Below are 72089 nucleotides of genomic sequence, written 5' to 3' on the forward strand. Positions count from 1 at the left end.
ACATAATTATCTCAGTTGTTACATAGATGTTAAAATATAACATCCATTCATGATAAAATCTCTCAGGAAACCAAGACTTCCTTCTCTTGGAAAAAACATGTGTCTATCATAAATTTACAGTTAGTATCGTATTTAATGATAATGCATGTTAGAGACATTCTTTTAAAAACAAGGGAAAAAATTAACATACTTGCTCACACCATTTGTATTCAGCATTTACAGGACATTGGAATTAATATGTGAAGACAAGAAAGGATAACCAACAAAAAGAATATAAAAATAAGAATAAAATTGGCTCAAATAATGAAAAATTTCATACTATTGATTCAAATAAGCGAAAGAAAATTATTGGACTTGAAAAAATAAAGAATTAAAAACAAATTATTATATAAAAAGTTAATATATGACATCTAGTTATATACTTAAATGCCAGCAAGAAGTACTAGGAAATGTACATAAAAACATTTTTAATTGTAATAAAATCCCCTACATGTTTTTTATGGGCTTAATTTCCTCTAACAATAAAAATGTCTACTAGTATAGGACCTCTTTGTTGTTAGTATTTCACCTTGGCTACTCACAATCTTTGCTTGGGCTCCTCATGTTCCTCACATTGTTTGTTGGTTTCATGGAAGTAATTAAGAGTTGTAGGCCTTAGTTAGTTAATTAGATTTTAACTATTTTAATTAGATTTTAATTAGTTTTATCAAACTTTAATTAGTTGAGCATGTAGAGAACCTCTACTTAATGGGAAAAGAAAATGGACAATCTTTTTTTTATTTTTCAGAAAGCAACTGTAAACAAGGATAAAACTGTCAAAAGCAAGTATTTTAGCATGTTGGAAATTAACTAAAGATATACAGTGTTAAGTGCGTTAGTCACTCAGTCGTGCCCGACACTTTGCAACCCCATGGACCGCAGCCCACCAGGCTCCTCTGTCCATGAGATTTCCCAGGCGAGGATACTGGAGTGGGTTACCATTTCCTTCTCCAGGGGATCTTCACAACCCAGGGATCGAACCCGGGTCTCCTGCACTGCAGGCAGATTCTTTACCAACTGAGCTACAAGGGAAGCCTGAACTGTTAAAGTTTGTATTAAAATGGGTGAGTCTACAGTGGTCTTTGAGGAAGACTCTTCCCATATCTCACCCCAGCTCTCTCTGTGTAGTTGAACAACTTTGTGTGTGTGTGTGTGTGTGTGTGTGTGTGTGTGTGAGAGAGAGAGAGAGAGAGAGAGAGAGAGAGAGAGAGAGAGATGGAGAGAGAGAGGGAGAGATGAGACTGCTTGGGAGAAACTAAACTACTAAAGGAAAGATTTAAAAATGGCCTGGCATTTGAATACGCTCTAAAGGACACACACAGATTTATCTTCAGAGGTTGAGCCCTGTTGACTTAAGGGGTTTGCGCACAGTCTCTTGTCAACTTCTGGCTGATCACTAGCTGCGCTGACACAGGGATAACCTTAGGAAACCAGGCTTAAAAGATAAGATTCAGAAAACAAACTCAGAAAGAGAGTCACACAGAAATTCATCATAGATAAGTTAATAAAATTCAAAGAAAAAAAGAAAATCTTGAAAGCAGCAAGAAAATGAAAACAAATTATCACGTATAGGAAAACAAAACTAATTTGGGATTGACTTTCTATTAGAAAAAAATGGAAGTCCAAATGTATTGCAAAGATTTTTTAAAATGGTGTAAGGAAAATATTTTATCTATAAAATATAAAGGTAAAATGTGGACTGCCCTGGTTGTACACTAGTTAAGACTCTGTGCTTCCATTGCAGAGGGTATGGGTTCAAGCCCTGGTCAGGGAACTAAGATCCCATGTGCAACACCCCTTCCCCCCAAAAGTGATAAAATAACATTATGTTCAGAGAAAGAAATTTAGAGAATTTGTCACTATCAAACCTATCTTAAAAGAAACACTAAAGGTTGTCCTTCAGGCTAAAGAAAGTGATGCCAGGAAATAACATGAATTTCTAAGTAGAAGTGAAGAAAATCAGACACATCATATATATAGGGTGAGTATAAAATAATCTATAGATGTATTTCTCATTTTTTCAGTATAAATGTATATAACAGTATAAAATTATATGGAGCAATAAGTATAATTGTCTGTAGTGGGGTTTACTACATATATAGATGTACCATATATGAATAAAGCACAAAGGAGAGGGGAAGAAAATATATTGAAACAAAAATGCTATACGTTAACAGAATTAAGTCAGTATTATTCTTAGAGTATGATATGTTAAGATCTATTTCTAATTCCTCAAAAACAAGAAAGAAAATAAATGGAAAGGGTTGTTTTTTTTTTTTTTAGTCAGCAGAAGAAATAGACACAAATATTTTTGACACAAAATAGGACACTTTTTCTTCTTCTTTTAGAGGAAGAAGTGAGGAAAAGCTGCATGAATAAAATAGAAAGCAAAGAGACCATAGCTGGCTTGAAATCCACCATTAAAGTGATGACACAAAGAGTGAATGGGCTAAATACTTCATTCAAAAGGAAAAAGAGAAATATTAATGGACTTAATAAAAAAACTAACCTCAAATATATGATATCTAGAAGAAACACTACTCAGATACAGAGAAAAAGAAAATTGAAACTAAAGAAAAAAAGAAATCATGTAATGACTGTGTGTAAGAGAGATAGAATGGTTATATTAATATCAGGGAAAACCTATAATATTTGGAAGTTAAAACACTCCTACATAATCTATAAGTAAAAAAGGAAATCACAAAATAAGTTTAAAATATATATTTTAATCTGTGTGAGAATAAAAATACAGTATATCAGAATTTATTAGGTGCAGTGCTTAGAGAGAAATTCATAACTGTAATCTCCTCTATTGATAAAGATAAAACATCTCAAATCAATAAACTACATTTCCATTGCAGGGAAAAAAAAAGATAAATTCCAAAGCAAGCAGGAACAATGGAAAAAATAAAGCTTAAAGCAGAATGCAATGAAATGGAGAAAAACAGAGAAAACTGAGAAAAATCAGTACACCAAAGATTTTTTTTAAGAAATCAAGAAAATTGCCAAACATTTAGCATTCAGTTCAGTTCAGTTGCTCAGTCGTGTCCAACTCTCTGTGACCCCATGAACTGCAGCACAGCAGGCCTCCCTGTCCATCACCAACTCCGAGTCCACCCAAACCCATGTCCATCGAGTCGGTGATGCCATCCAACCATCTCATCCTCTGTCGTCCCCTTCTCCTCCTGCCCTCAATCTTTCCCAGCATCAGGGTCTTTTCAAATGAGTCAGCTCTTCGCATCAGGTAGCCAAAGTATTGGAATTTCAGCTTCAACATCAGTCCTTCCAATGAACACCCAGGACTGATCTCCTTTAAGATGGACTGGTTGGATCTCCTTGCATTTAAACATCCAGCATACCGACATTTAAAAGATTAAAATGAAATGAAAGAGGGGAACCACTATGAGGTATAGAAGTCAAAAAGATTATAATGATATATTATGAACAACATTCTGCCAAAAAGTTAGATGAAATGAACCAATGCCTGATAAATACAAAATCTAATACTGACTAAAGAAGAAATGAACATTTTGAATTTCCTAGGGAGTAAGATATTGAATTAGTTATTTAAAATTTTGCCACAAAGGAAAATCCCAAACCAGATATTTTTACTAGAGAACTTCATGAAGTATATAAAGAAATGATACTGGTACTTCAAAAACTCTTTCAGAAAGCAGAAAAAAATGGAACATTCACAAACTCATTCTATGAAGGGAGTATTAATCTTACATCAAAAAGAGAGCTATAGCTATTGAAAGAAAGAAAATTATAGATAGCCCTTAAGAAAATAGAACCAAAGTTCTTAATAAAATATTAGCCAATGGAGTCCAGCAATATAAAAAGGATTATAAATTATGGCCAACCATAACTTCTACTAGGAATGCAAGGTCACATCAGTATCAGAAATAGAATAAATGACAAAACCACATGATATTTCCAATAAGCTTGGAAAAAGCATTTGAAAATATTCTCTATCTTTTCATAGTAAAAATATTTAACAAACTAGACCTAGAAGGGAACTTCTTCAACCTGAGGATGGCCACTTTTGAAAGGCCTGTAGCTTCCACTGGTGACAGTGTTTTCCCCCTCTCTCTGGGATCAAGGAAAAGATGTCAACTCCTGAAATTTCTATTCAGCATTGTATTGGTGGTATTAGCAGATGTGGGAAAAGAAGAAAAAAGAGAGAGGGACAGAGACAGAGACAAATGAGAGACAGAGAGAGAAAGAGAAGCTATTTTATAATTAGAAAATCCTAAGGGATCCACTAAAATATTGCTAGGACTAATACACTAGAGAGGTCACAGAATGCCATATATATATATATATATATATATATATATATACACAAATATATATATACACACACACATACACATTTTAAAATATATTTTGATATAGTAACAATATTATTTGTAGCTGAAAATGGAGAAGCTCTACACAGTCAGCAAAAACAAGAACTGGAGCTGACTGTGGCTCAGATCATGAGCTCCTTAATGCAAAATTCAGACTAAAATTGAAAAACATAGGGAAAATCACTAGGCCATCCAGCTATGACCTATATCAAATCCCTTATGATTATACAGTGGAAGTGTCAAGGGATCAGATTTGATAGAGTGCTATACGAACTATGGACAGAGGTTCATAACATCGTACAGGAGGCAGTGATCAAAACAATCCCCAAGAAAAAGAAATGCAAAAAGGCAAAATGGTTGTCTGAGGAGGCCGTACAAATAGCTGAGAAAAGAAGAGAGGTGAAAGTTAAAGGAGAAAAGGAAAGGATATACCCAGCTGAATGCAGAGTCCCAGAGAATAGCAAAGAGATATAAGAAAGCCTTCTTCTTTTTTTTTTTTTTGAAAGCCTTCTTTAGAAAGCAACGCAAAGAAATAGAGAAAATAATAGAATGGGAAGGACTAGAGATCTTTTTTAAAGAAAATCAGACTCACCAAGGGACTATTTCATGCAAAAATGGTCACAATAAAGGACAGAAATACCAAGGGCCTAACAGAAACAGAAGAGATTAAGAAGAGGTGGCAAGAATGCACAGAAGAACTGTACCAAAAAAAAAGCAAACTCTTAATGACCCAGATAACCATGATGGTGTAGTCACTCACCTAGAGCCAGACATCCTGAAATGTGAAGTCAACTGGGCTTTAGGAAGCAATAATACAAACAAAGCTAGTAGAGATGATGGAATTCCAGCTGAGCTATTTTAATCCTAAAAGATGATGCTGTTCAAGTGCTGCATTTAATATGCCAGCAAATTTGGGAAACTCACGGGTGGCCACAGGACTGGAAAAGGTTAGTTTTCATTCCAATCCCAAAGAAGGGCAATGGTAAAGAATGTTCAAACTACCGTGCAATTGTGCTCATTTAACATGCTAGCAAGATAATTGTCAAAATCCTTCAAGCTAGGCTTCAATAGTGCGTGAACCGAGAACTTCCAGGTGTATAAATTGGATTTAGAAAAGGCAGAGGAATCAGAGATCAAATTGCCAACATCTGTTGGATCATAGAAAAAGCAAGGGAATTCCAGAAAAACATCCACTTCTGCTTCAATGACTATGCTAAAGCCTTTGACTGTGTGGATCACAACAAACTGTAGAAAATTCTTAAAGTGGAATGCCAGAACACTGTACTTGCCCCCTGAGAAACTTGTATGCAGGCCAAGAAGCAACAGAACAAGGTATGGAACAATGGATTGGTTCAAAATTGGGAAAAGAGTACATCAAGGCTGTATATTGTCACCCTGCTTATTGAACTAATATGCAGACTACATCATGTAAAATGCTGGGCTGGACCAATCACAAGGTGGAAATAAGATGGCTGGGAGAAATATCAACAACCTCAGATGTGCAGATGGCAGATACCTTAATGGCAGAAAGTAAAGAGGAACTAAAGAGCCGTTTGATGAAGGTAAAAGAGGAGAGTGAAAAAGCTGGCTTAAAACTCAACATTCAAAAAAACCAAAGATTATGGCATCAGATCCCACCACTTCACGGCAAAAAGATGGGGCAAAAGTGGATACAGTGGCAGATTTTATTTTCTTATCTCCAAAATTACTGTGCATAATGATGGCAGCCATGAAATTAAAATGTGCTTGTACCTTGGAAGAAAAGCTATGACAAACCTAGACATCATATTAAAAAGTAGAGATGCCACTTTGCTGACAAAAGTCCCTATAGTCAAAGCTGTAGTTTCTTCAGCAGTCATGTATGGATGTGAGTGTTGGACCATAAGGAATTCTGAGTGCAAAAGAATTGATGCTTTTGAGTTGTAGTACTGGAAAAGACTCTTAATAGTCCCTTGGATAGCAAGGAGACCAAACCAGTCAATCCTGAAGGAAATCAATTCCGAATATTCATTGGAAGGGCTGATGCTGAAGCTGAAAAATTCTGGCCATGTAATGCAAAGAGCTGACTCATTAGAAAAGACCCTGATGCTGGGAAGGATTGAGGGTAGGAGGAGAAGGAGGAGACAGAGGATGAGATGGTTGGATGGCATCACCGACTCAATGGATATGCATTTGTGCTAATTCCAAGGGATAGTGAAGGACAGGGAAGCCTGGTGTACTGCAGTCCCTGTGGTTGCAGGTTTGGACATGGCTTAGCAACTGAACAATGAACAAAAATATCAACTAACAACAAAATTAATACCAACAAAATGATTTTATTCATAATACCAAAATCAATATGTAAGAAAAATTATAAAAACATTTAATATTGTATACTGAAGGCTTGATATTAAGATAATTCAGTTCAGTTCAGTTCAGTCTCTCAATCGTGTCCGACTCTTTGTGACCCCATGAACTGTAGCACGCCAGGTGATGCCATCCAGCCATCTCATCCTCTGTTATCCCCTTTTCCTCCTGCCCTCAATCTTTCCCAGCATCAGGGTCTTTTCAAATGAGTCAGCTCGTCACATCAGATGGCCAAAGTATTGGTGTTTCAGCTTCAACATCAGTCCTTCCAATGAACATCCAGGACTGATCTGCTTTAGGGTGGAGTGGTTGGATCTCCTTGCAGTCCAAGGGACTCTCAAGAGTCTTCTCCAACACCACAGTTCAAAAGCATCAATTCTTCAGTGCTCAGCTTTCTTTATAGTCCAACTCTCACATCCATACATGACTCCTGGAAAAACCATAGCCTTGACTAGATGGATCTTTATTGGCAAAGTAATGTCTCTGCTTTTTAATATGCTGTCTAGGTTGGTCATAAGTTATTTCCAAGGAATAAGCATCTTTTAATTTCATGGCTGCAATCACCATCTGCAGTGATTTTGGAGCCCCAAAAAATAAAGTCAGCCACTGTTTCCACTATTTCCCCATCTATTTGCCATGAAGTGATGGGACCAGATGCCATGATCTTAGTAAGATAGTAATTATCCTCAAATTAATCTACTGATATAGTAGAATCACTATCTATATTCCAGCAAGAATTCTAATACACTTGGTTAGTTAATCCTAATATATATATACACACACACACATACATATATATGTATATATAGAGAGAAAAGTGCAAAGGACTTAGAATAGTCAAAACAACTTTGAAAGAGAAGAGCAAATTGGAAGATTTAAAGTACCAGATTTCAAAACTTATTACAAAGCTACAGTAATAAAAACAGCAGATGGATAGAACAAAATTGAGTCTAAAATAAACCCTCACATTTATGGTCAATTGACTTATGACAAGGTACTAAGAAAAATCTAATTGAAGAAAAGACAGCCATTTCAATCAATAGTTCCGGGACCATTTTTATACCCAACTGAAATAAAATGAACTAAACACTAAGCTTACATTATATAAAAAATGAACTTAAACTGGATCATTGACCTAAATTTCGGAGCTAAAATATCAAACCTGCCAGAAGGAAACAAAGGATAAAACTTTCATGATTTTCAATTGGTAAAGATTCCTTAGATACAATACCAAAAGTATAAACTTTAAAAGAAGGGGAGAAAAAGATATGTTGGACTTCAGTAAAATCTTACACTTCAAAAATTACCCTTAGATAAACGAAAACACAGGCTACAAACTGGGAGAATATATTTGCAAATAATACATGGAGAAAGACATTAGATAACACCCCCATAGTTTCTTCCCGGTATCTATGTCTTTGTTTAACTCCTTTCTATTCGGTGTAGGTGGCACATGTTCATGCTTGCAACTTAAAAGATCTAACAGTGATGAAATAACACTCTCACTATTAGTTATGTTAGGTAAGATTCTTTCTTGGCAGATAGCAAGCTTCTTCTTACTGGGCTGATGAACTAAACAGCCATGATGAGGAAGTTCATGTATTAAGCAACTGAGAAGACACCAGCCACCAGCCACCATCCAGCAATAAACCAGGACCAACACTCATACCTCAAAAATAAGAATTCTGCCAGCAACCTGAATGAACTTGGAAGTAGGTCCCTCCCCATTTGAGCTTCCAGAGGAAATTGTTGTCCTGTCAAAATCTTGATTTCATCATTCCAAGACCCTGAGCGGAGAACTCAGCTAAGCCATGCCCAGACTTCTGACCCATGGAAATTGCAAGATTATAAATGTGTGTGTTTATTGGCCACTAAATTTGTGATAATTTATTATCGAGCTATATAAATCAAATGAATCATATATCTTCTAAAATATATAAAAAATGGATAGAGAATACACAAAAACCTCCAAATTTAATATCAAAACATCAAATAGTCCAATTAAAAATGAGGAAAATAACTCAATAGACATTCTCTAAAGAAGATATATAAACAGTTAACGAACACGTGTAAAGGTCCCCAACACCATTATTCTTTCAGGAGATGCAAACTAAAAGTGCAATGACATACACCTTCTAACCCCTAGAAGGGATATAACCAAAAGAACAGACAATGCTAATTGTTGGCCAGACATACAGAGAAACTAAAATCTTCATATAATGTTGGTGGAAATGTAAGTTGGTATAAATCACCTTGGAATAAAATAAAATGTCCCCTAACAGTCTCCTTAATAGTTAAGTATAAATTTATCATATGATAAAGCAATTTCACTTCTATGAATATTGCCCAAGAGGAAAAAAAGTGTTTATGCTCACAAAAACCTTTGTGTGTGAATGCTCATAGCTATGTTATTTACAGTAGCTAAAATCTGGAACTGATATAAACATCAACTGGTAAACATAATGTGATGCATCTCTACAATAAAATACTACTCAGCCATACAGAGAGCCAAATACTCATCCATCATGGACATAACTAAAAATACTCATGTCTTGTGAAAGAAGCCAGATGCAAAATTCTACATATTGCATGTTTACATAAGAGATCAGTGGTTGCCTGGGTTTGGAAATGGAAGCAAGGTTAGATTATAAACTAGCTGATGGGGAATTTTAAGGATGATGGAAATGTTCTAAAAGTAAATTCTAGATCTGGCTTCACAACTTTATACATTTACTGAAGATGACTGAATTTTATACTTGTGTGGTTGATTTTTTGTTATGTAAATTATATCTCAACAGAGCTGTTCAAAAAAACAAATGAAAGGTAAAGATATATAGTTTGGCCTGATTCACTGATTTGTAATTGTTCTTTTCAGTAGTTAAATCCTCCAAAGATTAATGTGGAGTGAGAAATACCCAACCCAAACAGGTTCAAATAGAGTTATCACTCTATGAAATTTGAAGCTTGACAGAAGACACAAACGGATTGAGCTAAACTAAATCACACTCATGTAACCCCTCTCTTTTTGCTACAGTGGTTCTGGGTATTTAGGTCCCGCCTTCTCTAACGGCTCTTGTCATCTGCAAGTGGGTATTCTGCTAATAGAATGAGCTTTTGCCTAAATCAAAGCAGTTTTCTATGATTTGCAATTAAAACTTAATTAATATGGAATTTAACTTTAAAACATATAAATGCTTATATACATTAGTGAGAAGGCACATAAAACACTGTCATTTATTCAATATATTTATGACAATATCAGACCTTTAGTCATGTACCCTCAATATTTGTAAAAGAGAAGGGAATTAACAAACTTGAAGGATTTGAAAGATAAAATCACAGAATGCTAAAAATGGGTATGATTCAATCATCAAATACGTTTTTTTGCTACATCGGTCTAATAGGATATCTATAAACTCTAAAGCAAAGTGAAAAATCACTATTATATTTTTATTGGAAAAACCACTATTATAAAATTGCCCTCCACCATGCTGTTCCATGACACCTCCTGTATGCATGTATGTATACTATGACTTAATAGCCCCACTGACAGAAATACTTTAGAGTAATGATATTTAAAAACAGTGGTCTTATTCTCACAAGTATTAAGGTTTCATTCTTTAAAGAATTTTCAATCACTGTTTTCTTAGTTTCTTAGAATAGCTCTTTTATAACATCCTTAGCTGTATACAAATATATTCTAGAAATAGAAAATGATATCAATTTAAAGCAAAACGTGGACTGTAATCACTTTTATTTTTAATGAACTAAAGTTTGATTAACGGCAGAATTAAGAAGACACCTTCAAAGAAATTTTTAAAATTAATGCTAAATCTTAGATTATTATAACAAATCAATGAAAGCTATACATCAATAAGTAAAATGTTAGCTCTATCATACTTTCATGTTCCTCTGATAAATTTTCTATCCTGTGATTATGATGTTTCTTCTCATATCTTACATAAAATAAATATTTTATTCCAAAAAACTCACAGAGAAATAGATGTATTATAGTGGTGTAAGACGGTATACACAAGGAGCAAGCGTTTGTACTTTTCCTAAAGCAAAGCTACGTGGCATAATCAGAGATGAGAAAGATTCCTAATCTTTCTAAAACAAGAAAGATAAAATGTGTTTTTGTAATCTGGCAATTCTGTATCTATTACTTTTAGAATTAAAGTGCTTCCTGAATTGGTTTATCAGTTAAATTGATGTTATCCTGTAATGCTGTTGTGCTTCTTAGTTTATCTCATATTGCTCACAAATGTTCTCTTCTCTTTCCTTTGGAAGGGTTCTCAAATAAGAAAAATAGGCATAGTAGTGCAGTATTTGCGGGAAAATGCACTGATATTTTATACTTCTACCTATAGTTTACTTTTCTCAGAAGCATCTACAAAACAATACTTATTATTTCTAACAATAATTAAGATTATCAAACAATAAAGGTCTTCATGTAGTGAAAAAAGAGAAAGAAAAAAAGCAAAGTCGAGTTTAGTGTACCACTGGAATTTTAAGATGCGTAAAATACATGGAAACACTTTTTAACATATTTCTAATTTACCTGATGTTCATTCAGGAAGTTGAAGTATGATCATTTTGAAGATGATATAAACAATGACTCCATATAGTGCTAGAACCTAAAGACAACCACTTTCCTGAGATCTAAATCTCTTTGAACACCATTAGTGATCGTCTGGTCTTGGAGTATCTCTAGTAGTCAGGGAATTAATCTCATAAAGTTACCAATTTCATTTTTAGAAAGCTCTGTAAGTTATAAACGCCCCTCTGTTAAGTTGAAATATACTCCCATTGGCTTTGAATTCCAAAACCTATACTCTTCACACAGAACAAACGGTACTCCTCCCTGCCACATCGCATTTCACATCTTTGAGCCTCCAGTTTCAATCCACTATGCCATTGGGGTTTCTGTGTTTTGTGCTTGTTTTTAATTTTTGTAGATGTTCCCAAGAAGCGTCCCAGAAACCTCTGTGGGGAAAAGGAGATGGAAATGGAGAGTGTGATGAAGAGAGAAAGACATTGGGAAGTGGAGGTTAGCGGAGGGAGTGATATCCTTTCTCACACCCTTAAACCCTGCTTTTTCCAGAGAGCTCTGCATTTAGATCCTTTGTCTTTAGCTCTTTTCTAAATTGGGCTCCCATATGAGATTTCAATTTTATTAAAAATATTTAAAAGTCAGTATAGTATATGACAACTCTAAATATTTTCAAGTCACTTAGAGATTCAGTGTCTGTGTCTTATTGGTAATGATTTTCCTCACAATGAAAATGTAGTCACTTTGAAACACTGATATCAATGTGAACGTCAGAACTCATGTATCGCGGGAGTGAAACAGAGTCAACATTAGCTGTTTGGTGGGGACTTTAACTTTCCCACCATTTCCTTCCAAACAATGCTAGAGTCCTTCAGAGGAGTACTGTTAATTCACCAAGAAACAGCTCCTTTCAATATGTCAAGTAATTGTAATTGCAATGCTGATCTGCCTATGGACGATTCACTTTTGTTCTGGGAAAACATGAGGCTCTTTTACCACTGACAATAAAAAACAATGCCATCATCCCTCATTACTGTCAGAAAAATGGTTTTGTTGCTGATGCAAAGACAAATTTATCACTGCCCAAGATTAAGATATGGCTGAAATTTGCTCAGGTAAGAGCGATGAAGCCCAGGAACAACATATGCAGCCTTCACTTACCCTGGCATCAGAATGACATGGCTATCCAATCTGGCACGGCCTTTGCACGGACAACACCATCACCAACATGACAATTTTATAATTAATATTTCTACTACTAGCACTGCTGTTTCCACGTCAGCATTGTAGTCATATCATTTTGGGGCTTTTTCTTTTTAGCTGTAAATCATTTTCAAGTCTTCTTATTTTGACCACAACGCGTGCACGCTGTCGCTTCAGTTGTGTCCGACTCTTTGCAACTCTACGGACTGTACCCTGCAGGCCCCTCTGTCTATGGGGTTCTCCAGGCAGAAACACTGGAGTGGGTTACCAGGCCCTCCTCCAGGGGATCTTCCTGACCCAGAGTTCAAACACCCGTCTCTTACGTCTCCTGCAATGGCAGGTGGATTCTTGACCACTAGTGACACTTGGGAAGCCCTTTGACCACAATTGCCTCTGCTATCTAGTCACCCAGGAATTTGAAATACTTTTCTAAATTTTAGGAATATCCATTTTAAGAACGTCTGTTCTGTAAAGTTAAATCCAGCAACCTATTTCCATTTCCCTTGAGGCCAAGTTCAGATAATTGATACCGGCTTCACAGTTTGCATACATCCCCTGGAATATTGGTTAAGAGGAGAGGGACCTAAATGAGACACTAAGGGGAATCCATTTTCATGAGTGTGGTGGAGAAACAGCCAATGTGCAGGTGTAGCAACGTGCAAGGTCAGACTGGCCGTGCTGCCAGAGGCGGGCATTCATCTATTCAGCAGCCACTGACTCAGACTGCTCATTAGGGCAGACAGGTGGTGGCATGGGGTCACTGTTCTTGGCTGTGTACGTGGCCAGCCTTGTTCTCTGCAGTGTAGGATATTGGCTAGAGCCTCTTGACACTTTAATGAATTTATGTCTTGCTTAAACTAGCTAAGTGGGATTTGTGATTTTTAATTATGTCCTGACAGCTATAGTTAGAATACTAAATATTTGAGTAGAGACTTGAATAAAAGCCCTTCAAAGAGCAAAATAGTATTAAAAAGCAAAGTGTCTCTATTTGAAAGGCAAAAATCAAGATAGGTTAGAACACTGATCTGACAGATGCTTATTTATTTATTTATTTATTTTTAATTTTTTTTGACAGGTGCTTTTTTAAAACTATATATTTGCCATATAATTTTATTAATAAGGACAACCACAATCTTTTAGGGCAAATTTCTTTTCTTCTAGGTTACAAATACTGTGTAAATTTATATAAGGAAATACATTCAGGGTAAGTATACTGCCATTTATTTTCTTATTTAATAGTTCTTTATTTGAAAACAATATTAATGAGACATACAAGATTATTGGGAATAACTAACTATAACTAAAGTTTTAGAAAACTTTTTAAAAAGTATTGTTTATCTCTGGCTAAGTGTCATAAGATCATTCCTTAATACACAGAATAAATTTTAACAAATTATCAATATAGATAATAGAAAAAATATGAAGTCTTATCTATTACACTCTGAAAATAATATTTACTCCTCTGTTCCCAGTTTTCTTAGCTATATCATGAATGTTATATCTATTTTAGCATAGTTCATATGATTTTATTAGGAAAAAACTACTCTAAGAGTAAAAATATTATTTTGCATCTGCTGAAAATTTTTGAAACAAGGACTAACTTGTGTCATTTCTACCAGTCATTAGAAACAGAACCAAAAGTGCTTACACAGCAAATGTTTGCCAAGAGCTCAGTTACTTATCATAATGAGCGTCAGAATGGCATTTAATAGGATTTGTGTCAAAGGAGGGAAATGGTGAAAACACCAATTAAAATACATCTGACCAGAACACTTTTTTTACATTGCAGCAAACTCTGCTCTTAGTTCTGTCTAGGTACATTTCAGAAACAGGACAGAGTAAATTATAATCCATCTTTTTGATAACATAGATAATGAGAATGAAAATAATGATGCAATTTGGCTATAAATTTTATTCATAAAAAAGCATTCTTTATCATGAGTAACTGAACTAATAAAATGATTTTTATATAGCAAATAAGAACCTATAGTATTACATTTACACACATATATGTTTACCTATGTAGATGTGTGCATGTGTGTGTACAGAGAGGAGAGACAGAAAAGGAATACACATCCTTGGATGTAAATATAAAATCCAGAGAGCTATGCATCAAGAATTTTCTTCCAAATTCACATTTTAGCAAAGCCTGAAATGAACAATCACTAGGCTATTTGTAGCCTTAAAAAAAAAAAAAAAGAGGAAAACTAATTGTGATTGCTCACACATTTTCCTGCAGAAATGCTCAGTTTGATTATAGGTTTCTGCCACTTATCCCTCTGGCGGTGTTAGCTATTGTATAGTATATGAGCTACATTGTCTGTTTAAAAATGAAAAAAAAAAAAGAATTCTAAAGCACACCTTTCCTCTGAGAATAAAGATGAGGACTGTCAACCTGTATTGTTAAACCTTACAACCCACAGACTGGACGGATTATTTTCTCACCAAGTCAAGGGTTTATATTACAAATCCCTGAAAATTCATCTCAAATGTTCTGAAAAGATAAAGAAAAGGAACTGGTACACATTACTGAAAAGACTAGAAGGAGGGTGGGCTTCACAAAAGATGGATCACAGTGACATCAGAGCTCTAAATTTCCCCCTGGGATTTTCTGAGCTCTGCCCCTATCCGGTGAGTTCCCAGGAGGACTCAAGGATCAAGAGTTCATTGTAGTTGTGGGGATTGCTTTGTCTACAGAGAGAAGCAGTGCTTCGTGCTCCCACGTATCAAGCCAGGCTGCTATGCTACACTCTGAGTTGAGTAATTTAGCTCATAAACTTGAACTGGAGAAGGGATGCACTAACTGATTAAGGCTCTGTCTATCTTCTGTCCTTAGAAAGAAGATAGAGCCGCCACCAGATTCTGCAAGTTAAAACCATGGATTACTGGAAAGAGGCAAGAGAGAAATTGGTTCTGGGCAATCAATCAGTGTGCTTACATTGTAATTCACATTCTAGAGTGATGGAGATGGAGGCTCAAATAGCCGAAAGTAGCAACAACTATACTTTAAGCTGAGATCTATGTGACATCAAAACCTACTCTCAACTTTTTAAAATGTACCTAATCTTGGTTTTCTAACTTACTGATCTTTGATTTTCTTTAGCTGACTCTCTTTCAGGAGAGGGGCTCCACAGTTGGCGCTAGTGATAAAGAAACCACCTGCCAATACTGGTAGACATAAGAGACTCGGGTTCAATCCCTGGATTGGGAAGATCCCCTGGAGGAGGCAATGGCAATCCACTCCAGTATTCTTGCCTGGAAAATTCTAGGAACAGAGGAGCCTGGTGAGCTATAGTCCATGGGGTGATGAAGAGTCAGACCCAACTGAAGTGACAGAGTAGTTTAGGAGAGTTCCTGGTGCAGGTAAAACTTGGGTTTCCAGCTATATATCTGAAATATATACAATTAATGAACTTTGTTTTTTAAATGTTTTCAGTACCTTAAAATAGAAAATTATTTTTATGTAAGCAGATATAAGAATAATAGGTATATGGATATATATATACATATATATATGTAGCCTATATGAGACTAATAATATCCATCATAAAAGCACATAGAATAGTTTTTCATGTAAATGAATATTATATTTTTTACAGAACCAGTTAAATATTTTCTTTTATAAAATTTTTTTATTGAGCAATCAAATGTGCTGAAATGAGATTTAAAATGAATCAGATGCGTTATTATGATTATTCAGAGATTATTTAGCAGCATAAAATATTCACTTCTTTGATTTACATAATAAATGAATACTGGCACTATTGGAAACAGTATGAAATTTCATTGTTTCATAGCAATGACAAATATAGAAAAAAATTCAAATACTTTACAGGGAGATCTTAAGTCCCTTGATAGTACAAATGAATCCTGGAGTGAAAAACTCATTTTAATTCAGGTAAGACTTTCATACTACCACTTTTGAGGCTAACACACCTTTCTAAACAACAATTTTTTATGAAATCTTTGAGATCATCTACTCTTAGGTTTATCTTTTTCTGTTTTATGGTGGTTGTTTTTATTCAGAAAATTGATCCAAAGAAGCTAAATGACATGTTTAAGTTTAAATGCCAGAGTAGCATATATGATCCAATATGCTATACTTTCAGAGTGCAAGTGCATTTTCTCTTTGCTTCAAGAAAATTGCTCTGGGACTTTTGAAAGAAAATTTGCTAATGTGGCCTTCCTAATGGTTCATGTAAAGTTTACAGAAAGTGATTACCTAGAGAGACAGCTAAGTGAGGGCTCTAGCTTGTAGTGGCATTACACATTTTCTAACTTGAGAAAGTGCTTATGTTACATCGAGCTTTAGTTTTCTCATCTGAAAAATGCAAGGACCAGGACATAACACACACTCAAACAAGGTCATTGTGGTTGATGTTCAGTCGCCTGTTTGTGTCTGATTCTTCACAACCCCATGGACTGAAGCACGCCAGGCCTCCCTGTTTCTCAACATCTCCCAGAATTTGCCCAAGTTCATGTCCACTGCATCAGTAATGTCATCCAACCTTCTCATCCTCTGACACCCTCTTTTCCTCTGCCTTCATTCTTTCCCAGCATCAGGGTCTTTTCCAATGAGTTGGCTGTTCACATCAGGTGACCAAAATATCGGTGCTTCAGCGTCAGCATCAGTCCTTCCAATGAGTATTCAGGGTTGATTTCCTTGCTGTCCAAGGCACTCCCAAGAGTCTTCTCCAGCACGACAGTTCAAAAGTGCCAATTCTTTGGTGCTCTGCCTTCTTTATGTTCCAACTCTCACAACTGTACATGATTACTGGAAAGACCATAGCCTTGACCATTCGTATCTTTGTTGACAAAGTGATGTCTTTGCGTTTTAACACAGTCTAGTTTTGTCTTAGTTTTTCTGCCAAGAAGAGATTGTTTTCCAGTTTCATGGCTGCAGACACTATCCACAGTGATTTTAGAGCTAAAGAATAGGAAATCTATCACTGCTTCCACATTTTCCCCTTCTATTTGTCATTGGGCCAAATGCCATGATCTTAGTTTCTTTTTTTTAATATTTAGTTTTAAGCTGACTTTTTCACTCTCTTCCTTCATCCTCATTAAGAGGCTCTTTATTTCTTCTTCACTTTCTGCCATTAGAGTGGAATCATCAGCATATCTAAGGTTGTTGATGTTTCTCCTGCCAATCTTGATTCCAGCTTGTAACTTATCCAGCCCAGCATGTCTCATGATTCCCTTAGCCTGTAAATTAAACAAACTGTGACAACAAACAGCCTTGTCATACTCCTTTATCAATCCTGAAGCAGTCAGTTGTTCCATACAGAGTTTAGACTGTTGCTTCTTGACCTGTATACAGGTTTCTCAGGAGACAGGTAAGATGGTCTGGTATTCCCATCTCTTTAAGAGTTGTCCATAGTTTGTTATGATCCACACAGTTGAAGGTTTTAGCATAGTCGATGAAACAGAAGTAGATGTTTTTCCAGAATTCGCTTGCTTTCTCTATGATCCAGCAAACGTTGGAAATTTGATCCCTGTTTTCTCTGCCTTTTCTAAACTCATTTTGGAATTCTTTTTTTTAAATTTATTTATTGAAGGATAATTGCTTTACAGAACCTCGTTGTTTTCTGTCAAATCTCAACATGAATCAGCCATAGGTGTATATATATATATATCCCCTCCCATTTGAACCTCCCTCCCATCTCCGTCCCCATCCCACCCTCTAGGTCATCTTGGAATTCTTAGTCCACATAATGCTGAAGCCTAGCATACAGGATTTTGAGCATAACCTTACTAGCATGGGAGATGAGTGCAATTGTCTGGCGGTTTGAACATTCTTTAGTACTGCCCTTCTTGGGAACTAGGATGAGGATTGACCTTTTCCAATCCTGTGGCCACTGCTGGGTTTTCCAAGGTTGGTTTAGTTTAATTAAACTAAATTAGTATTAAGGTTGCTTTCAACATGCAAGGTATTAACCTTTGCATGCATTTCCATGTACCCTTCATTCTTCACATTTGTTATCTTCTTTTTGTGACGATGTTTTTTTAATGGATATACAACTCAGACCAAGTATATGTAACATGAGTGCAGAAAATATTTATTACCTTCTTAAAGACTTAATAACATTCTAAGAAGCTGATATGTATTTCACCCACATGAAAAAAAAAAAAAAGAATCAGAGATAGGTTTTATTATAAACTCATCCATTGTTCTCCTAAGGAAGTTGATCCAAGAAGGTTAAATGACTTGTATAAAGTCATACAGCAAGGCATTTTGGAACCTAGATTCAAACCTCAGCACAATGCCATTTTTATCTTAATGTCTTTAGACTAACTGCTAAATTTCACCATCTTCAAATTGGTGGTCCACAAATATTTTTGGCAAAAAAATAAACAGTAATTAAATGTATATTTTTAATAATGTTTCCTTTCTATTGTAATTTCAAATATGGTATTTTAACATTATCATGCAGAAGTCTGTGCTTGGCTATTTTTCTCTATTTGAATGGAGCAGCTTTAAAGTCCTTTAGAAACTGATTGGAGTATAAATAAATAAAAAAGTTTAAAGGCTTTTAGAAATTATTTAGGAGGGAAGAAAATGGAAATAATCAAGTGAAAAAGAACTATTCATTAAATGAAATGGAAAAGAATATGATGATAAAGACATGGATTATAACCAGGTGGGCTGGCTATCTGCCATGTTTATCAATAATTAATAGTATTCTTTTCATAAAAATGCCTCAAAAACATAGAAAATAGTTCTGGAATCAGGTTAAGTAACCCATAATCTCTAAAAGGATAACAGGCTTGCTATGTCCCTTGGTTTCTAGAAACCAGTAAACAGTACTTTCTTTAATGTCAATGCCTGAGGATTTGTGAAGTGGTGCTGCAATTAGAAACTATGTCCATTCACTTTTCCCCCTCCTTTCTACATCATATCAATGCCTCACTTAGCAATTTTCACTCTGTCACTACAATATCTTGAGACAAAGTGGTAGGTCACCTGTCAGCAACAGGAACAGCTATTAATGGCTAAAAAGAGGCTAATTGTAAGAAATGGATTTGCTAGTGATTATTTGCTGGGAACTTTTGAAATCTCAAATAGTTCAAATATATCAGCATGATAGCTTTCAGTCAAGAAAATAAATATAATTCCATCTTTCACCCAAAAGGTTCAAAGTATAATATCTCCATCCTAAAGTTCATAAGTGCCTAATAAGTACAGTTCAATTCAACTAATATTTATTGACACTGTGTTAAATTCAGTATTTAAGATCTGGGTATTCAGGGAATACCAGGGTATACACTAAAGTGAAAGAGGAATAAAGCAAGAACAGATTGACTCATCACTTGCGTACAGAGTCATGGGAGAGATAAGAAGTATTTCATTTTAATTAAAGGTATTGAGTCAATTTACTTTGAAGACATGGGTAGCTTTCAATCAATATTTACAACCTGGAAATAAAGTTTTTATAAGTATTTATTACTTTAATAATAATATTGTTTGACACAATTTTAGGGCTGCCTTTTTTTGTGTGTGTGTCAAATAGTTTCTACTTGTGGAGATTATGTATCCTTCATTTTGCTGGAGAAGATATATGTACTAAAAGAATAACTGATATTAGTTGATGCTTATAAAACAACAACTACACTTGAAAGGGTATTTCAAGTGTGTTCAAATATGTCTTTCAAGTGAATTGAAACCCAGATGGCCTTCCTCTGACTTCAAGTGTCAGGGTATACTCTAAGACCAACTATTAATAAAGACTAAGAGGGTTCTAAAGTTGCCCTAACACCCCACCAATAACCGATATTTGGGAGCCAGGAGCAGGGGATACATGTGTGGTGAGGAGGCTTACAAGAGTTAGGCCTTATTCAGTCCAAGGAAGAGTCTACAAAGATCTTTAGCATTCTCAATAGATTTGATCAGGGATCTTATCTGCCTTTCTCTCTTGTCATTAGTAGCATGATTCCACTTCAAAACTTTTGTTGAAAATCTTAGATAATAAAAGAGAAAACAGCTTAGAGTGATACGATACTTTGTGTTTTGAAGGTTTTTCATATATATATTATTTTATACAATCCTTACAGTTATTTGGTGGAGACTCTAGTTAGAATTGGCTTCTCTGAGGCTCCCATGGCAAAGAATCGGCCTGCCAACGCAAGAGACCCAGGTTCAATCCCTGGGTCAGGAAGATCCCTGGAGAAAGGAATGGCTAGCCATTCCAGTATTCTTGACTGGATAATTCCATGGACAGAGGAGCCTGGCGGGCTATTGTCCATGGGATCACAAAGAGTCAGACACTACTGAGCAACTAATATTTTTTCAAGTTAGAAGAAAGAATGTGTTTAATGGCATTTCACATAAGGGTTAATATTTTTACATTTGTAGCTCAAAAATTTACTGAAAATTATATTTGTAAATGTTTGCAATATGTATTGGGTATTAGGTGAGGATGAGGAAGACTGAAGATGGAAATTCACTAAAAGAATGATAAAAATCAGTTAGCTTAAATAATCATCATATAAAACCCTATAAACCTCTATCAGTGTATCTCAGCATCAATTTTAATTTATATATATCCATTTATTTTTAATATATGATTTGAAATATATGTTTCAAGTATGCAGTATTATAATTCAACATGTATAACACTACGAAGTGATCATCACCATTGCCATCTAACACTTCTTAGTTTATCCCTTTCATCCATTTCAACCACCATAACCCTTCTCTTTTCTGATAACTATTAATCTATTTTCTACATCTTCTATCATTAGTGAGCTTTCCATATTTTCTCTTCTAATGGAGGACTAGAAGTTGCAGGTATGGAAGTAAATTGCTTTCTGATTGAAAACTGTAAAATCAGTCATTTTTGAAGACCAAAACAGAAAAAAAAAAATCTTATTTAAATGGGAGAGTCAATCAATATCTTACTCTTTAGCTTAGAAGACAGGAAAATGATTTAAAAAGCAAAAGGAGGAAGAAAAAAAGTTCATTTAAAAGACAGGAAGAAGAAATGTTGAATGCATTCTTAATTCATTGTAACTTTGATGTTTTTAACCTTTTATTCATGAGGTTTGTCTTTGGTAATGCCAAACAATTAACTCTGTGTGTACAAGGCATGTTAATCATAATATGTGCAACTGAAAGTTTTACCTCTTTTTATTCTGGCTTGCATTGTATTCATTTTCTCTTTTTTATAACCATTTGATTCATTGGCTCTATTTTTACGTGTCTTGGCTAATTATTGTTATTTTTGTCTATGTTACCAACATCTGCTTGGAATTGAAATCCTATGTATCTTCCATTTGAATTCATTTTATTTTTTTTCTTTTTTCTTGAGCATTAGTGTCATTTAAAGTGTAAAAATCAGAGTGGTCTACAACTCCAAAATTCTAAACCCTCACAAATATAGGACCTTTATGCACCTCACGAAGCTCTCTCAAATGAGCTTTGAAGGAAAAACAAATGTTTAATAACAGAAATGAGGGTTGGGGGGGGGAAACTCAAGATTATTCATATAAGCATGGAAAATGTATTAAATAATTCTTAAAATCTTTGTCATTGCTCACAGTCCTTCTAGTGATCCACTAAGTCATTCAGAAACAACATACCATCTCTTCTGAGAGGACATCATGCTGTCTAGTAAAATGAGATGGCGTATTTCAAGAGTGAAGCATCTTGATTTTAATCAGGGTCGCTAGCCGCTGATGGTGTGTAATGATGTTAATGGAATAGCCTGTGGAATGGCTCTTAATTTCTACTTTTTCAAAAGTCTTTTTTATAGTAATCACTACCTCAATCAGTCATCAATTCATAGCAGATTCATAACACTAATTTTTTCAAACACAATTTTAAAGCAATTCCTACACGTTGCCAGAAACAACAACAACAAAAATATTGAGAAAAAAGTAGCAGGGATACTTTTCTCCTTTTATCTATTATTTGGATATGCCAGAAAAACCTCTTCACTTGCTAAAATTCACTTGCTATTAATAAAATAATAAAATAGCCCAGTATAAGGAATGAAAAGAGACACCTAAGGCACAAAAGAGATTATCTAGAAGGAATAAAAATAAGACTAACATTAGCTTTCTCATATAAAATGCATGCAGTATTTTAGAATACAATGAAAAAAATATTTCAAAGATCAGAGAAAATATACTTGAATCTTAAATTCCAAATCCACTTAGTCACAGGCTAGAGCCAAAAATAAATTCAATATGCAAAGAATAAGAACATTTACCTCAGAAGCATTCTCTCAGCAAATTCCTCCTGAACATACTCTATCAAAGCAAGTAAGTAAAACATGAAAGTGGAAGATATAGGAATCAGGAAATTTTCACTTCATTTAAAGAGGGAGGCAAAAGGAAGTCCCAAGGTGACAGATTTGTAACAGATCTAAAAATCGAATATTTTAGTTTGTAGAAGAAAGATGGCAAGCAGGTGGAAGGCGATTTCCAGGAATTAAGAGGAATCCTGAGAATAGGTGATATGATGAATCATTTGAAAATAATTCATGATATAATAGATACAAGTTTGACAACTTTAAAAGAAAAATCCAATAAAGATTTTGGGAAAAGAAAAACCTTGAACAAATAAGGAAATAACCCTCCTAGTTATGGGTTTGTTTTTTTTTTTTTGCTTTGGTTCCATCCCTTCATTCTTTCTGGAGTTATTTCTCCACTGATCTCCAGTAGCATATTGGGCACCTACCGACCTGGGGCGTTCCTCTTTCAGTATCCTATCATTTTGCCTTCTCATACTGTTCATGGGTTCTCAAGGCAAGAATACTGAAGTGGTTTGCCATTCCCTTCTCCAGTGGACCACATTCTGTCAGACCTCTCCACCATGACCCATCCGTCTTGGGTGGCCCCACACAACACTGCTTAGTTTCATTGAATTAGACAAGACTGTGGTCCTGTGATCAGATTGGCTAGTTTTCTGTGATGATGTTTTAGTGTGTCTGCCCTCTGATGCCCTCTCGCAACACCTACCGTCTTACTTGGGTTTCTCTTACCTTGGACGTGGGGTATCTCCTCACGGCTGCTCCAGCAAAGCGCAGCCGCTGCTCCTTACCTTGGACGAGGGGTATCTCCTCACGCCGCCCCTCCTGACCTTGAACGTGGAGTAACTCCTCTCGGCCCTCCTGCACCCGTGCAGCCGCCACTCCTTGGACATGGGGTAGCTCCTCTCGGCTGGCATTCCAGTTGAGCTATTTCAAATCCTGAAGATGATGCTGTGAAAGTGCTGCACTCAATAGGGCAGCAAATTTGGAAAAGTCAGCAGTGGCCACAGGACTGGAAAAGGTCAGTTTTCATTCTAATCCCAAAGAAAGGCAATGCCAAAGAATGCTCAAACTACCACACAATTGCACTCATCTCACACGCTAGTAAAGTAATGCTGAAAATTCTCCAAGCCAGGCTTCAGCAGTACTTGAACCGTGAACTTCCAGATGTTCAAGCTGGTTTTAGAAAAGGCTGAGGAACCAGAGATCAAATTGCCAACATCCGCTGGATCATTGAAAAAGCAAGAAAGTTCCAGGAAAACATCTATTTCTGCTTTATTGACTATGCCAAAGCCTTTGATTGTGTAGATCACAAGAAACTGTGGACAATTCTTCAAGAGATGGGAATACCAGACCACCTGACCTGCCTCTTGAGAAACCTGTATGCAGGTTAGGAAGCAACAGTTAGAACTGGACATGGAACAACAGACTGGTTCCAACTAGGAAAAGGAGTATGTGAAGGCTGTATATTGTCACCCTGCTTATTTAACTTATATACAGAGTACATCATGAGAAACGCTGAGCTGGAAGAAGCACAAGCTGGAATCAAGATTGCCAGGAGAAATATCAATAACCTCAGATATGCAGATGACACCACCCCTATGGCAGAAAGTGAAGAGGAACTAAAGGGCCTCTTGATGAAAGTGAAAGAGGAGAGTGAAAGAGTTGGCTTAAAGCTAAACACTCAGAAAACTAAGATCGTGGCAGCCGGTCCCATCACTTCATGGGAAATAGATGGGGAAACAGTGGCTGTCTTTATTTTGGGGGGCTCCAAAATCATTGCAGGTGGTGATTGCAGCCATGAAATTAAAAGACACTTACTCCTTGGAAGGAAAGTTATGACCAACCTAGGCAGAATATTAAAAAGCAGAGACATTACTTTGCCAACAAAGGTCTGTCTAGTCAGGGCTGTGGTTTTTCCAGGAGTCATGTACAGATGTGAGAGTTGGACTATAAAGAAAGCTGAGCGCCGAAGAATTGATGCTTTTGAACTGTGGTGTTGGAGAAGACTCTTGAGAGTCCCTTGGACTGCAAGGAGATCCAACCAGTCCATCCTAAAGGAGATCAGTCCTGGGTGTTCATTGGAAGGACTGATGCTGAGGCTGAAACTCCAGTACTTTGGCCACCTCATGCAAAGAGTTGACTAATTGAAAAAGACCCTGATGCTGGGAGGGATTGAGGGCTGGAGGAGAAGGGGATGACAGAGGATGTGATGGCTGGATGGCATCACCGATTCAATGGACATGGGTTTGAGTAAACTCCAGGAGTTGGTGATGGACAGGGAGGCCTGGCGTGCTGCAGTTCATGGGGTTGCAAAGAGTCGGACACGACTGAGCAACTGAACTAAACTAAACTGAACTGAGATATGTTTTGCCACATAAAAAACCAAAATACTGAAATTTGGTGACTGACAACAATCAGTGTATTAAATCTCACAATTTTATAAGTTAGGAAGCAGACACTGTTTAGCTGGATAATTCCGCTATTCCATGTGGTATCAACTGAGGTCATTCAGTGGAGCTCAGTTGGTAGATGAGCTAGTATTGAGGGTAGAAGACTGATTGACTCATATATCTATTACTTTGGAAGAAATGGATGAAAGTACAGGTCCCGCTGTGACTGTCAAAAAAGTACTTTCAGATCCTATCTCCCACAGTGAAGCAGGAAGTATTTCATTGGCACATGAGGGATCTCAGATGATCTTCTAAGACACAGAAATGAAAGCTGCCATCTTTTAAATTCTGGGGCTAGAAACCAACATTCCACGACTTCTGCCATGTTCTATTTGTCAAAATAGTCACAAAGCCCAGACTGACTCAAGTCAGAGTCTTCAACCACACTGTCAACGAAAAGAATGTGGGGAAAAAAAAATGTGGCCATCTTTCACCTATTTATCACAGTGCATCATTTGGCTCTATTGCCCTTGATTTTCGCATAGACATATTTAGCTTCCCAGGTGGTGCTAATGGTAAAAAAAAAAAAAACCCCGCCTGCTAATGAGGAGACATAAGAGACACTGGTTCAATCCCTGGGTCAGGAAGATAGGAACGTCTCCTGAAGCAGGGCATGGCAACCCACTCCAGAATTCTTGCCTTGAGAATCCCATGGATGGAGGAGTCTGGCTGGCTATGATCCATAGGATCACAGAGTCGGACACACAGTACACATACCTTTGATTTTTACATAGACATATTTAGCTAGAAAATCTTGTTGATTTAGGAATTTTAGAATCAGACTAGACATAAAAAAAGATTTTGTGGTTTTAAAAGAGAATGGAAATATTACTTAACTTGAGGCATATTAAAGGAAAAGCATAGATGACAGAATTTAATAAATGGCAAGAAAAGGAAAACAAAATTACAGTAAAAGAATACTACTATCTGTTTTCTGGAGTAAGGTCACTATAGTCTAAATGTTTGTGTCCACCCGTCATTCACATGTTGAAACCTAACCTCCAAAGTAATGATATTGGAAGGTGGAGTGATTGGGACATCATTAGGTCACAAGGGTGGGGAGGGGTGGGGCTCATGAATGGGATTGTTGTTTAGTCTTAGGTTGTGTCTGACTCTTTGTGATCCCATGAATTGCAGCAACCCAGGCTTCCCTGTTCTTTACAACTTCCTAGAGTTTGCTCAAACTCATGTCCATTGAGTCAGTGATGCCACCCAACCATCTCATCCTCTGTCTCCCCCTTCTACTCCTGCCCTCAGTCTTTTCTAGTATCAGGATCTTTTCCAATGAGCTGATCCTTCTCATCAGTTGGCCAAAGTATTGGAGCTTCAGCTTCAGCATCAGTTCTTCCAGTGAATATTCAGAGTTGATTTCCTTTAGGATTGACTGGTTTGATCTTGCAGTCCAAGAGACCTTCAAGAGTCTTCTCCAGCACCACGGTTTGAAACCATCAATTCTTCATTACTAAGCCTTCTTTGTGGTCCAACTCTCACATCCATATGTGACTACTGGAAAAACCGTAGCTTTGACTACACAGACCTTTGTCAGCAAAGTGTTATCTCTGCTTTTTAATATGCTGTCTAGATTTCTCATATCTTTTCTTCCAAGGAACAAGCATCATTTAATTTTGTGGCTGCAGTCACAGGCCACAGTGATTTTGGAGCCCAAGAAAATAAAATCTGTTACTCTTTTCACTTTTCCCCCAATGGGATTAGTATCCATATAAAACAGCCAGAGAGCTCCCTGGCCTCTCTCACCATATGAGGACAAAAGGAGACTTTAGCCATCTGTGAACCAAGAAGGAGGCTCTCACCAGACACTGAATCCACTGGTGCTTCCATCTTGAATTTTCAGCCTCCAGAAATATGAGAAATATTGATAAATTACTGTTGCATAAGCCACTCAGTTCACTGTATTTTGTTATAGTGGACAAAATTGACAAAACAGAAGTGTAAAAGAGTATTGTCTACAGTTGGCATTAAAGGAAATAGAAATACATTATAAACATTTAAACCTATAAAACTAATGGAAAAGTGAATAGAAAGTAACAGCAATACTACGAAGGTAGGTATTCCAAGAGAAGAGTAATAACTCAGTAGCTAAACCCTCATCTGACATAGCAAAACCAATAGACAAATCAGAATGTAATAACTTAAAGAATAACACTACAAACACATTTTTAAAGAGATTTAGATGCAGCTACCTCAAAAAACAAACAAACAAAAAATTCTCAAAATGAAGTGAGAGTAAAGAAAGAGGAATCTAGAAGAAAACTAGTTTTTTTATATAAACTGCTCAGTTCTACTAGTTTGTAGATATTTTTTAGTTAAACATGTGAATGAATAGACTATGTTAGGTGTGGTCTATCCCACACTTCTACCCCTCTAAGGCCCCAAAAAGTGTTTTAGCATAATACTGGGAATACGGAAATCCAGGAATTCCCAGAGCAAAGGCCACAGGGTAAGCAGTGGTGGTGGTGGATCTAATGACCAGAAGGAGGAATAGCTACCAAGACACTGAGTCCAGTGCAATATAAGAAAATTTTCCTTTATCCCAAAAATACTGGAGAAAAACATAACCTTCAAGTGGACAAAAACACATAGCTTATACCTAGATTTTTATAAGAAAAGAAACAAAAGATATGCTGAGCATATAAAGATGAATAAAATTGAACACTTACATTAACTCATAATTGGCAAGCGTCAAGAATACTTACTGGGGAAAGAGTAGACTATTAAATGGTATAGGGAAAACTAGATATCTACATGTGAATGAATGAAACTGGGCCCCTATCTTACATTACTCTCAAGAATTAACTCAAAATGGAACAAGACTTAAAGCCCCGAAACCATAAAACTGCTTGAAAAAAAAAAGGAAAATCTTTTTGACTTTGGTCTTGGCAACAAATTTTGGGATATGACACCAGAATTACAAGAAATAAAATAAAAACTAAACAATTTGAACCACATCAAAGTAAAAAGCTTTTTCACAGCAAGGAAACAAGCTAATAAAGTGAAAAGGTAACCTGCAGAAAGGGAGAAAATATCTGAAAACCATCTATGCCATAAGAGGTTAACATCCAAAGTATGAAGAAGTCATACAACTCAATAGCAAAAAAAAAAGAAAAGGAAAAAAAGTCAAATTATAAAGTGGGCAAAAGATATGAATAGACATTTTTCTAAAGAAGTTATACATATGGTCAACTGGTTCATGAAAAGGTATTCAATGGCATTAATCATCAGGGAAAAGCATGTAAAAACCTGAGTTATCACCTTACCCTTGTTAGAATGTTAGTATGACTATTATCAAAAAGACAAAAGATAAATGTTAGCAAGGATGTAGATAAAGGAGAACATTTGTATACAATTGGTAGTGATATAAACTGGTACAGCTTCTAAGGAAAATAGTATGGAGGTTTCTCAAAAAGTTATGAATATTACTACCAGATGACCCAGCAGCTCTACACATTGGTGTATATCCACAGGAAATGAAATCTCTAAGTTGAAGAGATATATGCACCCCATGTTCATTGCAACACCATTCACAATAGTCAAGACATGGAAGCAACCTAAGCCCATCCATGGATAAATGAATAAAGATTCACATTTATGCAATAAGGTATTGTTAAACCATAAGAAAGAAGGAAATACTACTACTTGCAACACCAGGATTGAAGCTTGATGCCATTATGCTAGCAAAATAAATCAGAGAAAAATAAATACTGCATGATCTCAGGTTGTGGGGAATGGGAATGTTAGTCAAAGTGTACAAAGTTTCAGTTATAAGATAAATATATTCTTGGGATGTAATGTACAGCATGGTGATTATAGTCAACAATACTGCCTTACAGACTTCAAAGTTATTAAGAGAGTAAATCTCAAATGTTCTCATCACACACACATACAAAGGTAATTAATTGAGTTACAGTTGTACCCACACTATTGTGGTAATTATGTTGCATTACAACACATTGTATACCTTCAGTCAGTTCAATTCAGTTCAGTCGCTCAGTCGTGTCTGACTCTTTGCGACTCCACGAATCTCAGCAGGCCAGGCCTCCCTGTCCATCACCAACTCTGGAATTTACTGATTCATGTCCCTAGAGTCAGTGATGCCATCCAGCCATCTCATCCTCTGTCGTCCCCTTCTCCTCCTGCCCCCAATCCCTCCCAGCATCAGGGTCTTTTCCAATGAGTCAACTCTTCACATGAGGTGGCCAGAGTATTGGAGTTTCAGCCTCAGCATCAGTCCTTCCAATGAACACCCAGGACTGATCTCCTTTAGGATGGACTGGTTGGATCTCCTTGCAGTCCAAGCTTATACAAAGTTACATATCAATTATCACCTCAATAAAGCTGGGGTATAGGGGACTGGAAGACTGAAGATTCTGGGCAGATTGCAGTGGCAGTATTGTTGTTTGGTTGCTAAGTTTTGCCCAAAACTTTTGTGACCCCATGGGACTGTAGCCCACCAGATTCTTCTGACCATGGGATTTTCCTAGCAAGAATACTGAAGTGGGTTGCCATTTCTTTTTGCAGTGGATCTTCCTGACCCAGGGACTGAACCCAAATCTCCTGCTTGGCAGGCAGATTCTTTACTACTGAGCCACCAATAAAAGTCCCAGCCATAGAATATGGTTTGGGGGTAAAAAGAATTAATGGCTACTTATTTTTAAATGAACTTAAACAAATGTAATTGTAATGGGGTTCTGACATTTATTACCAAAATTATATGCTAGGTATCTATAAAAGTCTTCAACCAGGGTGTGCTTAGAGAAATAGAAAATTTGTTGTTCCATTTTTCTAATCTGTCATGTCCCTTGTTTTGATGCTTCCAATTGAGTGCCTTATCAATTGGTCATGTTGTATGAAGATTTTCATTATAAATGCAATGAATGTTTGGGCTCCAGGGTTGAAATTGATTCAAGTACCAATTTTAAGAACTGTTTTCATCAAGTTCATTTCATAGCTCTAGTTATTTCTGTTCCTATTTGTTATGCACAGATCTTTGCAAAATCTAAAACTCCAGGAGGGAGATCTCTCCTCCAGTTCTGCAAGCTACAGCTGTTCGTAAATACCAAGGAGTGTTTGAATCTAAATGTCTGCTGTTGTAGGAGGGCTTATATAAGATTTCCTGGCTCTTGGTGGAAAGGGAACATTCTTCCAATTTGAGAGAGAACTCTTCTTCTCTCCACTTTATCCAACCACAATTTACTTAGAAGTCATTTGCACTGTATTCTTTCTAGTTGTTGGGGTTATAAAAGTTATCATTTTACTTTCTCTGAATTTTTACAGTTTAAATATTTCAAGAATATTTGTCATCTATTACCCTAATGTCAATTTAACAATCCTGAAATATCTAAAGATCAGTCATTTTCTTATCTGAAATAAATCATGCAGTAACACAAAAGGTACACTGGATATATTCAATATTTCATTTAGTCTGTTATCTATTTTCTATTTGTCTCCTTATTTTTAGTTTAGGTTTATGAGGCCTGATTTATTGTTTATCCAATAACTGTTATTCATTCCAGTGGCTATTACTTTAGTACAGAAATATACCAAAAAAAAAGAATTTTCACTCATTAGAAAATAAGTATTTTTGAACATCTAGTAGTAGCTACTATTTCTGGATGTACTAATTCTAGATCCAGTCATAATCTCTGAGAAACTCACAGCTTAGTGATGGGAGAAGATAGATACACAATAATGAGTTTTCCCATAACAACATTTTTAATATATAATCACAGAAACATTCAGATAGCTTCAGGTACCAGGGAAGGAAATACCTAACTGCTAAGCAGGTGTGGAAAAGATGGTAAAACTGTGTTTTTGATTTTATAATGTCTATGAATCATGCTACAACAGCAATATACACAATTTTCTATTTTCATAAGAGCAAAACAAAATGTAAAAAAATTAAAAACTCCAAAATCAGAAGGAAAAAAAAAAACACAAAAAAACAACCAACCAGAATGCAATACAGAAAGTCAAGTGATACCGCCTCATTGAGTACTTAAAATTGGAAAATCAACTGTGAAACCAATGTGTATCAACTGGAGAAAAATCTGCTATGCCATTTGCCCTCCAGCTTTTATACATAGCGTTGTGATCTCATCAGATCCTAGAAGGAGAGAAGCATTGTTCTTTCTCCCAGCGTTCCTAAACTAACAGGAATTGCCTGAACTTTAGATGCTAACATCAATGGCAACAGCTTTGGCTATTTTTCAGTTACATTTTTAAGTTGTGAATACTAGGATGTGCAGAAAAGAATTAACATAGAAGGTTTGACTGCTATCTTTGGAAGGCCTGCTCTCAAGGTTTACCTTTGGCTGCCATTTGGGAACTTGGATTTGGGAAGGGTCCCTGACATTAGCTGATAAGAGTGACTTACTATGCCTAAACTCCTTGAACAAACAGTATTATGTTATGTTATGTTATCACTCAATCATGTCCATCTCTTTGCAAACACATGGATTGTAGCCCACCAGGCTCCTCTGTCCATGGGATTCTCCAGGCAAGAATACTGGAGTGGGTTGCCATTTCCTTCTCCAGGGGATCTTCCCAACCCAGGGATCAAACCCAGGTCTCCCACATAGCAGGCAGACTCTTTACTGTCTGAGCCACCGGGGAAGCATGAACAAACAGTACGGTATATGTTAAACAAACACATTCTGGGACTCTGGAATTTGGATTCCTTCCAGCAGGGGATGCCTATGTGAATAGCCCCCTACAAAATCTCTGCTCACTGGTCTCTAACAAATTTTACATATATGTTCACAGCTTGTTACTGGGGTGAGTAAGTGTGCCTTGTAGACTCTACTGGGGGCAGATCACTGAAAGCTGGTTTCTATTTTGCCCCAAACTTCGCCCCTTAAGACTTTTCTCATTGTCAATTGTGTTTTGTATTCTTTCACTTTAATGAGCTGTGAATAAGACCATTAGAATCCTGTGAGTTCTCATAGTGAACCATCAAACCCGGGAGAGCTAATGGGAACTAACAAAAAAAAAAGCTATATATTAAATTAGCTATATTTTGATCATTTTTCTGAAATTTGCTAATGTAAAATCATAATACAGATGATCTGAGTGTCAGTAGAAGAGGAGAAAATACTCTTGCCTCAGAGAACATAAAGTTCTTAAAATAAGCTAATGGTTTTCCAATCATAGCTAGTTTATTAGCAAGGCCAAGTACTTAAATTATACATACATTTTTTGGTTCATTCGCCAAGTCATGTTTCACTCTTTGTTGACACCATGGACTGCAGCACACCAGGCTTCCCTGTCCCTCAGCCTCTCACAGAGTTTACCCAAGTTATGTCAAATGAATCGGTGATGCCATCCAACCATCTCATCCTGTCGTCCTCTTCTTTTGCCTTCCATCTTTCTCAGCATTAGGGTCTTTTCCAAAGAGTCAACTGTTTGCAAATTATTGGAGCTTCAGCTTCTACATCAGTCCTTCCAATGAGTTTTCAGGGTTGATTTCCTTTAAGACTGGTTTGATCTCCTTACTTTGCAAGGGACTCTAAAGAGTCTTCTCCAGCACGACAGTACGAAAACATCAATTCTTCGGTACTCAGCCGTTTTTATTGTCCAGAGTTCACATCCATACACGACTATTGGAAAGACCATAGCCTTGACAGTACACATCTTTGGTGGCAAAGTGATGTCTTTACTTTCAACACTGTCTCGGTTTGTCCTAACTTTCTTGCCAAGAAGCAATTGTCTTCTAATTTCATGACCACAGTCACCATCTGCAGTGATTTTAGAGCCCAAGAAAAGGAAATGTCACTGCTTCCAGCTTTTCCTCTTCTGTTGCCATAAAGTGATGGACCTGGATGACATGATCTTAGTTTTTGTAATAATGAGTTTTAAGCTGGCTTTTTCACTGTCTTCCTTCACCCTCATCAACAGGATCTTTATTTCCTCTTTGCTTTCTGCCATTAGAGTGGTATCATCCACGTATCTGAGGTTGTTTATATTTCTCCTGGAAATCTTGATTCCAGCTTGTAACTCATCCAACCCAGCATTTCCCATGATGTGCTCTGTGTGTAAGTTAAACAAACAGGATGACAATAAATAGCCTTCTTGTACTCCTTTTTCAATTCTGAACCAGTCAGTTGTTTCATAAAGGGTTCTAACTGTTGCTTCTTGACCCACATATAGGTTTCTCAGGAGACAGGTAAGATGGCCTGATGTTCCCATCTCTTTGAGAATTTTCCACAGTTTGTTGTGATCTACACAGTCAAAGGCTTTAACGTAGTCAGTGAAACCGAAGTAGGTATTTTTCTGGAACTCCCTTGCTTTCTCTATGATCCAGTGAATGCTGGCAATTTGATCTCTGATTCCTCTGCCTTTTCTAAATCCAGCTTGAACATCTGGAACTTCTCAGTTCATGCTGAAGCCTAGCCTGGAGGATTTTGGGCATAACCTTATTACTATGAGATGAAGATGAGTGCAATTGCCTGGTGGTTTGCACATTCTTTAGTATTGCCCTTCTTGGGAATTGGGATGAGGATTGACATTTTCCATTCCTGTGGCCACTGTTGGGTTTTCCAAAATTGCTGACATATTGAGTGCAGCACTTTTTTTTTTTTTTCCATTTTTCTCTTTTTTATGAGTGCAGCACTTTAAAAGCATCATCTTTTAGTATTTTAAATAGCTCTGCTGGAATTCCATCACCTATACTAGCTTTATTGAAACAGTGTTTCCTAAGGTCCACTTGCCTTTGCACTTCAGAATGTCTGGTTCTGAGTAAGAGGCTACACCATCATGGTTATCTGGGTCATTAAGATCTTTTCTGTACAGTTCTTCTGTGTATTCTTTCCATCTCTTCTTGATTTCTTCTGCTTCTATTAGGTCTTCACTCTTTCTGTCCTTTATTATACCCATCTTAGGATGAAATGCTACTTTGATATTTCTAACATTCTTGAAGAGATCCCTAGTCTTACCCTTTCTGTTGTTTTCCTCTATTTGTCTGCACTGTTCACTGAAGAATGCATTCTTGTCTCTCCTTGCTATTCTCTGGAACTCTGCATTTAGCTGGGTGTACCTTTCCCTTCCCCCCTCACTTTTCACTTCACTTCTTTCCTCCTCTACTTGTGAGGCCACTTCAGACAACCACTTTGTCTTCTTGCATTTCTTTTTCTTTTGGAATTTTTTTTTTTTTTTTTTTGCTGCCTCCTGTATAATATCACAGACCTCTGTCCATAGTTCTTCAGGTACTCCACTTACTAGATCTAACCCCTTGAATCTGTTCAACACCTACATACATATGCATTTATATAAAATGTTAATTTATATATTAGTTATATATATACATTGTATATTTACCTGTTAATATATGTGTGTGCACCACTTCTGAGCTACTAACTCATAAGGAAAAAGTACCATTCTGCCTAAATCGTGGTTAATAGGGTGTGAACTTCTCAAGCACGGGGTAATCACCTCTTCTCCTCCCAGCACTACCATTAACCTACTGAGTGAACTGAAATGAGTTACTTAATTACCTTGACTGAAGCCAGTCATCTCACTTTCCACATTAATAGTTTTAGATGTTGGAATAGATAATTTTCAGAATGTGCTTCATTTCTGAAATTCTAGTTGTTACATGAATAAAGGATGTCTTTGACATTCAATCTATTTTCCGTTTCATCCTAAGGATCGACCACTGATCCAGCTGCCCTGTGGGCAATCCTGTACCTCCTTTAAACCCCTTGTGAGAACCCCCAAGCTGCCTGTTCTTTCATCGATGAAGAATATCCAAGTCAGATGAAGGGTACATCTTCTCTAACTGATGTATCAGTCTGGGTTAAGTCAGGTAAAGGGAGAGACTAGAAGTACTAGAGAAATAAAGCAATATAAAATGTAGAAGAATCAGGTTTATATGTATGTGGGAAGAGCTAAAGGGGGAACTGTGAGTGTGATGGTAATGAAAAGATGGTAGAAAGAGTCTTGAAGGATTCCAGCCTGAAGTACGAGAGTGGGGGGAGAGGGTAGTGGAAGTTTATCAAGAGGTGTGTCAAGAGGTGTGTGAAGCCCTGCATCTGGTGGCTAGGATCTCCTGAGAGGGATGGCTTCTGCTTTACCTTCTGTCATTGGTCAGTTCTAGTGATGATTCATCTAAAGAAGGGAATTAGAGAACATTAAAGTTCTCAGACTTAGGAGTGTTGGCATGCCTTGTTGACAAAAGCTAAGTCAGTTGGCATGCTGGCTGTTGGGAATGCATAGAAAACTACACATAAAGGGTTTCTAGAAATATATGAACCTGTATTTAAAAAACAAACAATCAGAACATTTGCTACAGTATTACATTTCCAGTGACATTGATGGTATTTTCTGTTCTAAAAAATGGGAGAAGGGAATCTGATTTTCTAAGATTTATTCAAAGGCTTTTTAGAAACACAGGGTTTATATTTTATTTGATTGGAATAATTACTTTAATAAGTATCAGCCTATTCTCTACTGTCCTGGATAAGGGAATGGCAACCCACTCTAATATCCTTGCCCTAGGAATCCCACGGACAGGGGACCTGCTGGGCTACAGTCCACAGGGTTACAAAAAATTGGACATAACTGAGCAACTAACTGGAGAAGGCAATGGCACCCCACTCCAGTACTCTTGCCTGGAAAATCCCATGGACAGAGGGGCCTGGTAGGCTGCAGTCCATGGGGTCCTGAAGAGTCAGACACGACTGAGCGACTTCACTTTCACTTTTCACTTTCACGCATTGGAGGGGGAAATGGCAACCCACTCCAGTGTTCTTGCCTGGAGAATCCCAGCGACCGAGGAGCCTGGTGGGCTGATGTCTAAGGGGTTGCTCAGAGTCAGACACGACTGAAGAGACTTAGCAGCAGCAGCAGAGCCACTAACACACACACACACACACACACACACACACACACACACTCTACTGTATAAGACAAAGACAGTGAAATATTTAGTTAACTTAAAGATGAATTGGGGCTCTATAAAAGTATTCCCAGAGTTCAAATTTAATTATCATCTATCCATGAAAAGTTTAGCAGACAACAGATATTATGATGGTAAGTCTCCAATAACATGATCTGGCATTTATAAATTCTTGCCCACTGAAGTTTATTTGGCACACAAATTTTCTTCAGCCCTTCTAATATTTACTAGTTATAAACTAACAGATGAATTATGTGTCAAATATAATTGTGGTACCAAAGTTAGGGAAATCATATTTTCAAATTTTAATTGAAAAGTTAGTTTTCCATGCATGATTCTATAAGTTTTGAAGTTGCAAACCTCAATATATGCTTTATTATGCTTATCAATAGATGTTCTGAAGGAAGTATTATTAGTTATGTTTGTGTTTAAACAGTCTTCCAAATTTTTCCAAACATACATTTATAATTGTACCATGATGTTTTAGACTGAACAACATCAGTATGCCAAACAAAAATGTTAAATAACATGAATGAACAACTGATAAACCTGGGTCAAGTTACCTATCTAAAGGAAGAAGCATAAAGATCTGGATTTTAAATATGACGGGTACAGCAAATACTTGAAGGGATATTTGCAGTTAGTGTTGTTGTCCCCAGTCATACTCAGAAACACGGTAAATGAAGTCCCTCACCATATTAAAGCAATCACTCTTTCAGACACACAAGCTAAGTGAAGGTAGCCAAAAGCACAGCACCTAAGGGTCGATTCTTACAAACCTCACATGCATTTTGGAACTTTAACTCAGCATTTTCATTTGACCTCAGTTCTCTGGTTAAATACTTCTGAGCAGCATACATACTTTTCTTCCTGTGTTCAAAGTCCTGACTCTTATTAATGTAATTCTGGATCTTAACTAGATTTTTCATTAACGAATTCCTCCATGAAAGAAGTTAGGACTTCTTGAAAACAAAACAAGTAGATGTTGGCAATGCTCAATCAATACCGGAGTTAGAGTTCCCTAATGAAATTTCTATTTTCTATTCATTTTTTACAAGGTTGCCTCATCAATCTGACAGATAATCATACTAAAACACATAGCTTTATTAAATGCTGTGTATGCAAAGGAGAACAAAGGAGCACTGCAGAGGGACATCTAACACAGACAACATTGTTGTTTAGTCACTCAGTCATGTCTGACTCTGTGACCCAATGAACCACAGCACACCAGGGCTTCCCTGTCCTTCTCCATCTCCTGGAGTTTGCTCAGACTCATGTACATTGAGTCCATTGAGTCCAACCATTTCATCCTCTGCCGCTCCCTTCTGCCCCTGCCCTCAATCTTTCCCAGCATCAGGGTCTTTTCTAATGAGTCAGCCTTTCACATGTTAGTTAATATTTCCTAAAAGGGGGGATATTTTCTCTGAATCTTTAAAAAGTGGTAGAGCAGGTACTCAGCAGAGAAGAAGAAGAAGATGCAAAGGACAGAGCCAGCTGAGTGGGGAGCATTCAGTCGTCCACAGTACAGTTGGTTTTATTGGAGTCACGGCCGCAGTAGTGGCGGAAATGAACCTGAATACTTAAGACAGGAACAAATCATGAAAGGCTTTGGCTTTTATGTGGGGAAGTTTAGCTTCTTTACAATGATGGAAATCTATTAAAGAATCTTATATAAAAATATAATTATTAAGATATTTATGTTTTAAAATAATTAACTCTTTTACTGAGAATATATTTAAAATTAGGAAAAATGTTAAGACAGATTAATCTGAGTGAGAAATCTTATGAATGTAAACTAAAACAAGAAGAGGAGATACAATAAATATTTAGGGTATAAAATATGAAGGTTTAATTGGGTTGAGAGTAGGAGAGAAATGAAGGGTGAATCTTAAATTAATGTTGGATTTCTTACTCTGTTGACTGAATAAATCATCATATTAACACAAAGATCCAGGTTAGGAATAGATTTGAAGAGAAGATGAGGAGGTTTTGGTGTGATGAATTTGAGATGTCCAAGTGGAAATAAAACATTATATAAAGAGGCCAAAAACTCAAGAAGGCTTTTTCTGGCAAATGTTAATTTGGCAGTCACCAGCATATTGGTAAAGTTCTACACAATCAGGTTTCAACAATATATTTCAGATCTCCCAGATAGACAGTAACAATTTTTATACCTGTTCTCAATACAGTAAAACTTATAGTCTTCCTCCTACATCAACTTATCCAGGCGTATGTCCCATATCTACATATAGAGCCTTCCATCTCACCCACACATCAAAATTCACATCACACAGTATGAAATATAAGATGTTTAAGAGTTATGTAAAACTCAAGTGCCAATAGCACATTTTGCTCTTAAAATTTCCCTGTCTAGGAAAAATGGGACAAAGTGCTTAAGATCTCTAAATTTATAGAATACTAAAATGTTCAAAGGCAAAGATGTAAGATTTCCACTGAAAGGTACACAGTCATGTGACTTTAATGATAGATATGAGTTTTGCATGGAGTGAGTCATTTAGTAGTTTATTAATGATAAGAGAGTTTAAATTTCCTCATATAAAGTGAGGTGACTGGATTCATTCAATTCTACGATTCCTTCCTAACACCAAATTTTAAGATTAAAAATTATTGAAGTAATTAATTTTTATTGTAAGAATACTATTGATGTGAATTTTGAATAATACACATGCATCATTATGCGTTAGATTTATGGACTTATTCTGCACACAGCCATGTGCATAAACTGATTTTTGCTAAAATATATTGAAAAAAATCTAACTATTGCAGAATTAATCAATCTTGTCTTTATGGCAATACATTATGTTTATGGATAGTGTTTATTGATTATACTTTTCAAATAATGCCTGAGCAGTCTCATTTTAATATAGTAGATAACTGTGTAGCACATCACAAACTGATGGAAATGCTTACCAAAAGAATGAGAGTACATTTACAAATTCAATTATCAATTCTCTATCCTTTGAATTCATGCACTATTTATTTCATAATAGGTGTATGAATTCAAATTTATTTGGTCTTAAAGCTAAAGATTAAGTCTGATAGCCATTGTAACAAAATAAACAGTCATAACATATCTCCTTTCAGAATTGCCTCTCTATTCACTGAACTAACAACTGGTTTCATTTTTACAGTTGCTTTAATTTTGTTTCACTTTAATTACACTCACACTCACAGACATCACTCATTAACATATATTCACACAAATTCACAGCCATACACATGCATGCAACTCAAACATATGCACACGTGTACCCTCACATTTATGTGTCCTCTCTCTCACACACACAGAGCAACGTGAGGTTCTTTTCCTCCTGCCTCTGCATCCAACCTTACATATTCAAGACTCATGGAAAGTTGGTAGTTCAGCCCCAATAATGAACAATTATTGAATAAAAAGCTACTGCTCTCTATCCTTAAATGCTTTTTAAGCTGGAAAAATGGACTTAAAAAATTTAAATGACCCCTTTAACTATCTAGAACTTTTTGACTGAGATCAAATGCTTTAGAGATACTCCTTGCTTCAATTCCAGGGTCCAATTTTACCCCTCTCAGCATTGCACAATCAAAGTAACCACAAAGTAAGAGAATTTTAACCCTTAGAGAACCTTAGAGAATTTGAACCTAAGAGAATTTGAAAAACTGAGTTTTCTTCTGTCCCACATCACACAGCTGTTAAGTGACACTGTTGATATATGAAACCAATTTCTTGTTTCTAAATTTAGAGGTCTTTCAAGTGCCTCAAAAAGAGATAGGAGAAGATGCATCAAGCAGATTTTTCAACTGGATGTAAAAGATTCATATCTGCATAGTCCATAACTGTTTAATGAAGAGACCTAAAACCATTCCCTCATATAAAGTATATTCTTTATATACTTTATATATATTCAGTATATTCTGTCCTAGCTGGCCTCCCTTACTCAGAAGAATCATTAGCCACCTTGAGAAACTCGGGAGGACCATACAAACCTGGTTTCAATGAGAGAGGTGGTTCAATTTCGTGCCTGCACTGAGAACAGTGCACTCTTGAGACTTGATTTCAGGTTTGTGTGGGTAACAAATGTGTCTCCTTACCCACTGGCATCTGTGCAGACATGGATATGTTCATTGTTAGCTGACAAACACCCAGGCCTCTCATTGAACCCACTCTGTTATTCCAATTGATACCTTTTATTGATTTTCATTGTCTCTAGGCCTCTTAAGATGCAATTTTTCCTATACCACATACGTTAATGTTTACTTCCAGTCAGAATATTTCATGCATGCTCTCTCGGTTTGCAAATACACACACACACACACACACACATATATAATATGGCCATTTTAAAAAATGTTAAAACATAGAAACTTTCAAGAAATACACTTTGTAAAAAACACTCATGATCTTTAAGATGTATATGTTTAATTTATAATAAAATCAGGCTAAATTTAGGCCTGCTCTACATAAATGAAATGATTCTTGTTGGTGCTACAATTGGTCATTTATCATAGTGACCTTAAGAATAGTTAGTTCATAATAATTTTAACCCCTTGATTCAGAGAAGTGGTCCAAGTCTTAGTTCATAAACCCAATTTGTTCCATCTTCTTAGGCTGGAGCATCATTCTAGACATTTTCTTTCAGAACCAGTTCCTGCCATATGCCTATTCTTGTGGATTTATGGATCCAGCCTTGCTTCCTAAATGCATATTATCTCAGAGTGCAAAACTCAGGATGGCCATTGTGGGTTTGTCTCAGGATAGCCACTCTGGGTTAACACTAACAAATCTCTTCTTCACACCCAGTTTCTTATCGACACTGTAGTCCTACACCTCACTTACTCAGCATCAGGGAAAAATTATCTACTAACTGTCCCAAATTGTAGTATCTCATATTCCATGAGGCTTGTTTTCAAAATAATTTTAGACTCGTCCTATTTAGTTACCCAAGTCTGCCCCCATCTTTTTAAATATATGAACAGTAAAAACTGCAAATAAAAGAATTGCCTGGATTTTCAACCCTGGTTAAGGACCTCAGACTTGACACCCTAATCAAGTTTTTCAGCTTCCCTTTTAGTTCTTCTGACAGCAGCAAGTCTAGCAGTAATCAAAGCTAGCAGAAAAATGAAGCCTCTACTGAACACCAACAGGGCTCTCAAATTTTCTGCAGAAAGATTCACTGTCAGCTTTTCTATGCAGATGCGCTCCTTTGTATGTAGACGCTATTTATTCAGAGCACAGTAAAGTCAGCTTTATGGATGTTCAGTGTGAAGGAGCTGAAAGGTAAGCCCTTCTCTCATTTTAGAAACTGAAGGAAAATAAGAAAAATGAATAATGATATAGACTCCCCCCCAAAAGCAAGGAAACGTTTAGCTCTTTCTATAAATAGAAGAACTGCATGAAGCTCTATGATCTCACTTCTGTGAAGGAATTAATCAACTGTTGCATACCCTAATCTCTGTTAGCTGACTATAGCTGGCAGTGTGATCAAGCCTTCTTACGCTCATAGAGGTGACTTTGCTTATTCTCTCAAGATTGAGAATTTGGGCCAGAACCAATTACACACTAGGGAGAACCAATGAAATTTCTGAAACATTTCCATGGTAAACTGATCCTTATGAAATTACTTTCAAAGAGGTGGTATAGTGTATTAATCTGAAGCACACAATTTTCAAAAAAGACTTTAATTAAAATACTGGATTCATCCAAGAATCTTTGGTTAATGCTACGTAATTCTCCTTACTGTAAGATGGGAAATATTATTCTTAAGTGTTGCTGTGATAATTTAAATCAGAAAATACAAATGAAGTGCTTAGTACTATGCCTGGAAGACAGAACCTAAGCAATGAATGGTGGTGAACATTTTAAACTATTATAGTTATAATTCTTAATTGGGGAAGACAAGTTGCAGACAGTAGCATTCTAGATAATACCTGGCCAATTTGAATACACAGAAATGATTTACTCAATACTGCGACCACCTACAAAGAGTGCTGAGTACAGCTTCACAATTCCCCTAGTGTGATGGGTTATGATATCATGGATAACACTTTGAAATAGCTCCATTGATATTATACCTCATGAGATATTATATCTCATTATATCTCTTTATATCTCTTTAGTCCCGTCAGTCCAAAACTGCTCGTAGCAATACTGCCTCCATGACAACTCCAAAAATCACAGTTCTGAGAGCCTGAATTGATCCCCATCAACAGGTATCCAGTATTATCACATCTGAAATGCTAGTCTTCCTAATCAACAAAAAATAAAAAATTTTTACATACTAATAGTAGTTTATTTCTCACTTTCTTGGCCTGAGAGAACTATGTACTTCTTCAATTAAAAAAAAAAGCATTTGATTGATCTCTAGAATTTGCTAATATATTAGAGCAACAGAAAATGTAATTTATACCTGAGACTTGAAGGTTGCTAAGACTTCACCACGGAGATTACTGCTTTGTGCTGTCTGTTGTCCAGGGTCTGAAAATTTGTGCTTTAAATGTTTTATTTAGTTTACTATTTGTTTAAGGTGTGAATAATTTCACAAAAAAAAAGGTTTGAAACTGTTCACCAGCACTATAATGAATACCAAGTACATGTTAAAAAATATATCATATTCATTGATTGGAAGAATCAACACTACTAAGATAATTACCTTCCACAAGTTAATATACGGAGCAATGCCACCCTGATGAGAATGTCATAATGCTTTTTTGAAGAAATTGACAAGCCTAAGCTAAAAGTAATATGGAAGTTCAAACAACTTAGAATAGGCAACATAAGCTTGAAAAAAAAAAAAAGACTACATAATTTCAGCTTTACTATAAGTGACAGAAATTCACTATATGGTATTAATATGATTATACACAAAAATAACAGAGGAGAAGATTTGATAGTTAAATATACAGATAGTCAACTGACTTTAGACAAAAGGGCTAAGGTAATTCAATAGGGAAAGTGTTACTTTTTCAATAAACGATGCTGGAACAACTTGATATTCTCATGGTGGGGAGGAACTTTGCTTTCTAACACCTAATACTCCTAGAAACAAGTGTAAGAAAAAAAATAATGTAAGATTATTACATTATTAATTATTATAATTATATATAAGGACTTCACTGGTGGTTCAGCCATAAGTGCCTGCCAATGCAGGAGATGTGGCTTCAGTCCCTGGGTCAGGAGGATCCCCTGGAGAAGGAAATGGCAACTCACAACAGAATTAATTATTATAATTAATAATGTAATAATGAAAGAAAATAACTTCAGTATTGTGTTATACACAAAGTTTTTATAGAAAGCATAAAAATAGTAACTAAAAGTATAAAAATATACCATATATTGTATTTTATAAAAATTAATTCTGCTCTTCTAAAGCAGTAGTTGGTCAACTTTTTCTGTGAAGATTGAATAAACATTAAAGGCCTTGTGAGCCTCAAGGTATCTGTCACTACTTAGCTCAGCTTTTGTAGCATGAAAACGACCACTGATGGCAATACATAAACTAACAGCTGAGACTGTGTTACAATAAACTTTATTGCAAAAATCAGGCAGCAAGCTGGATTTAATCCATGGGTTATTGTTTGTTGACCCTTGTTCTAAAGACACCGTCACAAAAATGAGAAGGCAAGCCTCACACTGGAAGAAATTATTACCATTAAAAATCCCCTGGAGAAGGGAAAGGCTACCCACTCCAGTATTCTGGCCTGGAGAATTCCATGGACTGTATAGTTCATTGGGTTACAAAGAGTCACACACAACTGAGCAACTTTCACTTTCACTTTTTGATAAAAGGGTGATACCCAGAATATAAAAAGCTCTCCTACAATTCAATAATAAAAAGGCAATAGCCTGATAACAAAGGGAGGAAAGACAAGGATACCAAAGAATATAAAACTTTCCAATCAATGCAAGAAAAGTTGATTAACTTCATAGCCATCAGAAAAACGGATATTAAACCACCCAGAATTAAAATGTCACACCAATCAGAATGGCTAAAAGAAAAATAGTCTGACAACATCAAATGTGATGGGGTCATGGAGCAACTGGAACTTTCATACATTTCTGTTAAGAGTAGAAAATTGTGCCACTTGGAAAACTCTTTAGCACTGGAATGCTTAGAATTCCCCTTCTAGGTATTTACCAGAAAAATGAAAACATATTACTAGAACATACTTCCATAAAATTTTCACAATAACCCCAAGATGGAAATATCCCAAATATCCCTTAGCACAGATCAACAAATTGTGGTACAGTGTTACAATGTTAAACTACACAGCAATATATAGAATGAACTATAAACATTCTTGATAACATGAATGTTATCTTAAAAACAATAGACTGAGTTACAGAGGCAAGAGAGAAAAGAGAATATATGTATATATATATATATATTTTTCCATTTACTTTTTGAAACAGGCAAAATTAAGCTGTGCTTATAAAAATCAAATCACATTTCCTTAGGAGTACATTGCCAAAGGAGCATGAGCAGACAGAGAGAGATATAGAAATACTCTTTCTTTTATTGAGGGTGGTAATTTCATATGCATTAATTTGTTAAAATATGCAACTGTCCATTTAAAAATCTGTGGATTTACTCTAAGAAAATAATGCCTCATTTTTTAAAATTGGTTTTGTTGTGGCTAAGATACCTTAAGGACTTCACTGGTGGTTCAGCCATAAGTGCCTGCCAATGCAGGAGATGTGGCTTCAGTCCCTGGGTCAGGAGGATCCCCTGGAGAAGGAAATGGCAACTCACAACAGAATTCTTGCCTGGGAAATCCCATAGATAGAGGAGCTTGGTGGGCCATGGTCCAAGGGTCATAAAGAGTTGGACGTGACTTAGTGATTAAATAATAACAATGAAGATACCATATGAGAGTTTGAAATGTAAGTTAAATGCCACAGTAATTAAGGAGCCAGGGACAATCTTGAAATTCTCTGAGCCAAGGAATATTATGACAAGTCTGGGAAATGATATTAAGGAAAAGTAGGACTGGCCTTTGTCAAAATTCTAAAGGAATTAACTTTAATCTTCTGGTTACTCTATCTTCCTCCTGTTCAGCCCCTATCACACATCTTTTTCTATAATCTGGTGTTTTGTCTTTTACCTTCCCTTAATCATGCCAAAATCTTTTCAAAGTAAAGTGTTTGATCAATTGTTAAGCCTTACTGTCAGATTAATCTGCCTCACAGAATCATGTAGCTTTCACTCATCCTTCATCATGTGGTGAAAACAGACTCCAGTTAAAGTATCTTCATAAGGATTTAGAGCCTAGTTGGATTGGGATACTCTGAAGAATAGAAGACCACATCTTCCCAGATGGTTGATTATGATGAGTCAGAGGATATCAGGGATCTTTAATCCCTAGGTGAATTTTACAAAAACACTCAGGACTTTAGCAATCATCTACTGGCCAGATCAATAAGTAGTGATTTGTTGAAATAAGCATTACAGTCCTTAAGGACAAAATCAGACCTTGGTCCTCATCTTTAATGAGTTTCAGTCTAATTGCATAACACTACTGGCTTAGACAGTAAAGAATTTGTCTGCAGCATGGGAGATCTGGTTTCAATCCCTGAGTCATGGAGATCCCCTGGAGGAGGATATGGCAACCCACTCTGGTATTCTTGCCTGGAGAATTCCATGGACAGAGGAGCCTGGCAGGCTACAGTCTATGGGGTTGCAAGACTTGGACATGACAGAGTGACTAACACTTTCAGTTTATCGCACAGAAAAATGTACATGTTCAAAGAAAAGATAAATTCTGGTTTATATATTATTTTTCTATTAGTACCTTTATTGTTAATGGAATGAAAATGGATTAATATTCTCTTTGATATAATATATTGTAGATACATTTAAAAAACTTGGGTGATAATCTTTGCAAAAACAAATGGAAATACTTTGTCCCGAGTCCTCTCAACACTTTTATATTCCTCAATACCAAAAGTCTCTTTTGGTTTAGATAGTTTAGAGTTTTGCTTCTAAATAGTCCTAAATTCATTTTTAAAATGCTTTACTTAAGAATAGTTTTTAGTTTTATAAAATAATATGAATGGTAGGCAATATCATAGAAATTTTCCATTCAGTCCATTCATTAAGAATTGGTAGATTACTCATGTTAGAGTCTTTACAGTCAAAGTAATTCTATATCCTATTTGTGGTGGAGATTTTTTAGTTTAGACTTAGTTTGGGTATTTTTGGTAATTTGTTAGTTCTGCTCACCCAGTAAGGCTATTCTTTCTGTTAAAAGAATAGGCATATCTATATTGGCTTTGTTTCACTAACTAATGAAAATTAGGTTCAAGGAACAGTACCTTAGGAACTGAACTCAAGATTTAGCTTATGTCCACTGAAAATTATATTTTGTAATTCTAGAAAAAGCATATTAACCAGACAGGGTATAGCTATACTTTATTTTTGTTTAGGCGAGAAGATACCAGGGTGTGTGATATATTCTTTATTGTGGTACCTATTAATAGGCAACTGCAACTAGCTTTCTTTTTATAAGGGAATAGAAAAACTACTTTCACTGAAAATGTTGTTTACTGTGTATCTATGAAATAAAATTTTTAGTGATCATAAAATACTGGATTGTGTTCTAAATATACTTTGTCAATGGTGTTCATTTAAATTGTTGACCTAAGTGGAAGTCTCAGTGCTTCCTTAGTAGTCTTAGAAACCTAGACAGAAGAAAACCATTTTATATCATCTCAATAGAACCCCAAATTGTTTCAATATTAATTTATAAATAATACAATTTCAAAAAGCAGTACATAGAAGTTTAGGAAACAATCAGGGGGATTAAAATGAAAATTGATCTTAGTTTTAGTATGGCTGCTTATATTTTATTTTTTATATTTCATTCACATGAATTTCAGTATAGGCTGAAACTTACAGATGCAATATGTAGATGTAAGACTTAAAGAAAACTATATATATTTTTTTAATTTTTTTTTCATTTTTTTTTATTAGTTGGAGGCTAATTACTTTACAATAGTGTAGTGGGTTTTGTCATACATTGACATGAATCAGCCATGGATTTACATGTGTTCCCCATCCCGATCCCCCCTCCCACCCCCCCTCTACCCGATCCCTCTGGGTCTTCCCAGTGCACCAGGCCCGAGCACTTGTCTCATGCATCCAACCTGGGCTGGTGATCTGTTTCACCATAGATAATATACATGTTTCGATGCTGTTCTCTCAAAACATCCCACCCTCGCCTTCTCCCACAGAGTCCAAAAGTCTGTTCTGTACATCTGTGTCTCTTTTTTCTGTTTTGCATATAGGGTTATCATTATCACCTTTCTAAATTCCATATATATGTGTTAGTATACTGTAATGGTCTTTATCTTTCTGGCTTACTTCACTCTGTATAATGGGCTCCAGTTTCATCCATTTCATTAGAACTGATTCAAATGAATTATTTTTAATGGCTGAGTAATATTCCATGGTGTATATGTACCACAGCTTCCTTATCCATTCGTCTGCTGATGGGCATCTAGGTTGCTTCCATGTCCTGGCTATTATAAACAGTGCTGCGATGAACATTGGCGTGCACGTGTCTCTAAGTCACAGAAAACGGCTATATGCAAGATCTTGTTGCCAAATGGCATATGATTTACTGTTAGTGCTCTACATTCTTCTGACTGCCAGATTATGCACCAAACCATTAAAACAACATCTATCTTGGCAAAACTACCCATTGTAAGAATATAAAATGTAGGCTCTCTAATTTCACTAACAGAAAGCAGTTAACTGAACCTGGCAAGTATCAAAATCTTTGTAGTGGAAACGGAAAGTATGTTCAAAAGTTTTGTAATAAAAAAAAATCAAATGTAATATACCACTGATTTAGATTGAACATTTGATTCTTTGAGTTAAAGTCATTTGATCAGAGAGAATTATTTGTAACTATAAGTATCAGTATTCAAATTCTAGAAGAGCAAATAACCCAAGAGTTCATCAGTTCCAAACCATAAACTTTACAGTGCTTTAGACAGATATCATTAATTTGGTTATACACAAGCAAGTCTATCATTTTGAGGATGATTTAAATGATAAACTCCAAGCTGGTTTCATACCACTGCTCAATAAGCTGTCTAGCCAATTAGACCTAAGAATGCTATTCAACCTTAGTATTACTGAAATAAGAATAGTAAGGTAAACTATTCATACAAATTGATTGTAAGTAAAGGGATTTTTCTCTTGAAATGCACATATTGTAAGATTATTTAATATAAATCAGTATCAAATATCTGGCATCCTCATCACACTTTTATTCAATTGTGGTAAAGTAAAATATATTGGAGCTATACATGCTGTAACTTTTCCTATAAATCCACATGCATTACAAAATTTTGATTTTGTCACAGGCTAGCAATAGGGAAAGAAGTTGTAGGCAGTAGGGTGTGTGTGTGTGTGTATGTATGTGTGTGTTTCTATGTGTGAGTATGTGTGTCTGTGTGTAATTGAGTAGCTAATCTACAAAGAGAAATTCACCTGATCATCAACATACAGGATGGGAACATAGGCTTTTAGAGCCTAAAAAAACCTTTCTTCTGAGTGTAAAGAATCAAAGAAAATTTGTGACATAATTGAGCTTTGTCCTGGGAGCATTATTCCTTGCAACTGTTTCAGTAATCTTTCATTTATTTGTTTGTTTGTTTATATCAATATCTCCTTGATGAAAGAAGCAGTATGTTACTTTACATTTTGACACAGTCTTCTTTTTATTAACTCTTGAATCCTCTAAGACAATATATGTGGAACTCCTAGCACATATATTAATGTTTGAAAGTGAAAGTGAAGTCGCTCAGTCATGTCTGACTCCTTGCAACCCCATGGACTGTAGCCCACCAGGCTCCTCCGTCCATGGGATTCTCCAGGCAAGAGTACTGGAGTGGGTTTCCTTCTCCAGGGCATCTTCCCAACCCAGGGATCGAACCCAGGTCTCCCGCATTGCAGGCAGTTGCTTTAACCTCTGAGCCACCAGGGAAGCATATTAATGTTTACCTTTTATTTTTTCTATTTCAGCTCAAGATCTCAAATGTTATTGTAGCTAATCTGGTTATTGAGTCTCTGCTTATCATAATATAATTTTCATTTTGTTATATGATAAAAAATACAACTAATAGCATAGTTTCTGATATTCCAATTGATTTTACATATTCATTATCTCATTTTTTCTCTCAATAAACCTAGAAGATAGATTGCATAATCCTTATATCTGTATTTGAAAATATTCAAATTATAGCTCTCTCTTTCAACTCACACTTGTATCTATATTGGGAAGAAGTCTCTTATGATAGAAAAGAATATGATCTAAGGGCAGTTCACAGATGATGTGACTTTGTGTATAGGTGTGAACAAAAAAATGTATTGCTACTTCATTAATATTCAGTCAGAGGTGGCATTGAAAGGTAATAATGAGGTGAAATTCTCCCACACTGCTGAACCTTACTTAGGTGTCACACCTACTCATTGACTTGCTACATAGAAGTATCTTAAAATCAGTATGCATGTGAAATAAAAGGGGTAGTAAATGGCTTGGCTAGCTGACTGGGGCCTTGAAGGGGACTGAGAGGATGGGGAAGGATAAGGAGGCGTGGACAAGAGCTATATGGATGGCCCTATGGGGGTGGGTACGGCTCAGAGGGTAAAGCGTCTGCCTACAGTGCGGGAGACCCAGGTTCAATCCCTGGGTCAGGAAGATCCTCTGGAGAAGGAAATGGCAACCCACTCCAGTACGCTTGCCTGGAAAATCTCGTGGATGGAGGAGCGTGGTAGGCTACACTCCATGGGGTCGCAAAGAGTCAGACATGACTGAGGGACTTCACATGGGGTGGGTACAAGGCAACCCACATGGAAGAGGCCTAAAAAGCTATGTAGATCCAACAACTCATTCAGTTGATGTCAACCCACCCCTTTCTTCAGCTCTCCAATAGCAGGCTCATGAATAGAGTAGTCGTGATGACCAGAGGTGGAGTCTAAACTGCCTTGGAATGGAGTCTAACAGCTATCAACTGTTAGCCTTCCATTCTCCAAATTGAATTTAGCTACTGCTATTGGGGAATCTCAGATCTTACAGAAACAGAAATCAATACTGAGCACCTAATCAAACATCATTCTGTGAAAAGGCTAATTATCTACATAGTGATTAATTGATTACAACAAATACATTATACCCTGGAAACACAGTAATCCTTATTGACTTGGATAAATATGACACAGGTATGGATTTTCCTTTCCTATTGAAAGTGTAATGAACAGAACCATTGTCTAAGATCTTATAGAATATTTGATTTTGGCAAGACTTTGTACCATATAATATCACCTCTGACCCTTAGGAATGGGACACTAAAGCTCTGGGGATTTAAGCTTCCAGTGACTCACAGCTGAGATGTTTACAGAAACTTGCACTTGGCCAAAGCGAGTTGTGTCACACTATGTTTCACTCTCTCCGGGGGCAGATCAGTGTGGGGAGATACAGACCTAACCGGCAAGCCTCAATCTGGGACAAATGTTAAGAGCTGTCCCAATTCTAGAACTTCTCATTAAATTGATTGTGGGCTTGCCCTGGTGGCTCAGATGGTAAAGAATCTTCCTGCAATGCAGGAAACCCAGGTGTGATACTTGGGTCAGGAAGATCCCCTGGAGAAGGGAATGGCTACTCATTTCATTATTCTTGCCTGGAGAATTCCATGGACAGAGGAGCCTGGCCGGCTACAGTCCATAGGGTCTCAAAGAATCAGACACTGGACACCACTGAGCAACTAACACTATCACTTTCTTTCTCTTCCAACTGCATTGGAAATTAGCTTCCTCCACTCAAGCCTGCTTCTCTTACTTCCTTGCAGAAGTTATTCCCAAGAGCATTCTCCAATTATTAATAAATCCTTAGGTAGAATCTCTTCTCCAAATCTTTTTCATGGGAAATCCAACTTAAAGTAGGGACAGACATCAACCTTTGTCTCTCAAGATGTATTGAACGGTTTGTCTGTGTAAATTTAAAAGGGACAAACAGCTCAAGCAGCTCAAAAGGAAAGAAAAAAGAAACAGGGGCAGAAGATCTAAATAGACATTATTCCAAAGAAGTCATACAGATGGTTAAAAAGGCACAAGCAAAGATGCTCAACATCACTAACTATTAGAGAAGTGCAAATCAAAATTACAGATATCACACACTGGGAGATATCACACACTGGGCAGAATGGCCATCATCAAAAAATCTACAAACAATAAATGCTGGAGAGGATGTGGGAAAAAGGGAACCCTCCTATACTGTTGGTGGGCATGTTAATTGGTACAACCACTAGGGCAAATAGCATGGAAGTTCCTTGAAAAATGAAAAATATAATTACCAAATTATCCTGTGATCCCACTCTCGGACTTATATCCAGAAAAGAAGAAAACTCAAATTTAAAAATATACATGCACTCCAATGTTAGTAGAAGCACTATTTACAACAGCCAACATATAGACACAGAAATATGTCCATCAACAAAAGAACAGATAAAGAAGATTTTGTGTGTGTATATACACAATGGAATATTACTCAGCCATAAAAAGAATGAAATAATGCCATTTGCAGCAACATGGGTAAGTGTTTAGTCGCTCAGTCATGTCTGACTCTTTGTGAGCCCATGGACTGTAGTCTGCCAGACTGCTCTGTCCATGGGATTTCTCAGGCAAGAATACTGGAGTAGGTTGCCATTTCCTCCTCCAGGGGATCTTCCCAGCCCAGGGATTGAACCTGCATCTCCCACATCTCCTGTGTCTCCTGCATTGCAGGTGGGTTCTTTATCCACTGCGCCACTGGGGAAGCCCAGCAACATGTGTGGACCTAGAGAATATCATACTAACTGAGGTACGTCAGACAGAGAAAGGGAAGTGTCTGTGATATCTTGTATATGGAATCTAAAGTATGATACAAAGGAACTTATTACAAAACAGTCTCTCAGACATAGAAAACAATCTGATGGCTATCAAAGGGGAAAGGGTAGGGAGGGATAAATTAGGAGTTTGGGGTTAGCAGATATAAATCAGTGTATATAAAAATGATAAACAACAAGGACCTACTGTATAGCACAGGGAACTATATTCAATATATTTTAATAACCTGTAATGCAAAATAATCTGAAAAAGAGTGTATATATACACATATGTATGTGCGTGTATATATATATATATAATTGAATCACTTTGCTGTTTACCAGAAACCAACACAATAATGCAAATTGACTATATTTCAATTTTAAAAAGATAGAAAATACTTCTCCTCTGAAATCTAACAAGAAATGAAGTAGAAATTGTGAATTAGTAATTGATATTAAGATTTTATTCCTTGCATCATGACTAGAGGGTGCTCACTCCATTTCCCCTTTATCTTGTATCCCTGGGAAAAGAGGAATTAAACTAAAATATTCCCAAGGAAAAGAGGGTAAATGGTTATGAATCCTTGCTGTATCTGTAACAGAGTCTCTTCTTTGGACATTTACTTATATTTTTTTACATTACATATGTATTTATCCTTTTGAGGTATTTGAAAATATCCATAGTGACTAATGATGTCACATTATTTTCAGAAAAAAATCAGCATCTTTTTTTACAATGAGAAAAAAGTCTATTATTCAAAGTTAAATTGAAGTTCAAAGAGCATTTCTCTTTTCCAAATCTCTATGGTTTAATATATTTAATGCTCTGAAAATTAATTTTGAAACCTGTGGATAATCTGAAACTCAAGTATCTTATAACAATCTTAAACATGTGTGACTCAGCTCTTTGATGTTAGTTAGTATAGTGCAAGAATTTTCAGGTATCGTTAATGTGCCTCAGAATTCTTTGAATAAATTTACATTCCTAGCACATAATTGACCTAAGTGACTTTGGGAAGTTGCTATAACCTAAATAAATAAATTAAAACTGTGCTTCTACACACAAATAATATGTGGATGCATTTTTATTCCACAATATAATTTCCAAAGTTAATCTCAATAATTGCTTATCAGGTCTAAATGAGTACCCCAATATCTTAGATTAATTTTTGAAAAAAAAAGTTAAATACATTTACAGTAAAAAAAAAAAAAAAACCAGAGGAATGATAAATACAATTGAACACAAATACACATTCAAAGAAGTGACTGAGCACAGCAGATCTCAGTCCATTATCTGAAGTTGGCAAGGATATTTCATTTCATACATCATTTAGAGATTAATTTGCCACAATGATTCTATATATATAGTGGTTCTTAAGATGTCAGCAGAATGAGAAAGGAAAAAAAAAAATTTGTTTTCAACAAATGTCTATGCCAAGATGTGCAGAGCTGGTAAACCCTCCAGTTCTGTCAGAGGTATATTCACATTTAACTGAGTTAATATGCCTGACTTTTTGTAAGCTCAAATATGAGATAAAATAAACAACAGAAATTACTTATTTCAAAACAGGGAGTTAATTTTCATGGATCCATAATATTTAATAGCATATTAGTTAGATGCTGGAATATAACGGCTCATCCCCTGTCAATATTTAATTAATAATTACATTTTTTTTGAGGCCAATTTAGAGATAAGGTAAATGACAAAAAAATGGGCCCAAATGTTCTAGAAAGATAAGATGTCAAATCCTGGTGACAAACATGAACTTGAACATTACATAAGATATAGCAAAGAAATAGTTCATGAATTTCATTAACTGTTTCTCACAATAATGGACAAAATACCTACATGCTCATCTTTTTCCAAATTTATCAACATCTATAACTAAAGATGATATCAATCAATAACTTTTTCAATCAACCAGAGCATCCAGATAGAGTGCCTGAAGAACTGTGGATGGAGGGTTAGTAACACCGTGCAGAAGGCAGTGACCATCCCCAAGAAAAAGAAACACAACAAGGCAAAATGGTTGTCTAAGGAAGCTTTACAAATAGTTGAGAAAAGAAGTGAAAGACAAAGGACAAAGATATACCCAATTGAATGCAGAGTTCCAGAGAAAAGCAAGGAGAAAGAAAGCCCTCCTAAGTGAACAATGCGAAGAAATAGAAGGAAACAGTAGAATGGGAAAGACTAGAGATCTTTTCAAGAAAATCAGAGATACCAAGGGAACATTTCATGCAAAGATGAGAATAAAGGACAGAAATGGCAAGGACCTAACAGAAGTAAAAGAGATTAGGAAGAGGTGGCAAGAAGGCACAGAAGAACTATACAAAAAAGGTCTTAATGACCCAGATAAATATGATGGTGTGGTCACTCAGCTAGAGCCAGACATCCAGGAATGTGCAGTCATGTGGTCATGATGATGAACAAAGCTAGTGGAGGAGACAGAATTCCAGCTGAGCTATTTCAAATCCTAAAAGATGATGCTGTTAAAGTGATTCATGAAATATGTCAGCAAATTTGGAAAACTTGGCAAACTGGCCGGAAAATGTGTTTTCATTCTAATCTCAAAGAGGGGCAATGCCCAAGAATGTTCAAACCTCCATAAAACTGTGCTCATTTCACATGCTAGCAAGGTAATGCTCAAAATTCTTCAAGGAAGGCTTCAACAGTGTATGAACCAAGAACTTCCAGATGTTCAGGCTGTGTTTAGAATAGGCAGAGGAATCAGATCAAATTGCCAACATCTACTGGATCATAGAAAAAGTGAGGGAATTCCAGATAAAAGTCTTCTTCACTTACTATGTTAAAGATTTGACTGTGTGGATTGCAGCATACTGTGGAAAATTCTTAAAGAGATGGGAATACCAGAGCACCTTACTTACCTCCTGAGAAACCCATATGCAGGTCAAGAAGCAACAATTAGAACTGGACATGGAACAATGGACTGGTTTAAAATTGGGAAAGGAGTACATCAAAGCTGTATACTCTCACCCTGCTTATTTAAGTTTTATGCAGAGTACATCATGAAAAATGCCAGGCTGAATGAATCACAAGGTGGAATCAATACTGCTGGGAGAAATACCAATAACCTCAGATACACAGATGATACCACCCTAATGGTGGAAAGTAAAGAGACACTAAAGAGCCTTTTGATGAAGGTGAAAGAAGAGATGAAAGAGCTGGCTTAAAACTCAATATTCAAAAAATTTAAGATCATGGCATCCAGTCCCATCACTTCATGGCAGATATATGGGGAAATATGGAAACAGGGACAGACTTTATATTCTTAGGCTCCAAAAATCACTGCAGATGGTGGCTGTAGCCATAAAATTAAAAGGCACTAGTTCCTTAGGAAAAAAGCCATGAAAAACCTAGACAGAATATTAAAAAGCAGAGACATCACATTGCCAAGAAACATCTATTTAGTCAAAGCTATGTTTTTTTCAGTAGTCATGTATGGATGTGAGTGTTGGACCATAAAGAGGGTTGAGCACCTCATAATTAATGCTTCCAACTGTGGTGCTGACAAAGACTCCTGAGAGTCCCTTGGACAGCAATGAGATCAAAGCAGTCCATCCTAAAGGAAATCAACCCTGAATATTCATTGGAAGGGCTAATGCTGAAGCTCCAATACTTTGGCCACCTGATACAAAGAACTGACTCATTGGAAAAGACTCTAATGTTGGGAAAGATTGAAGGCAGCAGGAGAAGAAGGGGATGAAAGAGGATGAGATTGTTGGATGGCATCACTGACTCGGATATGAGTTTGAGCAAGTTCTGGGAGTTGGTGATGGGCAGGAAAGTCTGGCATGCTGCAGTTCATGGGGTCACAAAGAGTTGGACATGACTGAGCGACTGAACTGAACTGAATAAATTAAATTTATATTAAAAATATAGCATGTATTGAATAAGAGTTCTATAAAAAAGAATTCTAGCATACGGAAAGCATTTCTTTATAAAACAATTTTTCTAGTTTTATTTTTTACCTAGTTGAGATTAGCAAATAAGATAGTTCATTGCAGACATAATCTTCAAAGTTTTACTGGTGCTTTTCATAGTTTTTCATTGTTTATGACTTATATGTTGATCACTTCTTCTATAATTAAATCTCTTAAACTTACACAGAGTCTGAATTTAAGAGTGAGTGATAAAAAGCCTTCTTATGTTAAAAGTAGTTGTTGGTACATAGAGTGAAAAAATATTTGTAAAAATGTTACACAAAGTTGAATATTTAACTTTGATGGTTGATGATGAAAATGTTGGTTAATATTTTGAAAAAGTCAACTGAGCAATTGAACCATAGCAACAGGGCATCAGGACCTTAGTGAGATATTGAAAAAAACAAATATCCACGTCTTTGTCTTAAAATGTTTACAATTTAAAATAGGAAACATATCATAAGCATTTACACATCAAATTTATAGAAAAAGAAAAGTAGATACCACAAATAGATACATTCATCCATACATACATACATGGATAGAGGGAGTGAGAGGTAAAGAGGTATGGATATTACTGTGTAGCTTTTTTTTTCAGTCAATTTTCCAAGCAATACAAATTTTTAACATTGATTCTTCACCAAATCATGTGCTATTATTAGTATTTAAAAAAAGAAGAAGTTGAGATTTTAAAAAGTCAATACATTTGATGGAATTCCAATAGTTAAGATGTGATGGATAAAGAAAGCCAACATACGCCTGGCTGGCTTCAAAGCATGTCCTCAACCATGATGCTTACTCCTTTCCTTTCTATAAATAGGATATTTCATCTAGCACTAAAGTGCTGGAATCATTTAAAAGCAGCCTTACACAGTTTCTTGGAGATAATTACTATGCACCCAAATTCTAAGTAGCCCAGGGGGTAGTGTAGGACTCTGCTATTAACATACCAGGTGATTTTGTTACAGGTGGTGCATCATCCACAATATGAAAGCACTTACAGAACTCACCTTATTCAATGCAAAGGTGAAAGAAGTGTTGTTAAGGGAACAGAGATAGGCACTACAGGGAATTACTTCTATTTTTGTTTGTAAAACAAGCAGCCACAATCCAAGAGAAGAGAATTTTAAAAGAGCAATTTGAATGATGTAATCAGTAAAACCAACAGCTATCCTTCCATAAATTTTCTCACTGAGATCACAGATATTGTAGCATTCAATTTTACCTTCTCTTCATAATGCCAGGAGTTAATTTATTTTTATTTTGAGATGTAGATTTACATACAATTATAAGATAACAAGAGATATTCCATTTACTATTCAAGAGATCCTCCCCATTATATCATCTTGCATAACTATAGTTACAGGTTATAACCATACACTTCCTATCAATGTAATCTTATTCAAATTTCATCTTTTATAGGCTTCATTGGTCTGTGCTTGTATTTAATTCTATGAAATTTTGTCTCACGTATAGATTTTTTTGTGTGTGTGTGACCATCACAGCCACAGAATATTTTCATCTCTAGGATCACACATAAAACCCTTGAAAGGCCACAGCTACATCCTTCCTGCTCCCTTCCATAATCCCTGGCTACCAGTATATCTTCACCTCTGTATATTTTGTTTCATAATGCTATATAAATGGAATCGCAGTGTATATAACCTTTTGAGTTTGGCTTTTTTTCACTCAAAGTAATTCCCCTGAATTCAGCATCATCCAAGCTGTTGTATGAATGGTTGCTTCCTTATAATAGCTGAGTAGTATACCACAGTATGAATGGACTATATTTTGCTCTAACTATTTACCTTTTGAAGGAATATTTGTGTTGTTTTCAGTCTGGGGCTCAAATCAAAAGCCAAGAAGCATTCTTGCTACTTTTTTATTTCATCAATTTCTGTATCCAATGACTGAGAAATTCCTATTAATACTCCTTTTAAAGCACATCTCAAATCTATTCATCTTCATGAGACACATTGTCTAAGTCATTACTGTGTCTTTCCTGACATACAGCCACAAGTCTGTTAGTTAGTAACTTTGTCTTCTTAAAATCCACAGTGATTTAAAACTGGGCTTTTTACTAGCCTCAGAGTTTCTCCATGACCCGGTCTCTACCTCTGTTTCTCATCTGTTATAAACTGCATCCTCACTTTTTGTCAGTAAGATTTATCCACATTGGTCCTCTTTTCTTTCTTAAGCTCATTTTTCCAGAGTCACTGTAAAGTGCCATTCCTCTGCCTGAAGCATCTCTTTCTTCCTTACATGTGGCCAACTCAAATGTCACCTCCTCAGACAGATCTTTCTTAACCCCCATATCTGATGTTGAACACTTGTAAGCTGGGATGTGAGCTTGCTTCAATTTCTTTTTAAGATGTGTCACCACTGAAATAACCCAATGTGTTTATTGTGAATCATTCACTTAAGAATATTAGCCACTTGCTAGCTTGAAACATCTCTTATTCACTGCTGTATTTTCAGAATCTGAATGGTATGATGCCTGGAATATAGTAGATATTGACTAAATGTTTGTTTAATAAATGCATGCATCAACCGACCTGTTTATCACCTATTAAATATTCTTTAAAATATGCACTGAAGTTAATCTGACAATCTCTTCTCTGATGACCAAATTCATAAATCATGTGCCTTAAACAGAGAATTTTTCTTAAAAATCATATTCCCTTACCCATTTTCTTCCCTCTTCATAGAATATTTAATCCTGCCAGCCCACACTCCTTCTTTGTTTGAGAAACTTTTACAGTATTTTGGACTGAATTAAATAAATAAAAAAAAAAAAACTCCCTGGTCTTGCAACAAAGTTCTAAATGCTAACCAGAAACAAGTGACTTTTGGCTAACAATCAGTATTTCAGCTGTTTTGCTACTTGAGAGTCAAAAGTACATCATTATATTACAACCTACTCATGTTCATCAGGCTGAGACTTTTTTCGTCTTATGACATGTCTTTCAAATTCATGCTTAAAGTTTCAAATGTCAGGATTTGGTGGAGCCAGGTGTGAGGGCACATGAAGACAGTTTCCGGTCTCTGACGTTCTCAGTCACCTCTCATTGTGAACTTATTCCCCACTTGGCATGCATTTCTGTTACCCTTCTTTTTATTTCACCACCAACATGCAGGCCAGCTGTCCCACCATCGTTTTGAATAGGATGCCATTATCCATGCTGTAGGGCTTTAATATAGGAAAAATGTTCTTTGTTTATGTTAACTATTACTAGCAGAGGGAAAGAGATATTTATAATGGATAAGGAGGCAAAAAATTGAGTACTGAAAAATCCCTAGATGTATAGATCTATTTCTGATACAGGGCACCTTATGTCTGCAGCCTGCTTTTCTTAGAAGAAACCCTTGACAGTCTCCACGCTGTGGGTGCCCAATTGTATCCTGTCAGGAGTAAATTGGGTTTCTGGTAACACATCTTCTCTAAAGCAGCACAAAAACTAATGACCATGTCAAGCTATGTACACTGCCGGCAGCTACAGTATGCCAGAATAATTGCTTAAATTTGGATTTCTGGTACTGTCATTCAGTCAAAGTCTGTTTTGAATGCTGGCAGACCAGATAATAAACTCATTGTGCGTTTTATGGATAGATACAGACTCACAAGCTGGCTTATCTCCCTTTAGAACTCTGATTATTTCAGCAGCAATCATGTCCTTTCAATTTTCCAACCTGGCATCCCATTACAGAGCACAAAGCCTTTCAAACTATGGAATGAAAAATATTGGAGGAGGTCAACTTGAGGATGGTGTTTTGGGACTGAAGATATCTTACATACTTGCTGGAGTCCTACTTTTAAATAAAAACAGTAAGTTTTCGGGGAAAAAATTATAAGACTTGGATGCTAGTGGGTGATAAACGTGTGGACCTGTTTGACCTCATGGCATGTAAGAGTACCCTTTCTCTTCCTGCACTTATTCATGGGATTATTCTTTAATATTTCCTTTGTAGTTTCTCTTATTACTTCCTTTATTCTACCTCCATTTTATTCCATGCCTTTCTCAGTAACATTAACTGTATATGCATTTACATTTATAGTACAAAAAAATTAAAGGACAGATAAAGACTTTACCAGATTACAACAACAACAACAAAAACAATAACCAAAAAAACCTGAGGTAGTTTGTTGACACTAGCCCTTCCCTATAAGAATTACCAAGGGGAATCCTTCAATTGAAATGAATAGATGCTAAAAAGCAATACAAAATATTGCACATATCTCACTGGTAAAGGTAAACACACAGACAAATACAAATACTGTAATATTGTAATGATGCCATGTAAATAACTTTTAATCCTATTATAAAAGTTAAAAGATATTACTAAGAATAACTGTGACCACTAAAAATTTTTAATGGCTACACAATATAAAAGGAAGTAAATGCTGATATCAATAACAAAGTATAGGGGGTAGAAGTAAAAGTGTAGAGCTTTTGTTGTTATCAGCTTAAAATAGATTGTTAGAATTATGAGATTTGTTGCAAACCTCAGGGTAACCATAAAAGAAAAATCCACAGCAGATACACAGTAGTTAGGAGAAAAGAATCAAAGTATGTCACCACACACACAAAAAAAGATAGCAAGAAAAAAGAGGCAAGAGAAGAACAAAACAGGAAATGGTTCACAAAATAGAAGTAATGAGTCCTTACTTATCAATAATTATTTTAAATGTAAATGGATTAAACCTATCAATCAAAAGATACAGAGTGACTAAGTATATTAAAAAATAAACAAACAACAGCAAAAAACAAGCCTCAAGCCCCAACTATATGCTATCTAAAAGACACTTGCTTTAGATTTAAAGAGATCCACAGGATAGAAGTGAAGTTATGATTTCCACTTTAAAGAAACATATTTGAAAAATCTGAAGATTTTCTAAAATGTTTCAAGAGAACCCTCAGTTACAGGCTTCTCATTCAGTTCAGTTTAGTTCAGTCGCTCAGTTGTGTCCGACTCTCTGCGACCCCATGAATCACAGCACGCCAGGCCTCCCTGTCCATCACCAACTCTCAGAGTTTACTCAAACTCATGTCCATTGAGTCGGTGATACCATCCAACCATCTCATCCTCTGTTTTCCCCTTCTCCTCCTTCCTTCAATCTTTCCCAGCATCAGGGTCTTTTCAAATGAGTCAGTCCTTCACATGAGGTGGCCAAAGTATTGGAGTTTCAGCTTGAATATCAGTCCTTCCAAAGAACACTCAGGACTGATTTCCTTCAGGATGGACTGGTTGGATCTCCTTTCTGTCCAAGGGACTCTCAAGTGTCTTCTCCAACATCACAGTTCAAAAGCATCAATTTTTGGGCCTTCAGCTTTCTTTATAGTCCAACTCTCACATCCATACATGACCACTGGAAAAACCATAGTTTGGACTAGACGGAGCTTTGTTGGCAAAGTAATGTCACTGCTTTTCAATATACTGTCTAGGTTGGTCATAACTTTTCTTCCAAGAAGCAAGCATCTTTTAATTTCATGGCTGCAGTCACTGTCTGCAGTGATTTTGGAGCCCCTCAAAATAAAGTCTCTCACTGTTTCCATTGTTTCTCCATCTATTTGCCATGAAGAGATGGAACCAGATGCTGTGATCTTAGTTTTCTGAATGTTGAGTTTTAAGCCAACTTTTTCACTCTTCTCTTTCACTTATCATTATTCCTCTGTATTTTTTATTCTATCCTTAATGTGTGTATGCTCAGTTGTGTCCAACTCTTTGCCACCCTGTGGATTGTAGCCTGGCAGGCTCCTCCATGGAATGTTCCAGGCAAGAATATTGGAGTGGGTTGCCATTTCCTACTCCAGTGGATCTTCTTGACCCAGGGACTGAACCCATGTCTCTTGAGTCTCCAGGTAAATTCTTTACCACTGTGTCATATGGGAAACCTTAATATCCTATAAATATCACTTCTTCCCATGGACTTGAAATATAGTACCACACATATGACACCCAAACTACATATGCAATGTCATATCCTCAAAATTTCTCTTCATTTGGTTGACCTCAAATCATACAATGTCTACATTCATCAGTTATCAGCTCCTCCACCTCAAACACAGACAGGCATTTTGCCACTGGTTATTTTCCCTTATGTCAACCTAAACTATTTTATTCTCTTTTCCCTTAGTACTAATATATAAGCACCTCCCTTATACATTTTGATGATTATTTCTTTTGATGGCTTTCCTTTGCTTTCATTTTCAAAAGTTGCACAATAAGGAGCTGAAATATTTTATCCCATAAACTTATAAGAGCATAGAGAGAGAAAATAAAAACAAGTAGAGCTCAGAGCTACATTTCTTGAAGAAAAGAATATAGTAAGAAACTTAGCAACTTACATCTGGAATCCTTAATAACTAGTTTCTTATTCACATCTTCTTATTTATTTAATCTTTAGACATTAGAAAAATAACAAAGTTTCAGATATGTCATAGAGTGAATTTGTGGTTCACCAGGGCCCAAAGGACTTGTCCTTAAAATCTGCAGATTCAAAACGCGCTCTACCAATGCATCAAGAGTTTGACAATGATGATCATCAAATCAAGATGACAGAAACTACTGTGTACTAAACATGGGCATTTACAGATTTATAAAAGGTAGGCATGAGCTAGATCACCCTCTGCTTCTTATCCTTCTTTTTAACCCTCGCTGAGTTACCAAATTTAAAGTTTCTGACTCATTGACTTCCACACGCTTGTCTGCTTTCTGAAACACTTACTGCGTTTATTCCACCTATGTCAGCCTAATAAGTCCTACTTCTTAGACTTCTTTACCATTTCCAAAGATACTTCCAGCATTTTGAAGCCTTGGAACCTCAACTGAAAACATGGTCTCTGTGTGTGTGTGTGTATGTGTATGCAGGTGCACATTTGTCTAGTTGAAGAGTTTTGAAGATGACGGAGAAGACATGTGGACTTCAGAGACTACTTCAGCTGGTTTTACTTCTCCCATCTTGCAATCTTACATTTTCTCTTGGTCCCTTAGTTTGGCCCTCTCACATTATAGCCTAAGGCCCAAGTTGTTATCAAGATATTTTTCTCCAAATATCCTCTAACTTCTCAAAAGAATTTTGATACAGGTGAAAGTTTCTAGAAAAATAAAAATAATAATTTGGAAAGAAAGAGAATTTGATAGTCTGAGGGAATGCTGTTGCATCACCAAGTCAGCCTCATCAGTATCTTTGCATCAGATGACCAGAGCACATATATATGCTAGCATTTCTCTCTCTCTCAGCTTTTGTGAAAAAGAAAAATCTTTAGTTCCAGATTTTAAGAATGTGTACATATCTCAGCACTTGTATCCACTTCTTTTCCTCGACACATTCTTTCTCCAAAAACACTAAGATGTGTTTCAGCCCTAAGGATACACTCCTTTAATCGATATTTTTCAGGTCTCTTCAGTTACAGAATCACAGACTTGTTTAGTAACAGATGACTTACAGAAATAGCAACACCATTTCCTTGTATATTATTATTCATTTAAATACCACCATGATGTTTATATTTAACCTCTGGAACAAATTATAGTCATTCTTTCTATGCTGACTACACAATGGTTTCTTCGAGCCAAATGTTAATCTTTGTGCCCCAAGAAAAGCCCTAGTAGTGGTTCTTGATGGTTTTTTATATAAAATCACAGGCTTTTTATAACTGATTCACAATTATTAATATGCAGGGTATGTTTCAGGAAATATTTTCTCAAGAGAATATACTGAACAAATATCTGAGGTTATTCACAGTTGGAAAAATACAACTGTCATGTAAACAAATGGTTACTTATGTGTGTGCAATTCCAGGGTGGTTAGCCTTTCCCTTCTCCAGGGGATCTTCCCAACCCAGGAATAGAACAGGGGTCTCCTGTATTGCAGGAGAATTCTTTACCAACTGAGCTATCAAGGAAGCAGTATATATATATATATATATATACCCAGAAATATATATGTGATTGTGTATGCATGTATTTATACTTTGCTTTACTTTCCCTGAAGTTAATCCATGTGTACAATAGAAAAATTCATTTTTATTACTCATTTGTTTACCTTCATCTCTGGGAAGAGAGTAACAAAAGTCTATATTACGGAATCATTTGGCCAGTTTTAGACAAGGCCATCTGGAACCATCTGCCAGAAAAATAGTAATGGTCCAATCTCATTTTCTAATCTTTCTTTGGATCTCTGCTTGGTACTTGAAGCTTTCTCGTAAATGGATGTAAGGGTTGTAAGTTAAGAGGAGACAGAAAAGCTAAAGCTTTAAAGTTCACGTATCATTTATCCAACATAAGTTCTCAGGAAGGAGACCATTGAATGCTTATTGGTCCTTCCTATTGTTTGATATCTTGACACTCAATTAACTGGGGCTTCAAGAGTTTAGCTCAACTTCAAAAGGAAGAAAAATAAAACTCCTCTTTTTCCAAGTGTCTCCAAGATGCTGCCCGATAAAATTCTGTTTTATAACATTATATTTATGCATTTTTAAACTCTCAACTTTATTAGTTTTATGGAAATTACACATCTTAATGAATGCTATCTAGTAGTAGAGTAGCCTAAAGAGAAAAGCAAAGCATATGGAAAGGACGCTAGTCTGAGTAACCCCCTGGTGTGTGCAAGCTTAATCACTAAACTCTCCAGTACTGTGAGCCTCAAGGTCTAATTAGTGTCTGTGAGAAATGAATATTACCTGGTGATTCACTGCCTTGAAATAATTCAAGCCTTCAAAGCTTTTAAGAAATGGGTGATCTCAGGTGGAGCAACAGATCAAGGAGCGTTGGTTTCAGTTTTTAATGTTAATATAATTAATTTTGGAGCCAAAACTTGATGAGCAAAACTATTAGGTAAAGTGTAATCAATTATAATATTTATGTTTACATGTTTTGTTTTCTTTGGATTTTCCCATGTTTCCTGTGCCTAAGTGCCAGAAACTTGGCTTCTTTCTCATATTTCTCCAGTAGAGTCTCCTGGTCCTTAATGTGGACATATCCTTTTCAGTAGGTTTGTAGTTGAGTAGAGGAGGTACCTGGGACACCATGCATATCAATAACTATTTATGGACATTTCTTGCTTCCAGTTTTGGAATCCTCCTTGTGCCAAGAAATGACAGCTACTAGACTTGGGCCTCTGTGCCAGCTCTCTGAAGTTACTGCTCCCTTAGACTAAACATGGGCTTCCCTGGTGGCTCAGATAGGAAAGCGTTTGCCAGGTTCTAATCCTGGGTCAGGAAGATACCCTGGAGAAGGAAATGGCAACCACTCCAATACTCTTGCCTGGAAAACTCCATGGACAGAGGAGATGGGTAGGCTATAGTCCATAGGGTTGCCAAGAGTCAGACAGGACTGAGTGACCTCACTTTCACTTTTTCTTTTCTTTAGACTAAATATATTGACCCAGATTTTACACATTACTGTGGTTTCTTGGGTACACTGTGATCCCTCCTGAATTCCAGAAAAGAAATTCAACCATAATTCTAGAATCCACACTAATTTATGGACTGAACCCAAAGATAATTTGATCACCAGGCATGACATACAACTCACAGCAATATTTTTATTGTTATTTCCTCTTGCTGCTAAAAAACTATAGGGGTGAAAAAAATTTATCTTCTTCCTTTTTAAGTTCTTTAGCTGGTCTAATAATTAAATTCATATAAGACAGATTAATACAAGAAAACTGAGGTTTCATACTATGTATACCTCCTATATACATAGGAGAGCCAGGAAAAACAAAGTAACTTTCTGAAATAGCCAAAGTCACCACCTGAAACACTATCTCCAACTAAAGACAAAAGAAGAAGTTGTAGGGCTAAGGAGTTGGTATAGATTACCAGGAAAAGCACAGTAAACTAGGGCATGGTTTTTATGCAGATTGAAGGGGGTGCCTTCTCCATTTATTGTTTCTAGAGATTATACAGTCCTTTCCTGATACAGCTAGAGAGACACCATCACAAATGAAAAATTTCCATACCAGTATAAGTTTCTAGCAGAAGGGTAACTTTACTCAGTTTTCAGAGTGCTGTCCATGTCTACTATTTCTTAAAAATAACCAGGTCTATTAATCATTATGCCAAAGAAGCATATTTTGGGGTGCATATTTTGTGCCCCTTCAAAACTCATATGAAATTTGAACTTTAACCATTACAAGTATATTGACAACCTATACTTGAACTTTTGAATAGAAAATTTCCAAGTTGGAATGCTCACTAATAAAGACTGACACTAGAATAGAAAATTAAGTGCCCCAGCACAGTGCAAAGACATTTGAGAGCTATTAATACATTGAATGGCTCATAGTTTCATTGAGTTAGACAAGGCTGTGGTCCATGTGATTAGTTTGATTAGCTTTCTGTGACTTATATGCAGAGTACATCACGTGAAATGCCAGGCTAGATGAAGTACAAGATGGAATCAAGATTGTTGGGAGAAATATCAATAACCTCAGATACGCATATGACACCACCCTTATGGCAGAAAGCGAAGAACTAAAGAACCTCTTGATGAAAGTGAAAGAGAAGAGTTAAAAAGCTGGCTTAAAACTCAACATTCAGAACACTAAGATGATGGTATCTGGTTCTATCACTTCATGGCAAATAGATGGGGAAACAATGGAAATAGTAACAGACTTTATTTTGTGGGGCTCCAAAATCACTGCAGATGGTGACTGCAGCCATGAAACTAAAAGACTTTTGCTTCTTGGGGAAAAAAAATCTATGAAAAACCTAGACAGCATATTGAAAAGCAGAGACATCACATTGCCAAGAAACATTCATTTAGTCAAAGCTGTATTTTTTTTCAGTAGTCATGTATGGATGTGAGAGTTGAACCATAAAGAAACTTGAGCACAGAATAATTGATGCTTTCAAACTGTGGTGTTGGAGAAGACTTTTGAGAGTCCCTTGGACAGCAATGAGATCCAACAAGTCCATCCTAAAGGAAATCAGTCCTGAATATTCATTGGAAGGACTGATGCTGAAGCTGAATCTCCAAAACTTTGGCTACCTGATGCAAAAATCTGACTCCTTGGAAAAGACCCTGATTCTGGGAAAGATTGAAGGCAGGAGGATAAGGGGACGACAGAGGTTGAGATGGTTGAATGGCATTACCAACTCAATGGACATGAGTTTCAGCAAGCTCTGGAAGTTGGTGATCAATGGGGAAGCCTGGTGTGCTGCCATCCATGGGGTTGCAAAGATTCGGAAATGACTGAGTGACTGAACTGAACTGAATAAATTAAATTTATATTAAAAATATAGCATGTGTTGAATAAGGGTTCTGTAAAAAAGATCTCTAGCATACAGAAAGCATTTCTTTATAAAACAATATTTCTAGTTTTTTTTTTCCTAGTTGAGATTAGCAAATAAGATAGTTCATTGCAGACATAATCTTCAAAGTTTTATTGGTGCTTTTCATAGCTTTGTATTATATATGACTTATATGTTGATCACTTCTATAATTAAATATTTTATTTAAACTTACAAGGAGTCTGAATTTAAGAGTGAGTGATAAAAAGCATTCTAATGTTAAAAGTAGTTGTTGATACATAGAGTGAAAAAATATTTGTAAAAACATTAGACAAAGTTGAATATTTAACTTTGATGGTTGATGATGAAAATGTTGGTTAATATTTAAAACTTTAAAAATATATGAAAATGTATTAAAGATCTTAAAGTTTTTACTATGTTTTATTTTTTATTACTTGATAACTTACCTGTCAATATTCTAAGTAAATAAATTAGGTATAGTTATTAACACTAAATGATCTTACAAGTAAGACATTATAGAAAGGTAGGGTTGGGGATCCCAGAGGAAGAAAACCAGGCATGGCTTCCTTGACATAAGAGAAGCCATTTTTGGCCTAAGCCATTCTGTGATCTAAACCCAGCCAAGACGCTCGCCCTTGAACAGATCTCAGCAGTTAATGATGTTAAGGAAGCAAACAAACAAAAATATACAGAAACACTGCCTGTCAGGCAAGAGGAGTAACAACAGCAACATCAGTTATAAAGACACCCATTTCTATTTTAATGGTAAAATCAGCCTGAAGCACTCAACCACCAGATCAACTAGAACCCTAGAGAAAATGATGTAGACGTTTTCTGAACATTGTGACTTCAGTCAACTCAAGCTTGGACTCTATCAATCAAGTCGTTTCATGAATATGCATGTACCTTTAGCTTAAAACTTTCCCATTTTGTTTTTGGACCAGACACTTCTTTGGGAAAGATCTCTGGTGTTCTCCTTACTTGTTGCAAGAAATAAATCCTTCCTTCTATCTTTGTTGTGGTTGTGTTTTTTGGCTTTGCACTCGCCAAGAAGCAAACTCAGTTTTCAGGTAACAATACTTTATCAGGAAAATTCATTTCAAATAATTTAAGAGGCATAAATATTCATTTCAGAACTGCATACTTCTGAAAGTTATTCCCCCTAAAATCAAATTCCCCTGCTAAGTTTATTATTAACCTTGCTATCCAGTGTACTAAAAAGCAGAGACATCACTTTGCTGACAAAGGTCCATATGGCCAAAGGTATGATTTTTCCAGTAGTCATGTATGGATGTGAGAAAGAAAGCGAAAGCTGCTCAGTTGTTTTTGACTCTTTGCGACCCCATGGACTATACAGTCCATGGAATTCTCTAGGCCAGAATACTGGAGTGGGTAGCCTTTTTCCTCTCCAAGGGATCTTCCCAACCCAGGGGTTGAACCCAGGTCTCCTGCATTGCAGGTGGATTCTTTACCAGCTGAACCATAAGGGAAGCCCATGGATGTGAGAGTTGGACTGTAAAGAAGGCTGAGTGAGAAAGAATTGACGGTTTCAAACTGTGGTGCTGGAGAAGACTCTTGAGAATCCCTTGGACAGCAAGGAGATCAAACCAGTCAATCTTAAAGGAAATCAACTCTGAATAGTCATTGGAAGGACTGATGCTGAAGCTGAAGCTGAAACTCCAACACTTTGGCCACCTAATGTGAAGAGCCAATTCACTGGAAAAGACTCCAAAGCTGGGAAAGATTGAAGGCAAAAGGAGAAGAGGGCAACAGAGGACGACATGGTTGGATGGCATCACCAACTCAATGGACATGAGTTGGAGGAAACTCCAGGAGTTGGTGATGGACAGGGAAGCCTGGTGTGCTGCAGTCCATGGGGTCGCAAAGAGCTGGACACGACTTAGTGACTGAATGACAACAGAATCCAAACTTTATTCCCTTTCTTATCTTGCATCTGTTTCCAGGCAAGAAATATCAAAGAAAAGAGGGAACCTGCAGGGTCCTCCTGAGTATAAAATCTCTCGATGACACACCCCCTCTCCCCACCCTGTCTTTTTGTAAAAAAGACTTTTGTCTCCTAGGCCTTGCCTGATTTCCACAGAGCAGGCATCTGCAGTTACTAATTAGGGAAGTTGAAGTCGGACATGACTGAGCGACTGAACTGAATTAGGGAAGTGAGGAATTGCAGAAACAAAGGAAAAGCAGTCAGGAAAAAAAGTGCAGGGATAAAACAGTACCAGTTCCTCCTCAAGAGATATGCAGAATAATTTGATCCCTGTTTTTGAGTTGTTCTGCAGGAACTAAGATTCTTCCCCTAGGGAGAGGAGGGTAACTAGGATGCCTGTTACCTCACCAGCAACCAATCAATCAGAAGAAAGTCTCACTCTCTCACCCCAACCATTGACTTTAAAACTCTTTCCTGAAAGCTGCCAGAGTTCAAGCTCAGGACTTTTGAGCAGGAGCCGCCATTTCTCTTTGTTTGGCCCTGCAAATAAACCTTTTTCTGCTCCAAACTCTGATATTCCCATTTCTTTGGCCTCACTGTGTGTATCATGTACACAGATTGGGTCTGACAACACATCTCTTACCTGTGTCAGAAAATGTAAACTTACTTTTGATTCTATCTTTGAAGGCCACATGTGACTACAGTCTTGGAAATACTATAGAACTGGGTGTGTAACCTTTCTTTATTCTGTTTCCATCTCTGCTCTACCTCTGAGCTGTCTCAGTCTAGGCTGGCCTGTTGCTATTACTCCTCAATATTTACCTCTGACATTTATATCTCCCATGTATACAGAAGGTATAGAAAGAAAAGAAAGTGCAGTCACTCAGTCATGTCCGACTCTTTGCAGCCCCATGGATTGTAGCCTACCACGCTTCTCCATCCATGGGATTTTCCGGGCAAGAGTACTGGAATGGGTATACATGTTATTAAATATATGTCTGTTTCCCCTGTTAAGCTATCTTTTATTACAGGGGGTCTCAGTTAAGACATTAGAAGGGTGTAGCGGAAATTATTTTTCTTCCTTGACAGTATTCTGGAATGTCTCCCAACACCTTTATTCTTCAAAGTGAAAAGACACATGCATTGTAAAGAATTTGCAACTTGACTGAGGTATTAACCAAAAACACATATTTCATTAAAATACAAACATTAGAAAAATAGAAAACACTGTGAAAAATAATTCCAGGGATACAACCTAGTCTCATGCATTAAATTCTACTTTCCATTCATAGAACAAAAATACCTATCAATTTCTAGTTGATCTGAAAAAGCCTGTATCAATAGGAAACTGTGATGAAAGGAAAAAGGTAAGAATGGGATGTGCCTAGCTTACAATCCCACATTTTATACAATGACAACTCTATTCAGTTTTTAGAGGAACACTGAAAAGAGTGCAGGTATACACATGGAAAACAGTATCATGAAAGACAGATGCTCCATGAAATCAAGTGTTTTGCTCACAGAGAATTTAAAATACTTCTGGGAGGTGATTTAGCTTATATTAAAGTGCCCCCTTGAGGATAAAAACATAACTACATGACCAAAAGTTGTAACCAGACCTCCAAATGCTTTAATTGAAATATAAAGGTCATGTGTTAAAACTAAAGGAGACTTTTTTTTTTGTAAAGCAACGGATTATTTGCATGACTTCTTTCCTATTTACTCTGTTAAAGGGGAAGAATTCTGCAAGAATAGCTGCTTAATCTAATGGGTAGGAATTCTGTCCATCTCTCATTGTTTAACAAATAAAACATTTGTTATCATGGAAGAGATGTCATTTTCAATGACACCACTGAATTTCTACCAAAAAAGAGAACTTTTTGTGATTATATTATATTTCAGAGTCTCAAGCCTCTCCAAGGCATAAACTGGAGAGGTTGATGTGTTCCTACCTCATCTGTTCACACAGGTTATTACTGAATCTCCAGATTTTCATTCCAGTGGTCACTTCTCGTTGGGTAACTGATTTCCTTGAGGCCGCCACACAGCTTTGGTGCATGAATATTTCAGTGGGAACTTTAAATCCTGGCTGCTAAAATGGTCCATGAAGTTATCCTTCAGTTACATTGCTGCTTCATAGCATCCTGACTAATAGCATCCTGACTAAAGATGGGTCTCTCTTCTTGTCCCTTCTCTTGAGTTTAAAGAAATATATTTATGCTTCTTCAAAAACAATACATTCTATCTTTTTGCTTCTTACATATAATCATTATGTACCTGAAAGTTTCCTTTTAACAGCTTAAGCTTTAAAAAATAAATGCAAAGCCATCTGTAAGCGCCCCTTCCCCCCCCCCCCGCCCCGAGTTCTGCTAACATTCCTCTCCTGTGATAATGAGCATAAAACCACCCACATACATGAAAAAGAAGAAATAAAAGGGAAAATTACAAGGAAGAAACAGATATTTTCTCAAAGTAAGATTATGCTAATTCAAAAATTAGGATCCTTAGAGTACTACTAACTGTGGAGATATAACCAGTTACAAATACATAGGCAACTAGATGAAGTAAAAAGTGAAAGTGAAAGTCTCTCAGTCATGTCCTACCCTTTGTGATCCCATGGACAGTCCATGTAATTCTCCAGGCCAGAATACTGGAGTGGGTAGCCTATCCCTTCTTCAGGGGATCTTTCCAACCCAGGGATTGAACTGAGGTCTCCCGCATTGCAGGTGGATTCTTTACCAGCTGAGCCACAAGGGAAGCCCAAGAATCAGGAGTGGGTAGCCTATCCCTTCTTCAGGGGATCTTCCCAACCCAGGCATCAAACTGGGGTCTCCTGCATTTCAGGCAGATTCTTTAACTGAGCTATCAAGGAAGCCTGGCAACTAGATGACTCATCTGTAAAAAAAATAAATTTTCTATAAAATCCACATATTATTTCTTAGTTTTTTTCCCCCAAATTTAAATAA

The sequence above is a fragment of the Cervus canadensis genome, chromosome 3, assembly GCF_019320065.1.
Source record: "Cervus canadensis isolate Bull #8, Minnesota chromosome 3, ASM1932006v1, whole genome shotgun sequence".
In the NCBI taxonomy this organism is placed as follows: Eukaryota; Metazoa; Chordata; class Mammalia; order Artiodactyla; family Cervidae; genus Cervus; species Cervus canadensis.